The sequence below is a fragment of the Dermochelys coriacea genome, chromosome 10 (genome assembly GCF_009764565.3).
Source record: "Dermochelys coriacea isolate rDerCor1 chromosome 10, rDerCor1.pri.v4, whole genome shotgun sequence".
Lineage (NCBI taxonomy): Eukaryota > Metazoa > Chordata > Testudines > Dermochelyidae > Dermochelys > Dermochelys coriacea.
The window spans coordinates 2,382,429-2,454,517 of record NC_050077.1 but is presented as its reverse complement, the minus strand read 5'-3'; the positions used below and the strand labels follow the sequence as shown (position 1 = coordinate 2,454,517).

The 72,089-nt window shown below is 41.2% G+C and overlaps 1 protein-coding gene across 5 annotated transcripts; it reads left to right on the top strand.

Annotated features, from left to right (window-relative positions):
* The first annotated feature begins 24,755 nt into the window (after positions 1-24,755).
* Positions 24,756-68,128, top strand: RBBP6 (RB binding protein 6, ubiquitin ligase). 5 transcript variants are annotated; one of them, XM_038420867.2, is made up of 18 exons: positions 24,756-25,397; positions 36,242-36,341; positions 38,107-38,145; positions 40,003-40,039; positions 45,319-45,363; positions 47,880-47,968; positions 48,078-48,174; positions 49,405-49,544; positions 51,509-51,681; positions 53,103-53,206; positions 53,779-54,083; positions 56,113-56,212; positions 56,294-56,372; positions 56,457-56,514; positions 57,752-58,117; positions 58,467-58,568; positions 62,107-63,855; positions 65,639-68,128. In XM_038420867.2, the coding sequence occupies exons 1-18, from the start codon at positions 25,232-25,234 to the stop codon at positions 67,215-67,217; spliced, it is 5,328 nt and encodes a 1,775-aa protein (XP_038276795.1). In that variant the 5' UTR covers positions 24,756-25,231; the 3' UTR covers positions 67,218-68,128. The 5 variants fall into 5 exon arrangements, with proteins under 5 accessions (XP_038276795.1, XP_038276797.1, XP_043350440.1 ...); XM_038420869.2 differs by lacking the exon at positions 38,107-38,145; XM_043494506.1 differs by lacking the exon at positions 57,752-58,117 and having other exon boundaries at positions 24,757-25,397.
* Positions 68,129-72,089: the final 3,961 nt, after the last annotated feature.

Below are 72,089 nucleotides of genomic sequence, written 5' to 3'. Positions count from 1 at the left end.
CTTTTTGAGATGGGGTGACCAGAACTACATGCAGTATTCAAGGTGTGGGCATATCATGAATTTATATAGTGGCATTATGATATTTTCTGTTTGTTATATATCCCTTTTCTAATGGTTTTTTAACATTCTGTTAGCTCTTTTTTAATTTTATTTTATTTTTTTGAATGCTGCAGCGTTGAGTGGATGGTTTCAGAGAATTATCCATGATGACTCCAAGATCTCTTTCTTGTGTGGTAAAACAGCTAATTTAAACCCCATCATTTTATAGGTATAGCTGGGATTATTTTTTCCAATGTGCATTATTTCACACTTATCAACACTGAGTTTCATCTGCTATTTTGTTATCCAGTCATCCAGTTTAGTGAATTCTCTTTGTGACTCTTTATAGTCCGTTTTGGACTTAACTATCCTGAGTAATTTTGTTCTCCCTTCAAATTTTGCTACCTCACTGTTCACCCCCTTTTCCAGATCATTTAATATGTTGAACAGCACTTGTCCCAGTACAGATCCTTGTAGTTACCTCTCTCCATTGTGAAAACTGACCATTTATTCCTCCCCTTTGTTTCCTATCTTTTTACCAGTTACTGATCCGTGAGAGGACCTTCCCATGACTGCTTACTTTGCTTAAGAGCTTTTGGCAATGGACTTTTTTCATAGGCTTCCTGAAAGTCCAAGTACACTATATCCACTGGATCACCCTTGCCAACATGTGTGTTCACACCCTCAAAGAATTTGAATAGATTGGGGAGGCATGATTTCCCTTTACAAAAGCCTTTTTGACTCCTCCCCAACAAATCATGTTCATCTATGTGTTTGATAATTCTGTCCTTTGCTATAGTTTCAACCAATTTGCCTGGTACTCAGGTTAGGTTTCCCAGCCTATAACTGCCAGGATTGCCTCCGGAGCCTTTTTTAAAAATCAGCTTTACATTGGCTACCCTCCAGTTATATGGTACAGAGGCTGATTTAAGTGATACTAGTTCTGCAATTTCATGTTTGAGTTCCTACAGAACTCTTGGATGAATATCATCTGATCCTGTTGACTTATTATTGTTTAATTTATCATTTTGTTCCAAAACCTACTCTATAGTCACCTCAGTCTGGGACAATGCCTCAGATTATGTCACCTAAACGAATATATCGGGTGTGAGAATCTCCCTCACATCCTCTGCAGTGAAGGCCGATACAAAGAATTCATTTCGCTTCTCTCCGAGGGTCTTGTCTTCCTTGAGTGCTCTTTTAGCACCTCAATCATCCAGTTGCCCCACTAATTATTTGGCAGGCTTTCTGTTTCTGATGTATTTTTTAAAAAGTTGCTGTTAGTTTTTGTATCTTTAGCTAGTTGCTGTTCAAATTCTTTGTTGATCTGACATATTATACTTTTATACTTGACTTGGCAAAGTTTATGCTCCTTTCTATTTTCCTCACTAGAATTTGACTTCCAATTTTTAAAGGATCCTTTTTTGCCTCTGCCTCTTTTACTCTACTGTTTAGCTCTGGTGGGATTTTTTTGGTCCTTGTACTTTTTTTTTTTTTTTATTATTTGGGGTATACATTTAGTTTGAGCTTCTATTATGATGTTTTTAAATAATTTCCATACAGTTTATAGGCATTTTACCCTTCTGACTGTTCCTTTTAATTTCCATTTAACTAACTTCCTCATTTTTGTGTAGTTCGCTTTTTTGAAATTAAATGCTACTGTGGTAGTTGCCAGCTCTCTAATCGCAGAAAGCCGAACACCCTAGCCCTGCCCCTTCCCTGAGGCCCCACCCTCACTCACTACATTCCCTCTCCCTCGATGGCTCGCTCTCCACCACCCTCACTCACTTTCACTGGGCTGGGACAGGGGATTGGGGTGCAGGAGGGGGTGAGGGCTCTAACTGGGGGTCTGGGCTCCGGGATGGGGCCAGAAATGAGGGGTTCAGGGTGCGGGAGAGGGCTCCAGACTGGGGTGTGTGGCCAGAAATGAGGGGTTCAGGGTGCAGGAGGGGGCCCCCATGCTGGGGGGTGTGTCCAAGGGATTTGGAATGTGGGAGGGGGTTGGGGGTATGGGCTGGGCTGGGCATGTGGGCTCTGGTGGGGCCAGGGATGAAGGGTTCAGGGTGCAGGAGGAGGGCTCCCGGGTTGGGGGGGCTCAGTTCTGAGACAGGGGGTTGGGGCATGGGCTTACCTTGCGCAGCTCCAGTCAGCAGCACAGCGGGCCTAAGGCAGGCTCCCGACCGGACCTGCTGGCCGCTTCTGGAGCACAGCGCAGTACTAGGACAAGCAGGGACCAGCCTGCCTTAGACCCACGGCATCACCAACTGGACGTTTACCTGCCCAATGGGCTCTGATGACCAGAGCCCCCAGGGCCCCTTCTCGACCAGGCGTTCCGGGTGAAAACTGGACACCTGGCAACCCTATGCTGTGGTGGGTTTCTTTGGCATTTTTGCCCCTATAAAGATGTTAAATTTCATTACATTACGGTTTCTGTTATTGAGAGATTGATCCATAGTCACCTCTTGCACCAGATCTCGGGCTCCACTTAGGACTAAATCAAGAATTGCCTCTCTCTTTGTGGGTTCCAGGACTAGCTGCTTCAAGAAGCAGTCATTTATGGTGTCTAAATTTTATCTCTGCATCCCATCCTGAGGTGACATTTATCCAGTCAATATGAGGATAGTTGAAATTCTTCATTATTAGTGTGCTTCTGCCTTTGTAGCCTCTCTAATCTCCCAGAGTGTTTCACATTTCCTGAGACTTCTGACTGTGCTCTTTCATCTAGCCAACAAAGGCATGGCAAGATCCAAAGACTGGAAGGTTAAACGAGACAAATTCAAGCTGTAAATAAAGTTTTAAAAATTTACAAGGAGGGTAAGTAACCACTGGAACCATTTACCAAGAGATGTGGTAGATTCGCCATGATTGGAAGTTTCTAACCTGGGACCAGCTGTCTTTCTAAATGCTATGCTCTAGTTCAAGCAGAAGTTATTGAGTTTAATGCAAGAATCACTGGGTGAAATTCCCTGGTCCGTATTACATAGGAGGTCAGACTCAATGATTGGAATGGTCCCTAGTGGCCTTAAAATCTATTAATCTTGAAATGCTCCTGCCGATGCTGACTGGTCGTGTGGATAAAGAGAATAAGATTGGTCTCTTGAGATGTCAATCCAGCCCAGTCTTTTCCCAGGGCATTAGCCACATGGATCAAAGTAAAACTGCCTGGCTATAAACTCATGTACAAAAGTAAAGATTTGTAAAATTCTTAGTGGTGACTTTTATGATATTTTCTGTTATCTATCCCTTTTCTAATGTTTTTTTTAAACATTCTGATAGCTTTTGTTTGAATGCTGCAGCACTCATTGGATGGTTTCAGAGAATTATCCGTGATGACTCCAAGATCTCTTTTTTGAGATCTGCTATTTTCAAAATAAACAAGGGACAGACACGGTGATGTTGCTTCTGCCTAGTCAGCTGGATTTGTTAGTACAATGGGAACAGATAAGAGCCATTAAAGTGTTACTCCAGAGCACACTTTTTAAGATTGCCTTGTTTCAGAGGAGCAGCCGTGTTAGTCTGTATTCGCAAAAAGAAAAGGAGTACCCGTGGCACCTTAGAGACTAACAAATTTATTAGAGCATAAGCTTTCGTGAGCTACAGCTCACTTCATCGGATGCATTCCGATGTAGCTCACGAAAGCTTATGCTCTAATAAATTTGTTAGTCTCTAAGGTGCCACGGGTACTCCTTTTCTTTTTAAGATTGCCTTGAGATAGAGCTTGAGGCAAAGTCAAGCAAGGGGGGAGGGGAAGGGAAAGCAAAGGGGCTTGGTGGGGAAGGTATAAAACACCAAAAGACCAAAGAAATGCCTGTCCTTGACAGGAACACAACCTCACTCCTTAACCCTCCCATGGGGTACAAACAGGGTGGAATGAAGACCCCAGACCCAAAATGGAACATGACCCTAAGTTGTAAAGGGTGGGACTGTGGGCGTGCACTGCAGGTATGTTTGGGCCTGCTAAGAAGGAGGAGGTGGGAATAGAGGAAATGGGAAATGAGAATGGGGAAGAGGGAACAGGGGGACAGGCAAGGCTCTGCAGTGTCAGAGCTGGGAAGGGGGACGTGGGGTAAAGGCTCTGCGGCATCAGAGCTGGGAATGAAACACTGGGAAAGGGACTCTGCCAGCATGTAGAGATCTGGACATATTTGCTTGGAACTAACCCCAATAAACATCGCATTGCCTGCACTTCGGACTTCTGGTCTTCTGCTTTCGGTCTGCATGACAAGAACCAGTGGAGAGAGTGAAGGGAAAGCCCTCTAACATGCACCACTTTCAAAAATGGGGTGAATTTCACTGCAAGCTCATGGTGCTTAAGCGCATGCCTCACTTCAAGCACTTGAGCCGCCCTGTTGACATCAGTGGAACTACTCGTGCTCAGAGTTAGGTGCATGCTTCATTGACTCAGGGCCTAGCAGAGTAAATGGCTGATTAACTCTTTGGAGACTAAAGTTCGCCCTCCCAGTCAGCAACCTGGAAAACATTGGCATTTGAAGGGTTAACAACATGGGGCTTGGGGACTGAATTAAACCTTTCAACAGCGCCTCTGGCATGTGTTCTGAGGCACCCACTGATCTAAACTCCAGCTGGAGATCCCTGATTCAGGCCGAGGCCCTTCTGGAACGTGAAGGGGTAAATGTGAGTGTGGGAAGTGCCTGGAATGCTGCTGACAAAGTGCTGGTCTTGAAGAGTTATGTATTCCCTTTGGGAAAAGTAAGTAAAAAGGTAAAAATACCTGCACAAAGAGAGGAACTGAATGAGGATGTTATCTCCCAGGGATTAACCAACACCAGTGACTCAGAACTAAGATGACTCAAAGGAAGGCAGCAACCAAGAGATAAAGTCAACTAACCCATTCCCCCATCAACAGACGTATTTCACAAACTCAGCAGTGTCTGCTAAGTGATTAGTGCAATCGCACAGGGAGCTGGCAGTGCAGGAGAGGGATGATGCTGGAGCACAAGCTCCCATCGCTTGGCATCTGTCTCTTGTGATAGCCAGCCATGCATGGTCGGTGCTGGGAAAGGCAGACTCAAGAGGATATAAAGAAGGGGCCTTTGATCCCCTAATTAACTTTGATTTAAAATGTATTATGAAGCTGTAAATGGAGAGGAAAGCAGGAATTGCTTTGATGTGCGTGGGGAGATGTGCCTGGAATGATGAGCAAGATCCTCATAAGTCTTTAAGCAGGGAGTTAGCAGAGGCAGATCCAGGTGGGGATCTGAGAACAGGAAGGGGTCAGAGCAACCTGGGCTGGGGTCGCAGGCCTTCCCTTCAGAGAGTTCATGGTATTAATTCCCAAAAGGAGACTCTCCCTTGTGGAGTGTTGCCCACCCAGACTTCTTCCTTATGACAAAATGCTTGCAATGGCCTTTCCAATCCCAGCTCTCTGCCTCTGCCAGGTGCAGAATTGCCTGTGAGAAGGAGGGTAGAAGTGCAGTGCAGTCCATACACAAACTATGGCTCCTTGTTCATTTTGGAATTCTTTGTTTTTAAAACCCGCCATGAAACTTGCACCCAGCTGGCCTTGTCTCTCTCCATCCTTCTGCCCATTCCCCTGCTCATCCAGCAGCAGCCTCTTCTCCCTAGTCCCTTCACCTCTTCTCACCAGTGTCAGTGCGAGAGCCCTGTCCTCTACAGCTCCCTGCTCGGAAATAGCTTTCCTGAACGACTTCATCTCACCAGCTGTCCATCTCCACTCCAGTCACAGCTTAATGCATCTTGCCTCCTCAGGTCTGACTCAATCCTCTGCAGCACTTTAGGAAGTGGGGGCATCAACCCTGTCCAACAGAACTGCCCTGTCCTGTATTATTTCTGTACGTCCAAGGCAGAGCTGCAGGAAAATGGACTGGAATGGAGAATACAGAGCTAACCAATTTATTCGGATTCCAGAAGAGTCTTGGTCTGAGTTCGGGAGCCGGTTTGTTGCCCATCCCAGGTGCCATCTGCTCCCAACCATCCCCAGCCAATGTAATGCCGTGATTACTATTCACAGAGCACTAGTCGTGTACGCAGCGTTCACTGGGCCTTGCCCAAAGCGTTCCCAGCCGAAGTCGCACGCTCCCCAAACGCAGGACAAGCAGCGGTGGTGCACAGGCAGGGCCCTGGGGGCGTCACCCAGGAAGTTCCATGAAAGGCTATGCTCTAGAGGAGAGCAGAGACAGCTTCCAGGCACCTACGTGTGTGGCTATATGAGCCAGCTGGCTATCATCGGTCACAGCTCTGCCTGTCAGCAGCTTCACCCCACCCCTGGCGTGCATGACACACAGTAGGAGCCAGCAGGCAGGGACTCCATTCCTTTAGCACAGCCGCACTGAACCCTGTGGCCCGACCGCACCTGAGGAAAGGGACCCATCCTGCCTCAGAGGAAGAAGATGGGGCCCTTCGAGGCAGGCCATGTACATTCCCCTCCTGTTGTGCAGGCATATGCCCTTCATTAGCATTCCAGTGCGGTAGTCTCGGAGCCTTCACAGCTGGGCCTGAGGCATGGCAGGTCTGCTCCAGCAGCCCAGGGAGGGCAGGAATACATTGTATTAATCCCATTAGTGCAGAAGGGTGGGAAAGGCCTTTTTATTATAACGGCGAAGTGTGGTGATGATCATTCATGTGCACGGTTTAAAACTTCCTGTCAGCCCCTCTCTGGGGACCTTTAGTGTGATAATTGGGTTTAAGGTGCCAAGAGGTAAAGCTCTGAATTTCTCAGCAGCTTCCAGTCTTCGCGTTCACCCCATTCAGGAGTTTTGATGCAGAAGCCGGTAAACTCTAGGATTTCAGCCCAGGCACAACCTTCCACTGCAGTAGCTCTGTGATCCTGTAGCAGAGCAAACGGACTCCCCACATCAGCGCGACTGGAAAGGGTTCCGCTTGCATTCAGAGAGAATGAAAGGCCAAGAGCGGCTCCCTGTCTCGGTCAGAGCTGGACTCTAGATAAACTGTCACTGGTTCTGCTAATGAGCACAGCTTCCTGAGACAAATGTCACTACCACATTTCCTGCCGTTCCTAGTGTGAATCACTACACGGCAAGTACCTTGTCCCATAACTGGCACCAAATTCTTCCTGAGTTCATTTTTATAAGCAAGCAATAATGGCTATAGTAGCAATCATCCTAAATTCCAAGTGATTGGAGACAAAGTGGCCTCAGGCCCAGACTTCATGTGATCAAAACCATTTTGTTCGACAAAATAGGCCTCCCACAAAAAGAAGTTCTGTAAGTCATCTGCACTCAAAAGCAAGTTTTCCCTATTGATCCGTTGTCTCCGTAACAGAAGACACCTCCTTTGCTGAAGTTCAGACTCGAGCAAAAAGCAAATGTTGTGGGACTCAACTTAAAAAAAAAAATCTGCAAACTGAGAAATAATTTTAGGGTGAGGCCAAAAACTGAGGCCCTGCACGCTCTTGGTTATTGCAGATCCTGTGGCACATATTGCAAGAGTAGAAAAGCTACCCTAGATGTCCTGGGCAAAGTTCCACAAATTCAGCGTTGTGCAATTACATTCTTCCCACCTACATTCTCCCCAAGTCTCAGTTAGGTGCAGGGCTCATCTTCCCTTCCTGTCCTACCTGGGTGTGTAATGCTGCTGGCTGATGCTGAGCAACTGCTCTGCTGCCTCTTGGGAGTGGCTACACCTCAGAGGCAGTGGTCATCGGTGGGGGATGTTCTGAGGAGGCTTTGGGATCCTTCGATAACATTCACGACAAGAATTTAATTATTTATCATTATAAATAATGCGTTTTGCTCGATGTGATAGTAAAGTCAGAGTGGGGAAAGCAGGGTGGCTTAATGGACAGTGCTGCACGCTGCTCATCTAGCTACATACGTCTATTCCCCCCCACCCAGCCACTATCCGAGCACATCACAATTTTTAATGTCCTTATTCTCACAGCCCCCCTGTGAGGCAGGGAAGTGCTGTTAGCCCCTGCGTGCAGATGGGGAGACGAGGCACAGAGAAATTTGTCTAAGGTTGCGCAGAAAGCTTGCAGCAGAGTTGGGAACTGGATGCAGCTCTCCTAGGTCCAAGGCTGACACCTGAGCCACTGGGCCATCATTCCTCTCTAGGGAGGCTCAGGGCAGGACCAGCTGGGTGTCCGCTTTCCAGGTGGTTCTTGGGACTCAGAATGTTGCACTGCTAACATGCATAGGATCATATGGCTCTGGGGGTGGGAGGATGCAGCATGCATTGCACTCTGGCACCCTCCCGTGACCAGCTGTGGAAGAGCACTTCAGAGTCTCCACGCTGATCTGTGATCTGCCTTGCGAGTCACACCAATGAGGTTATTGTCCCTCAGCCAGGAAAGGAGTGAGGAGGAGAAGTGCGGGCATCAGCATGTGGATGCTCTTGGCTTAGGCCGTAGCCTTGCCTACACTAGGAAGAGTTTGCAGGTAGAGCCGTAAGGACAAACCCTCCAGCTTGTTTCCCAGAGAGTTCTTTCACTGGTGTAACTTAAACCAGCTCCCTGCGTGGAGTATGCAATACAGGCAAAAGGAGGTTTCTGCTGGTATAATGGGATCTATGCTAGGGCTTTGGCCAGCACAGCTGTGTCTGCTGGGGGTGATTTTTTTTCACACTCATGACTGACTGACTGTAATAGGGCCATCAGTGGCCAGGTAGCCTAGCGGCTAGATTGTTGGTTAGGGGCTGGAGGGGGGAACCTGCCCTTCTTTCCCTCAGGTCCTGGCTCAGAGTCCTGGGCCACTCACACCCTAGACAGAGGAGATGGATCTTGCTCCCAGCCGTGATGGGGAGCTCAGGACCTGTTGTCTGAGCTGCTCCTTATGTAAGTCCTTTAGTTTGGGGCATGGCCCTGCTAGTCCAGTTTCCCCACAGTTGGGGCTAGATTGCCTTTGGCAGGGGAAGACTTACTTGCTTCCAGTGGCTACATTGGCAGGCAGGTTGCGTCTGTGCCATCAAGCAGGCACACGGAGAGCTCCTGCCTCTTCACCAGTCAGCCCCTGGCTGAGCCAGGCTCTCTTCTTTTCTCCCCCCTCCGGACCTGGCACTGGCTGCACGTGTAACGGGGCAGGACTAGCTGAACCCACAGGTGCTGTGCCTGGCAGCCGTCTCTCTGCTCCTTCACACTGACATACTGTTATCCTGGTCAAACTTTTAAATGAATACTAGGCAGTTGCCTTGGAGAAGAGAGACACCCACACACACATTCTAGAGCACACACTATGTCCTGCATGGTGTACTCTGCGGCAAGACAGAATGCCAGAAGGTATCTGCCTATGGAGATAAAAGAAAAGGAGAATCTTGCAAAGATGCAAATCAAATCATGCCTTGGCCATCCACTAACCTGCTCCTTATTTTGGTGTTCAAATGACCTCTAGTGGCAAAACAGAAACTGATGAAACTCCCTTTCCTCCAAGGCAGGATTGTACACAGTGCAGATCAGACCGGCTGCAGCGAGATGCAGAGCCTGGCTTTGGAGAGCTCCTAACTGTCTGTGTCATCAGATCCCTTTCTCCCAAGGTGGAGTCAATTCCACATGAACTCCTAGTCTCCATCAGAAAGTTTTTTTCCCTGCATGAATCTCAAGCTGTTTTCAAAAACAGTCCAGCCATTCAATAGCACAGTGACTCCGAGAAACCTGGGGAGCAGTTCATCCTTCTGCACAATGTAAAGATAAAAATGCAAAATAATAAACCTTATAACCAGGACACACGCAGGTTAAAATGAAGCTTGCAAGAGTCTCTCTCTGTGCTAACATTGTCTGTGAGCCCCATTTCCCTGTGGCTGTGCCACTGCCCTAGTGGGGTGTCACAACACTATCAATCTACAAGGAGCTGCTCACAGATCATCAGTCAGGAGTTGGAATTGCCTGAAAGCCCCATTAGTTTCTGCAGAATTGAAGCTTTCATTTAAAAAAAATATTTTTTTAGCCTTCTGGTTGCAAAGGAAACTTCGCAACCATGACCTGATGGCTGCACCTCGAGACAATCCGAAACAATAGCTCTGGGAACTGTGCACCCTCCCTGTTTGTCTGAGTTGTGTGCTAGCTCTCTAACCTACTGCTGACAATGCGAATGGAAACATTGATAATTATTTTGTGGCCGATTACTTTAGCAGAGACATCCAGCAATACTACTTGTGAGCACAGCCCAAGTAGTATTGTACCATTTCCCTCCCTTCACCCCCCCCCCCACTTGACCCCTGAGAGCATCAGCGGGGAAAGAGGAGGAGAAGATGGGGAGGGGGATGCATGCAGTAGGTGGGGCAGGATGTGGCAGAATTCAGAATCTTATGGGAGATGGCTTTGGCACCATGTTGGGCCCCATCTACTCCTACTGTTTCTGTTCATTTTGAGGGCCTAGTAGCATAGACACCTCCCAGCATACAACAGGTACAATACTATTCCTGGGGGAATTATGCACCACTGCGCATGTCCAGATTTTATGTCTCCCGCAGATTTCTTTGCTTCCCTGCAGAAAAATGACTTTCTGACAGGGAAGCAAAAGGAAGATACAAGAGCAGTCACATGACCCTTCCCAGCAGTATGTTTCAGGGGCCTAGGGCAACCTGCAGAGAGGTAAATCACTGTGGGGCAGGAGGCAGGACTGGGGAAGACCTGGCTGGTGGCTCCTGCCCTGTGCCAGGCTCAGTTGCTAGTCCCAGCTGGGCTGAGGAGGACAGGACTTCCTCTTCCTCTGCACGGCATCCAGGGCTGGGTCAGACCCACCCCCAGATTTCTCCCCTAGCTGCAGGAAGCTCTACAAAGTCTGTCCCCTCATCCCTGCTCCTGCTTTATGCACCCATCGCTCCTCAGCTGCAGGGGGAGGGATCCCTGTACAGGGAGCTGCTCCCCCATCCACCCAACCCCCATTCATACAGACCCCCTTATACCCAGACCCTCCTGCCAAGCCTCACTCAGAACCCCCTGCCGAGCCCCACTCCCACTACACCTGGACCACCCCAACAAGCGCCAACTGGCTGTACCTGGATCCCCACTTCCCCAGTATCTGGACCTCTACTGAGCCCCCCCACACCAAGACCCCACACACACACTGAGATCCAACTACCTTTGCCTGGACACGCACCCCCTCCCACAAAGTCCCATTACCGTTGCACCCAGAACCCCAAACAAGGCCCTGTGCATCCAGATCCCTCCGCTGAGCTGCCCACACCCAATGGCCCCACACAAAACCCAACCCACACCTGGATCCCTCCACACTAAGCCCCTCCACACTTGGATCCTGCCTTGTTGAACCTGCCCACCCACAGCTGGTGCACCTGGCACAGATGGGCAAGTCCCTGGGGTCTTTCTGGGGCAGGCCCAGTCCTTGCGCTGTGTCAGGGGTGGGTGCAGCTTCACTGCTGAGTCTGTGTCCTGTGGGGGAGCTGCACAGTGATCTCCCATCTGTGTGTAGCCAGTGGCCTGTGCTCCCCAATGCCATGCTGGAGCCTCCGCATTTATTTGACAAATAAAATTTGCAGAATTTTGCAGAATTTTAAAATCTTGTGTGCAGAATTTTTATTTTTTCGGTGCAGAATTTGTAATTATTTGGTGCAGAATGCCCTCAGGAGTAAATGACGAGTTGATTCATCACAATGCTGGTTCTTGCCCTGAAGAGCTCATTTGATTTCAGAATGTGGTGGAGCAACGGGAACAACCAAAGAGCCGAGAGTGGGTGAGGGCATGTGGAAACCCCAGCCTGGACAAATCCATAAGGCCGCTATCCCCTGGGCCTTCAAATCTGTTCTTGAAATCCACCCTGCCACAATACCAATAGATAACCAGCCAGCATCTAAACAGCTGGGCTGAGAGGCGCATTGCTTCTTTATTGTTTTAATTATATCCTCTCTCTCTGTACAGTATATTATAAACGTGTACCTCTTCCCCCACCTATGCTGCTCATCCTCTTTGAGTGTGAGCTCTTCGGATTAGAGACCATATCTACCTCTGTGTTTTTGTAGTGCCCTGCACCCTAGGATCCTGATCTGGGTTGGGGCCTCTGGGTGTCATCGTGATATAAATAATTGTCAGTTAATGAGGGGTAAGGGCAGGGGTTGCAGCAATAAAATGATGCAGTTACTCAGGGAAGGCAGGTGAGCAGCATGGATGTTGCAGCAGACATGGATTTTCTGAAAGAGTCTTAGCTCTGAAATAGATTCTGCAACAAACTGTTATTGATATTGGGCGGTAGCTGCTGTCCTGCCAAGGCTGTGTATGGGTGTGATTTCGAGCATGCACCCAAATTCTGTATAGGACTCACCTGCACTCATTAGCTATGTGATGTAAGTATTGACCAGGGTGGTGGGATGTCACCGTGTGGGTAGAAGGAAGCCTGTGAATGTCAGCAGAAGTGGCCAGATGCCCTCTGCTGCCAAATGTGTATGTCTGCAGTAATCTCTGCAAAGGGAGGGTCTGGTATGCCATTTGCTCTGGCCTTGAGTAGCTTAACTAGGCCAGGTTAAAGAGAAACAAGGACCAGGAGCAACACATAGAGCAACTGGCCTGATCTTGTCAGCTAGCAGCACTGACAGGCTGTGTCCTTCTGGAGTTTCTAGCACATTTCATATTGGTATTAGGGCCTCTTGGTAGCGGTCTAGCAACACTCCGGTAGCTACACTGATACAAAGCTCCAGTGCCCTTGCACTGTACTGGGTAAATTGGGATCTGCACTGGTGTAGTTCACCCTTCACACACAAGAATGAATTTATCCTCCAAACCCTCAGCAGGGAAGGTTCTCCTGCAGGCCGCAAAGGCAGTCTGTTGCAGAGCTAGGAATTAAATGCAGGCCCCTGCCGTGTCCCAGACCAGTGTGTTAACCAGAAGACCCTCCTTCTTCACTGACTTCATCTGGAGCAGGCCCAAAGTGAAGGACAGCTCCCGGGGAGCAAGCCAGCTCAGCAAACCGCAAGCATGGAGCCTCCACCCCGTGCTGCTAATGTTACTGAGACTTTTCAGACTCTCCCGTGCATGGGAGGGGGAAGGATTGTTAATGTTGTCACTTTCTTTCCTTGAGCTGAATAATTAGTTATTAGGGATTCATTAAACTGCAAGGTCACTCCAGGCGTTCTCCAGCACAGGCTGTGAGCTGTGATTAGACTGAGAAGAGAAGCAGAACGCAGAAGCATGACGGCACTGGGTAACGTTCCAGCACCTTCTAGGAGCTAATACATGCTGCTGAGGAAGAGGAGCTGTTGTTAAGCTGAGCTCTGTACCTTGTCTTTATACACTGTGATTTAGGGGTTCGCCAGCCAGCCAGAAGGCAGAATTCCCCACCAGCTTTCTGGGGAGAGACAGCCACAATGCGAATCGCTGGAGCAAACGTGACTGTGTGTTTTCTACCAGGGCGATTCAAACAGGGCTCCATGCAATGCCCAGCAGGCGTTGGACAGGGCCCTGGTGAGCCATGCCCTGGGTGATGCAGGAGAGAAGGACACATGTTGGAGCCAAAAGGCAGCTATAAAGAGACACTTCCAGAAAGCTGCCAAGGCAGCTGGAGGGAGAGGGAGAGGTTCTGAAGATAAAGTAGGCACAGCAGCAAGGATGGAGGGGGGAGAGGCAGGGAGCCAGCAGGGAGGAGAGAGTCATGGGGGCTGAGTAGAGTGCATGAGGGGAGCAGCTGTGGTGGGAAAGGAAGGAGCAATGGGCACTAGCAAGAACGAGGGACGCTGAGAGCCGAGAAAGGAATGAGGTGGCAATTCCCCAGCTCTGGGGTGGTGTCTCTTCCTCTGCACGGGTGTGAATGCTGCCTTGCTCCTCCGCAGTGACTAGGTATAAGGCCGTACGTGCTAAGTTCTGGCTTGGGTCTGTGTGTAACACAGGGTAGAGATTCAGCCATGCTGCTGCCAGACTGGGGGTCTCCTGCCCACTCCCCGTTGTCAGCCGCTGGAGTTGAGAGGGGCCGGTGGGGATATTCGGTCCCGCCTTGAGAGCTGGGGCTGTTCAGACAGCCTGCTGACCATGGACACAGCCTGACAATAGAGCCTAAGCCTAGAGTCCATGTCCTATGTGGGAAAATCACAGGGTAAGTCTTGGTCCTATTTGTTTTCTTCCCCAAATTGTCTCATTAGAATAATGAGGACACTCATCGTTGTCTTCTGAAGATCAGCTAGGAAGTAGCCCTGTGCTTGGTGCCTTCCTGCTGTGCCCAGGTTTGATATAAAGAGCCATTACAATGCCATCACCCTGGGGCCTGATCAAAGAAACACCTGCCGAAGGGGACACCTGTTGCTAATGTGGAGTAGCTCCCAGCATGAAATGCTCCCTCAGTAGCCAGGCTGCACTTGTTGTATGTTTTTTAGAGATCAGCAGCAATACACTCAGGGCTTGTCTGCATAGGGAGAGATCAGTATAATTCTCCTACTATACTTATAGCAGTGTAGTTCCCCTTATGCAGACTCATGTTTGGGACTCAGAGTGCCTTTTTCTGCAATGTGTTGTTCCAGAGTAAGAGCTCATCAGGAACAGCTATGGTGGAATAGCTTCTGCTGTAATAGCTATTCCAGTTACTTTCCTTGCATGGACATCCCTGACGTGAAGTGAGAATTCCCTCCCTACCAGCTATTGTTTGTTTGGAGGCAGTTACCTGCAAGGCTGGATTCACAGGACATCTTCTTCTGGATGTCTGGAGCTGCCTCTGACTTCCATGGGATTTGTGGATGCTCTGAAAATAAGGCCAGGAACCTAGGCGGTCTTAAATGAAGGTTTAGGGTTTGTGGAACACTGCAGGGTGCAGCTGGGATTGTGAAGAGGCCCTCAGCTCACAGAATGTGCACTCACCTTGGTTGGTTGGGTATCTCATCTGCTCTTCTCCTCTCCTTGATGCTAAGATGCGTTTTGTTTTCTGGGAGAACTGTGCTGTATGTGTATTAATGAAACTTTTATAGTTGCCCTGAAAAGAGGAGTCCCTGGGCCTGCCAGGCGGGGTGAAGAAAATATGCAGCGATGTCCCAGATTGGGAGGGGTCTTCAGTAGACTGCATAAAAAACCACAAAATGTAGTACATGCCTACTGATCATGCCCGGAAGTGATTTTTCAATCCTCAGTGACATTTTAAAATTTCCTCTCCATACGTAAAAATTTGCTAATCTTCAGTAAAAAGAAAAGGAGTACTTGTGGCACCTTAGAGACTAACAAATTTATTAGAGCATAAGCTTTCGTGAGCTACAGCTTACTTCATCGGATGCATTTGGTGCAAATGCATCCGATGAAGTGAGCTGTAGCTCACGAAAGCTTATGCTCTAATAAATTTGTTAGTCTCTAAAGTGCCACAAGTACTCCTTTTCTTTTTTGCGAATACAGACTAACACGGCTGCAACTCTGAAACTAATCCTCAGTGTGAGCTCTGTTCAGGCCAAGTTTCAAACTTCCGGCGTTTTTGTTCTAGCTGTAGTGTGTGTGTGTGTGTGTGTGTGTGTGTGTGTGTGAGAGAGAGAGAGAGAGAGAGAGAGAGAGAGAGAGATTCGGAGGTTTGTTTATATAAGTATTTTGTCTTTCCCACTCTCCGTGGAAACGGAAGGGTAATATTCAATTTTTAGATGGCAAAAATAGACATTTTTTTTACTCAAAATCAAAGAAGATTATTGGCACTACTCCCTGAATTCTTGCCATTTGGGTTTTAAGCATCTGTTTGGTTGCTGGCAATACTGATGCGTAGAAAAGGCTTCTAAAATACATTTTTTTTAAAAAAAATTATAATTATGCCAAAGTCTCCTAGTTAACAAAATTAGACCAAAAGGAATCTCATCTAAATGAGGATTAAGATGATGATGGATGTTCAAATGAGGACGTTTAGTCTAATTCTTTGTTACGTGCCTATGGACACTGACATGTTTGATAGTGAATTGATTTCTTGTGAGTCTGTTACTGTCTGTGCCAAAATGCAGTATCCTTTGCTCTTGTGGTTGAATTGCTAAGTGGATTTTTGCCTCTTTGTTTTATTGCTCCTCTGGTATTTTAGTGGGTTTCTTGCAAAGCTTGCGGGGGGAAAGTTGGGATTTTTGCAATGAGGAGAGTTTTAACGCTGTGCTTTTTTCATTTGTGATTGTCATGACTGCAATTTTATCTAAAGATTAATAAAAATAGCCCCCAAGATGACATAATTTAAACCCTTCTTTCATTTAAAAATTATCCCATTTATGAAGAAATGTTCCACCAGACTCTTCCCCTGTCAACCCCCTCTGCCCCCCCCCAAGGGTGCTGGAGTGGGAGACTGTGGTACTTATATGTCACAGCCAGGTTAGTGTTGTTCAGAACAGTGGTCCAGGGTATCCCCTTTCAGGTAGATGCCCGTGAGAGATGAACACCGAGTGAGGATCAGCAGGTGAGTCCCCACCAAATCATCCTGTGCGGCAGTGCCAAAGTTTGCCAAAGCCAACCCATGTGGGGTGAGCTCTGGTTTCTTGCACAGCATCAGACCTGTGGATGTGCTGCCTTGTGGACACCCAGGGGCCCACCTGGCTGGCACCGTGACAGCATGCTCCAGTGAACCTGGATTATCTGTGATTAGTAAACTGTGTAGTGTGATGATGGGACAATGTGCCTGGGCTGGCCTGGCCCTGCCTGGTCTTCCCCCTCTCCCTGATCACATCCTAAGCCTGCAGAGAGCTTTCTGTATGGTCCCTGGAAGGGGGCAGTGCTGCTGAGAGAACTGAACATCTGCACCCAATGTCTTCCACACTGAGCAGAGAAGATCTGTGTTCATCCTCCATGTGGCGGGTCTCGGGGGCATGATGTGACCTAGCATGAAGGACATAACAAGGAGGGGGAAACACAATGAGGGGATCCAAGCAAATGCTCGTGTTCTCCAAACAATGCTCTCGCTTCAGTTGAGAATTTCCTCCTTAGCCCTCCTCAGATATTGTAAGCAATCTGCTCCAAGGGCCATGCCTTTTCCTGAGTCTTGCAGAGCACAGAGCCTGCCGCCAGCACTCAACAAACATCTCTGACACTTCCTGTTTCCTCCTTAGGCTGACACAGAATTGATTTTTCCCAGAACACGGGCTGGTGTAAACCCCTAGATGGCGATCTGTCTCCAGCTGGAGATAGACTCCACAGGCATCTCCTTCGCTGGAATGAAAACCTGGGCTACATTTCAGCCTAGTAACGCTGCATAACGCAGGAGGTGTGGCCACGTAATGGGCTCTTGGTCACCCTCCTTCCCTTCTGAGCAGGGTTGGGGGGGTGTCAGACTGCCACCCCAAGAGGGAAGATGTTGAAGGAGGGATGCAAAGCCTCTAACTGAATATGCGAACTGGGGCACATGGCTGGGGGGGATGGGAATGAGAGGATACCTGGAGTTGGCAGAGCAGAACTGGGAGTGAAACAGGGTCAGGTATAGGCCCATGTTACTGGGGAGACTGGGGCGTGTGTTGGGACTGCAGGTAATCTGGGAGATTTGAAGTTTGATGGTGCTCCTTTAACACACGCAGTAGTATGACCATGCCTAGAGCCACTTAAGGCACCATGCCCTGGACTCCAGTCCTGTCTAGAATGACCATACATCCCAATATTATCAGGACCCTCCCAATATTAGGGGCTTTGTCTTATATAGGCAACTCAACCTCCCCCCACACCCTGGAAAAAAAAGTGTCCCGATCCTTCACTCTTGCTATCTGGTCATTCCTCCTGCCTCACAAAGCACCCAGCAGTGGGGAGATTAGACACCCACACAATCAGGTAGGGGAGGCTGAACCCACAAAGATCAGACTGGGTGATGGAAAGCTAGAAGAGAGACCTACAGTAGAACTGAACTAGAAGGGCAGAGGCACCTTGTCACTGCAATAAACACTCCCCTTCTCTGAAGAGTTTTCTCCCTGTGGAAAATGTACCAGTACAATCCATGGGTGGTGGTTGGGGTTTTTAGCTTCATTCTGGATCAGAAGTACCCAACAGCATGAGTGAAGTGAAATATTCCTACAAGAAAGCTGGAGAACAAGGAGAGGGATTGGCTTGCTGTGATGGGTTTGTAAGGTCCCCTCCTCCTGAACCGGTAGGACATACTTGTACCTGTATGAAGAAGGAGTGCTGTGTAAGCCATTCCCAGCTACAGCAAGGAAAGGAGGTGAGACTAGGCAGTTGATAATGAAACTAAAGAAGAGAGGATAATAGGAGCTGGCTCCTGGTCAGAACTGACTTCTTCGATCCAGTTCCTGATTGGTTAGTGATTGTAGACACTATGAAGATGTAAAGAGCTACTATAATACCTGAAACCTCCTGGCCTCAGGTTATAGGCATGTGATAAAACTGGAATCCCATCACATGGGCGAGGGGAGAGGTGTAGTCAAGCTGAGTTCTACCACAGGCTCTGAAACAGACTGGCAGACCAACCTCAGACAATCAGTTCACCTCTGTGCCTCATTACCCTCCCCAGAATTGGAGGTGTAAGACGTGCCTGCCTTCCAGGGTGTTGTTTGCAGTGGTGTTGTAGTTATGTCCCAGCATATTACAGAGACTAGGCGAATGAGGTAACATCTGTATTAGACCAACTTCTGTTGGTGAGAGAGACCAGCTTTCGAGCTACACCATGCTTTTCTTCAAGCCGCCGTAAGGCTTAATGAATGATTGCAAAGCAATTTAAAGATGAAAAGCGCACGGCACAAACATTATGCATCAAAGTATTATGCGTACCAGCCCAATAACAATAGGGATAGGATAGGCCCCTGAAAAAAAGAACAAGGAGTGTGTGTGGCATGCATATTTGGACAGAAAGAAGATGCTGTCCTTTAAATAAAACCTTCAGCACATGTGATAGTGTGAAATCCATGCCAAATCTTTGTACCCACTGGCCATGCTGCCAGAATCCAGCAACGTCATTAGTACATTGTAATTTGGTTCATACACCACATGGTAAAGAGGCTCTAGGGAAGAGAGAGGCCCTAGAGGTTTTTCGCCTTCCTCTGTAGCATGGGGCATGGTTGACTTGAGGGAGGCTTCTCTGCTCCTTGAAGTCTTTAAACCATGATTTAAGGACTTCAATAGCTCAGACATAGGTGAGGTTTTTCATAGGAGTGGGTGGGTGAGATTCTGTGGCCTGCGCTGTGCAGGAGGTCGGACTAGATGATCAGAATGGTCCCTTCTGACCTTAGTATCTATGAATCTATGAATCTAAGAGTACCACAAGCCCTCCTGTGGGGTTTCGTTCTTTGCCTTTTGGACTAGGGGACAGTGCCAAATCTGTGTTGCTTTTTGAACATACATGGCACTGCCAAAAACAACACAGCTGGTCCCAGTGAAATCAAATTGCTATTCAGCATCATAGGGTTTCTGAGCCCCTCACCCTGTCTGTTAATTATTTCTTCTTCCTTGCACTTCATAAACTGTAGAGCAGTTCTTCAAAGACATTTATAATATCTATTAGTATTTAAAATAATAAATAACACCTTACTAGGGCCCCTGGGCCCATTCTTCCCAGTCGGTGCCATCCTAGAAGTAATATATCAACAGAGTAAAGGTAATACGATGATGTATTGTGCTGATATATCATCTGAGCACTGGCATCCTAACCCAGCACGCTATAAAGGGTTAGCCTGCTGATTATAAATGACTGACTGGCAGTACAGCCCTGGCTATTATGAACAAATCAGATGCATCCTAATCTTTAATGGATTATCCTGAAACTAGAATGGATTCTTTCATGAAAAAGTAACTAGAGAGTTTATGGGGTGGGTAGAAAGATATTAACAGGCTAGAAGTCTCCAATAGGCTTAAACAAAAATGGCTTTCACCTCTGGGTCATCAGTTTGGATTCAGAATAGGTAGGTACTGGCCAAAAACCATTAGCCAATGGAACAGCCACCAGATGTGTTTGTGGTCTCTGTCCAGTTTGCAGTGGACAAGCATACACAATAATTGGGCTCCCAGAGTGGCCAAATGATTGGGTGATGCACATTGGCAGGGCAGGATGTGAGAATCTGGCGCTTCTTCATCCCTTCCTGTATCTGCATTTATCTGGGGATAAACAGAGGACTCCAGTCTCCCCAGCTGGGCTGTCAATCAGCACCTTTCATAAGTACTTCCATACAACCCCCAAAATACCTCTGGAACTGAGACTTGAAAGCTTCATGGTTACCTCCTAGAAAATGCTAAAAACATTCTGGGTAGAAGAAGTTCTGCAGAGGAGTCCTGCCCTCCCCAAACATATAAGGACACATACCTGTATTCCGAATTTCATGAATGGGAACCCAGTTTCCTATAATGGGTGTGGTTGTTAGTGCTCTATGAAAGTATGATTAATATTTAATACACTTTCCTTTGGCTCCACTGGAGTCAAAGGGCCAGATTCCAAATGAACAACTTGGTCCAAGGCTAACAGCCTTCTTGGTTTTGGGGAGTTATTTATTAGACCAGAACCTCCCCACATCATATCTGGCTAGCGTATGCTGCATAGTAGAAAGCTGTTCACAGTGGGCAGCTGGAAGTTCCTTTTGCGTAGGTGGCTTAGCTTTGACGTCATCGCCATTTTGAGGTCTGAACCATCAAAGCTGTTTGCATTGAAGTGTCAAAATACTTCCTGAAATGTGTTGATGCTTTAACTCTTCACTTCTAATTAGTCTTGTAATTCCTGTCTCACCTTAGGGAGCTCAGATCCAAAAGTAAGACTTCAGTCAATGTGGTATCTTTAGAGAGAGAATGTGACAATCAATGAGAGTCTCAAGTATCATTTATAGGCATTCAAATGCCTGTCAGATCTTTCTCTGCCCTTGAAATCAGCTAACCAGGAGCTTACAGTGTAATTCTGTGGCTAAACGTGCTAATGTGATTCTCGGCTGTGTAAACAGGAGAGTAAACAGGAGTAGAAATAGGGAGGTTATATTATCTCTGCATTTGGCACTGGTTCAATTGCTACTGGAATACTGTGTCCAGTTCTGGTGTCCACACTTCCAGAAGGATGTTGAAAAATTAGAAAGGATTCAGAGAAGAGCCATGAAAATAATTAAACGATTGAAAACATGCCTTACAGTGATAAATAGATTGAGCTCTGGGTCTATCTTATCAAAAAGAAAGTTAAGGGGTGATTACAGTCTATAAGTAACTACATGGGGAACAGAAATTTGATGATAGAGGGCTTTTCAATCTCGTAGAGAAAGGTATAACAAGATCCAATGGCTGGAAGTCAAAGCTGGACGAATTCAGACTAGAAATAAGGGGCAAATCTTTATCAGTAAGGGTACTGAATCATTGGAACAAGCATTGTGGTGGATTCTCCATCCCTGGCAATTTTTAAATCAAAATTGGATTTTTCTTCTAAAAGATATGCTCTAAAAAAGATGGAGGTCTTGCTACTGTGAATGTGCCCGATTTTACAGTGTTATGGTACTAGATATTTTGATATTTTGGCTATAAATATCAAAGTAGTGATTGCATATATCTGACGTGCTGCCATTCATAACTCACTTAATCATCTTGAACAGATTTTGCATGTTAGCTCTAAATCCTGGTGTGCTCTCCCTATCTGCCCCACAAACAGAAGTGAAAACCTGCATAGGCATCTGTAGGGCTCCCCCTGCTTATGGTCTGAACATCCTTGTTTTGGTTACCTGCCTTCAGACTCTCAGTCTTGATCAAGATGCCAAAAATGTAATATGTTGCCAAAGGCAATAGGTATTGTGTAATGGGGATGAATCAAGTTCTTGTCTATTAATGCCAGTTTCCGCACAGGGTAATTATTAGGATGGGAGACACCAAATATTTACAATTAAAGCTTGACTTTATTGTGAGTATTGCTGTGCTCACAAGAGCTGTGTGACCTCAGTCAGGAGCCTCAAGGATGACAGAACGTGCTTTGGAAGTCTGTGATGTCACAGGTGGAGAGATCTGGACATTCCAGAACTAGCTCAACAGGTCTCTGGCTCTCAAACTGGTAATTTCCCCAGGTTCTCAAGGCAATGCAGAGTCCTTTTTGCCCTCCCCCTTTCCTCCTACCCAAAGTTCAAGAAATAGGGAATTAAAGATCCACCCAACAAAACAAACTCTGGACAGGGAGAAGCCAACGTACAGCAATGCACAGAACAGTCCTACTTATTCGCTGGTCTCTTGCCAACAGGCAGCTGCTGCTGCCATTCCAAAATGATGAAGATGATTTACTTAATTTTTCTGTAAAGTAGAGCCTATTATGTACTAACGAGGCATTTTCCAAACACTCACGGTCACTCCCCGCTCCAAGGACCTGAAAACCAAAAGCCCTGTCTACACACAGTTTGTGTTAGAGTTAAAGTTAGAGTTAAAGCAGTACAACCTCCAGGATGGAAGCAGTCATACAAAGAAAAAGATGACTCTATCGCTTATTCCTGTAAATTTACAGAAATTAGCCATTTCTAAAACAATATAGCTAAAATAGTAAATAGTTCCCTATGCGGCTCCTACTGATCTATAAACTAACTAGTAGAACAATAAAACATATCCTCCTCATCAACCTTTTCCTTTTTCCTCCTCTTTCCTCATTAATCTGCAAATACAATACAAAATAAAAAAAAACAGTAAGTTACGTTTCAGGTTGCTATGTGCAAATTAGAAGATTTACTACTGAACACATCATCAAACAAAAACATTAAAAGTTATGGAAGTCACAAATTAAAGTTACATTAACCATAAATTGGTGCACATGAAATAACACTAAGGAGAAAAAATCCCCAAAACCAGTAATCGAACAACCTTAACTCTGCCCCTGTATTTATATTGCTATTTTAGAGCACAATCCAATTTCTATTGAAAACAATGATAGTAACTGTAAGGTCTAATAAAGTCTAAGGAAAGACTGAGTTTTGTCACATGGACAGAATTAATATTATTTGTCGGCTGATCACAGAGTATTCTTTAAACGAAGAGTACTTGTGGCACCTTAGAGACTAACAAATTTATTTGGGCATAAGCTTTTGTGGGATAAAACCCACTTCATCAGATGCATGGAGTGGAAAATACAGTAGGAAGATATATATAACAGTACATGAAAAGATGGGAGTTTCTTGTTGTTTGCTGAATGGTGTGTATATTAAGGTTGGTGTCAAAATTGTTTAAGTAACCTTAGCTAATGATTTCAATTTTTTAAAATGTTTGAGCTTACTTAAAGTTGTGTTCAACAGTCCTTTAACTACACAGCGCAATCTTAACTGTAATTTAGCACAATTTTTCTTATTTAATGTTCTGTTTTTTAAAATTATTTTATAATATATGTTCAATGCAATTAAAAGTTGGATTAAAGTTACAATGGGAAGTGATTGACTCTATAATAAAAACACTTATTCTTATATAATGTTTTTCAGACATAGATCTCAAAGTGCTTTCTAAAGACCCAATGTACCTATATACTTGTTGGTCCTTATATACATTATAAATGCCCTGTTTGCTCTATAATCCAGAAAATCACTATAAATCATTTGACATTATAGACATCAATAGTTTTGTCATCTAAAATTGCATATGTCTCTGTGTAAGCTTGAAAGCTTGTCTCTTTCACTAACAGAGGCTGGAAAGAGATCACCTCACCTACCTTGTCTTTCGAAATTCATTAACTCAAGTTTTCATTGGACATTCTGAGACACAATTTTCTTTTATTTTAATTTAATTTTATTTTTTAGGCCAAGAAATAATACAATTAATTTCCTTTGGCAAGCCTGTCATGTGTCCATCCCACGACTGATATTGGCAGGCTCCCAAGAGCTAATCCATGTAACCTAGTTCTTCTCCAGTGTCAGTTATTTTATTACTACCTTAAGAAAATCACTTACATTATGTAACAGATTGCTTTTCAGATCTGGTTATTAGTGGTCTGTGTATAGTTTTTTTCACAGTATTTTTAACAACCTCTTGTGTATTTACCATTGCTTTGGTCTGCCCTTCTTCTGAGCTTCCTAAAAACCGAAACACTATCTTATATATTTATTTAACTAGGAAATAGCTGAAGTCCATAGTCAGTGGCAATAGAAAGCAGTAAGGATTTTTGATGAAATCTGAATAGTTTGCCTCCAAAATCTGTAAGATTTTCACAGGAATTTCAGCCAAAATCATCAGCATAAGGTTTTAGAGTTAACAGCCTACTGCATGAATACAAACTTGTCTACACTAGCCTTTTTTCTGAAATATTTCCTTGTCATCAATTGCAGACCCCTCCTGGAAATGCTAGTGCAGACAAGGTCATATATTTTAAGGCCAGAAGGGACCACCCTACCATCTAGATGGGGATGTTTATACCGCTACGGCCTGATGTTAGTAGTCCTTCATGGGTCAGGAGGCCCCAGGAGTCCTGTCTATCCTAAAGGTCCTTCCTTTATTACTAGCAATAAAGTCAAACTAGTGGTACCAACATTGGGTATTTTTGCATGGAACAGCCTGGCGTAGACTCAGGTTAGCATACTCAGGAAGGTAACATAGAATTGAGTCTCTTCGGGAGATTTTAGTTGCAAGCAGAAGGGCTAGAAACTGGGTTTTTTTAGATGAAATCTTTTTTGGGGTGGAATTTAAGGGGTGCTAAATCCGCCTGGGGGTGCAGTCCCAGACGGTACATGATCCGAGGCTCAGCCAGGTCCTAGGCTGGCTGGGACTTCAGGGACTTTGAGGAGCTCGCTCGCTCGCTCGCTCCCGCTCCCGCTCCCCCTCCCGCTCCCGCTCCTGCTGCTGCTGCCGCCTGACCCCCATCCCTCTCCTCCCGCCCCGTGTCACGTGACGCCGGAGCAGGCAGCTCCTTTGTCATAATGCGCCGGGTCACGTGAGGAAAAGAGGGCGTGGCGCACTGTGAGGCGCAAGCGCAGTGCGGCGCTTCTCTTCCCTCGCCCGTGCGGTTCTCGGCTAGGAAACCCCCTAGTCGAGCGCTGGGGCAGGGGCCGCCGGAGCCGCCATAGCGAGAAGCCGGGCCTCAGAGCGGCTGTGTGAGGAGCCCGAGCCGCAGCCGCAGCGCCCGCCCGGCCGGGGTGTGAGGAGGAGGGGGAACCGGAGGAGCAGCGCCCCCCGCCGCCGGGGCCCAGATCGATCGCTGCGGGGCCTAGGCCGGAGCCGCCGCCATGGAGTCCTGAGGCCTCCGGCAGCCCAGCCTGACAGCGCGGGGCCTGGCCATGGCGGAGCGCGGCGGCCTGTGAGCGCTAGCCGGGCCCCGAGCGAGCGCGCGCGCGCGCGCAGCCCCACCCGAGCAGGCGGCTCGTCGGCCGGGCCCGAGCGGGCCTCAGCTCCCCCCGCAGGCCCCGCCCCGTCCCCGGCGCGGGACCCGTCTCCCCCCTCAGACCCCGGCCCCCGCGCGGAGCAGGCCCCGCCCCGACCATGTCCTGCGTCCATTACAAGTTCTCCTCCAAGCTCAACTATGACACGGTCACCTTCGACGGGCTCCACATCTCCCTGTGCGACCTCAAGCGCCAGATCATGGGCCGCGAGAAGCTCAAGGCGGCCGACTGCGACCTGCAGATCACCAACGCGCAGACCAAAGAAGGTACGGGGCGGGGCGCGGCGCGGCGGGCACATGGCGCCCCGGGGGGACCACTGCCCCCCCCCCGCTGGCTCTAATCCGCGCTTGGCTAATAGACCGAGAGACCAGCCCTCGGCCTGCGGGGTGCTCGTCCCCGCGGAGTCCGGCCTGCCTTGGGAACTGGGCTGGGCTCTGTCTCGCTGGCGCATTGTCCCCAGTCACAGAAGCGGAACTGGCCGGTCGGCGCTGTTGGTGCGGGAGCCAGAGTTTAGACCCAGCTCCCTCTCCTGTGGCCGAGCAGGAGCACAAAGTGTTTAACAGACGTAGAAGCTATTAAAGGTGGATTTTGGTAACTGAAATCAGTAGATATGGCTTGGAATGTATGTTCAGGGAGTAAAAAATGCCACTTCTATCATCTTTTTTTTTCTCTCAATAATAACCATGGATGAATTACGTCCATTGTCCTAAGTAGAGTGCCAGGTTTAATTGACTGGGCTTTGATCTGCTATGGCAAATCCTGAATACCTTGACACCGAAGTCTTGATTTCCCAGAACTCTTCTGGGTTTAAAGGCTGGCAGGGAAACATGGGGCAAAGTTTTATAGTAACAAAGCACCGGCATTCGACTGGCATCAAGAGAGGAGGTTGAAAGATACAGAATTTTAATACAATTGGGGAGGATTACTTCCTGAACTACACAGTGTGACAATACAGAATCTTTCAGGTAGTTTTGTCTAAAGGTAGGTTAGTTTTGTCTCTGTGAGATTACAGAATTAGATAATGGTAGTTGGATGGCAGAGTTATAGAAACTGGGCTCATTGTTAGCTCCTTGGATAAAGAGAAGCTGTTTAGTTTCTTTCTGTAATGTATATTCGTGTTACAATGTTCATGAAATCCTTACAACATCCTTTCCAAAGAGATTCACACACACACATGTAGATATGTTTGGTTTTGCATTAACAGGGGTGACTCCCATTCTTTTCTTAATCAAACAGGACTTACAATCATTTGGAAGTTCTTTAAGTTCAAACTGTCAATCACTTTTTATTGTCTATCTACTTTGCTACAAACTAATTGCATCTGCTCACCTGGTTAAATCCCATTTGAGCATTTGAACCTTGATATATTTGGTACATGACCTGTCCTATTGTAAATGGCTTTGTGAATAACACACATACTTCCCAGAAGTCTTTAGAAATACCATTATTTGCATTAAATGAATAGGGCTGCTGGCTGTGGAGGGGATTCTCATTTCATATTTCTCCACAGGAGTCTTAAATTGGTGGATCAGCCATTGGTATAACTTTATCATCTGATTAAATTTAGAATTCAACTTGCAACAACTTTAAGAAGTGTCTGACTTCTAATATGCGGTATATTACCTTTAAAGGAATGCTACCAATTTAGTCAACTAAAATTGAAAAGTGAAACATTTGGATGCTATATCTGCCATTATCTGCCAACCGTTTTGTAGTTCCTCTCCCGGATGCTGTGCGAAAGACCCACAGACATCCGATGAAGTGAGCTGTAGCTCACGAAAGCTTATGCTCTAATAAATTTGTTAGTCTCTAAGGTGCCACAAGTACTCCTTTTCTTTTTGCTAATACAGACTAACACGGCTGCTACTCTGAAACCTGAAACAAAGGGCTATCAAATGCATGGGAAACTGAGGATAAATTTAAAAAAAAAATTTTTTTTGTTAGGCCCTGATCTTTATAGGATTGGACCCTAAAGTGTTTGTAGTAGAGGCAGGTAAACAGTTTTCAGAGAAAAGTGTAACTTTAAAGAGACTCTGACAACTTTGAGGTTAGGGTTTATGGCTCATTCATTTTGAATTTGTATTGATTTGATGAGTTCTTTGTAAAAGGTTAATGTTTTCTTTAGAGAATAAACACAGAATTCCATAATGTTTCACCAGACTATTAAGTTGAGTGCTTGCCTTCCTAAAAGGAAGTGTTGATTAAAATGGAATGAACATAACTAGCATTAGTCTGTTAGTTTTGGTTAGGACTGACAAGTTTCGGATAAGAGGAGGAAAGATAAGACACGGAAATAAATATTGTTAATGTGACTTTAAATCTCTGGAAATGGAATGCTGAAATAGATGAGAGAGTTTATTTTGTCTGCATGATTATTCGGGGAGGATTCATGTAGAACTTGGAGGGAAATGCAAAATGTTGCAAAAAAGTATTGGCTCTTGAAAGCAAAGCTGTATAATGGTAGATTTATAAATACATAAACTTTTCTATTTCTCTACCCCAAATCCCTCTGCCTGGTGGCCTTGAGTTTCAGATGCCTAGCCAACTTACTGGTCATAAATTGTAAACGTCTTCAGGATAACAAAAAAGATAAAGAAAAATTCTTACAATTCAGCTTCATGTTTTTCATTAAATTCCATTTGATTAGTACTTAAATACTACTTTGTGCTATACAAGACTTAATGAAGAGAGTTTTTGCCCCCAGAGACCTTGCAATTGAGAGGAAAACTCAGGAAAAATTTAGTTTCAAATTATTTTTCTTATTTACTTTTGAGCATTATGGAAGAAGTAAGTTTTTAGGAGTGATAGGAATCAAGTTATGGTGGTGGTTTAGTGAACTAGAATAGTGGTAAAAGATAGTGTGATAGGTCGGGGAGAGGTGGTATTACAGTTTTGCTTGGATAGGGCAGATGCAGTAGTAGACAGATTTAAGAAACAGTTTTGTTTTGTTCTCCCCCCCTCCCCCCTTCTTCCCCCTCTGGTCACAGATTGAGATTTTTGTGTTAACTAAAGTGGTCTGTTTTATAATTAGCTTTCTTTTCCAACCTGATTCAGTTAGGAATATTACAGTCCTTGAAAGCAAGTTGACGTCAAACATTGGGTTGTGATATCGTTGAATAAATATGGCAAGATACACAAGTGAATTAGATTCTATTTATACACACACACATGTACACACACACACTGGTAAAGCTGTAGGAAAATTTAGTGAGTCCTGTAGCTAAAATGTCCATCTTCATTGCTGCTGTGCAGTTGAGCAATTGTTCAGCTAAATGTTTTGTGGATAAGTTAGTGTAGTAAATAACTTGGATAGATAGAATTGTGTGGTACATCTGCTCATCATGAAGTCTATTACTGCTCAATCCAGGAACATGCATTAATTTTCAAAAGGATCCAAAACATTTGATCCTCTACCTCTGACTGTCCTACCATGCCAAAAATGTAGCTGCAGACACTAGGAAATGCAGCAGTATGGCTGAGAGCTTTTTTTGTAGTCCTTATTGTTGAATTTGTGATACTTTTTAAAATTACTTCTCAATCATTGGAAGTATCCATGTCAAATTTTCCTCTCTTCCACTACGGTGTCTAGTGACCTTATATATTTGAGTGAAGTCTTAGTTCAATGGCCCATATGTAGTCACATTTCATTGACGTATGTTTTAGTTGTGAAGGTGTTCTTTCTCCTTCTTATTACACGAGTTGTCAATAAACATTCAGTTGCAACTGTTGTACTAGCTGTCGTGTTCAGCAGGTGAATTATATGTAGGTGTACTATGAGTGTTAAATGGTATAGTTAACAGTAATAAATATGGAGGTTCCAACTTCAAATGCACAGAAGTTGAGCACTTTCTTGATCACTAACTGTCTGCTATCATGTGTATACTATGTGTAATATGGAAGTTGAGTACATAGCCAAAACAGTACTTGCATACTTTATTAATGCAAGTTTGAATTAATTAGACAACCCTTCTGTATTTCAATATTTATTGTTTTAATTGTTGACTTCCTTAGCAGTTTCTCTTTCAAAAATGAGACTACCCAATAGGATGATGGGATAAGCAACAGCCAAGGTTGTGCATTGTTTCACTGCAGACAGCTTTCTACAAGGCTGATTTAACAAGGCAGAAACACTTCAGTCTGTGGCATTGTATGCATATACTAGACAACTATTGACTGGTTCTGTAGCGCCAATTTAGGCACATGCTCTTTGGTGCTGAATCATGTTAAGAACACATGCTCAGCCTCAAACCACACTAGCGCTTTCTGAACCATTCTAATTACAGTGTCTTATGAATACTTTTCCCACAGTTCCTGACACAGCTCACAGAACCAGTGATTTTGGGATACTTGAAAAGGCAACTGATACAATGAGGAACAGTAATGGGAGGACTAGTTAAATTTTTTCAGCTAGTTTTCACATGGACTGGCACTAAAACAGTCAGGCTGAAACAACTGAGGATCAAATGGTAAAGTATTCAAGTAAGGTGTTCAAGCTCACAATAAACATTCTCTGAAACTGAAAAAGCAAAACCAGTAAAGTTCAGACTTTGGACATCCTTCGTATTTCTAAGGTGATAAATAAGCAGTATGGGGCACTTCCTTAAAAAGGGAAAAATACTTTTCATGCCCACTTTATATATTACAAAAAGAAAACAAAAATCTATTTCAGATCATACTTTTATAATAAGTGGAGATTTTCAGACAGTACAGAATTAATCAAAAATTGCAGGAGAACCTTAAGATCATGGAATTCATATCATGATTTTTCTCCATTAACCAGATGTTTGGCAGTTTTTCTTGTACATTTTTTTCAGGAGTTCAGTCTTCTTGGGCGGCAGTTGTTCCTGCCCTACTCCCTTGCCACACATGGCAAGGGGAATGAACAGTTCTTCATCCTCTCCTTTGGCCTTATGTGTACTGGAAAAAATGTGTCCATAACTCTACATTGGTTATAGTGGTGATGGATGGTTGTAGAATACATAGTGTTCTTGCAAGCTCTGATTTTTTTTTTTACCACAGTCCTCTAATTCTACTCTTTAAAGGAGTAAAAAGGCTTGAGCCCTGTCTAAATTGGTTTCTACCATGCAGCTTTAGTGATGCCACTTAAATGCTATCTACAATACAAAACTTGTTGTGCTAACCACCATTTGATTCCCCCAACACATCTTTAACACATTTTGCATGTATTAAAATGTTTCCAGTTGTACACAGGCATTACATCCACTGTATAGATGACCCTTTCTTGAAGAAAGGCTAACCACTGTGCTAATATCTATTGCAGTGCTCATGTGGATAGGGATTGCTGGGGTAACATCCCTCAATTGTACAATCCTCATGCTATGATCTCACAGTGCAGCATTCACTGCCTAGGTGACCTTCGTCAGTCTACTTTCTGAAGTTTCTTGTACAGGGTCAAGTTGTGCAAATAGTTTTACATACAGAATGGAACTCAAATGTATGTTGTTTCCATGGCTATCAGTTTCTTCTACAACTTTGCTGAAGTTTATTCTTGTTCTGTCAGTGGCATGTTTTGGAGGTGTCCATCATATGACCATAGAATCAGCTACCTGAGGTTGCTCTGCAAACACTAATGGCTAGATAAAGCCCAGATGATCTTGGTCATTCATAATATGTGAGACTGGGCGTCTGAGTGACTGGTGGAGATGGGCATCACTAGAGGGGCAGGCAATGCCAAGAAAAGGTAAAAGGATTGAACATCCTGTATAATGGGGCCTGAGCTAGTGGCAGTAGGCCTGGTTCAGGGCAAAAAGTGCTGCTTTTATAATGAGTTGGACAAATTATTTGAGACTCAACCTTCCAGAGCCACAGAAATACTTCTGCATAACACAAAGGTCCCATGCATTGCATTGATGGAAGAGGGCTCCATCAATAACTTGGACCACTGGAACATGGAGCTGGTTCTGAAGATGCCAACATGTTGCTGACCTCATAGGATCTGTTTTGTGTGCATGAAAGATCCAGAAATAGCAGCCAAAATAGATTGGCAGGACAAGGAATCTGAAAACACAGAGCTCTCAACACCAGGTATATGTCATTTTATTGTAAAATATACTGGTGGGGACTGGGTGTGGGAGGCTGACTTAATTATTGGAGAAGAGTTTTCTGGGTTCTTATGAATGTCATTTCTTGAAAGGGCAGATAATAGTCTTACGTGAGGATAGAAATGTCCTCTCCTCCTGCTCCACAAGTCCTTTCTCCACCACCTTGACGGTATAAGTTGTAGCTGATGCGCTTTTTCCATACCTAGTTGCTTTGGTTCTACCCATAATTCTACAATATTGGCATGCCCCTACATAACTCCCCCACCCTCTAGCTGTATGAGTCACTCTTCCTGTCAGGATGGAAGATTGCCTCAGCATGGTGGATTCAAAGAGCAAGAGACTAGTGCACCAGATTAGCTGCCATCATCCTAGCAGAAGTTTAAGAGCAGATTTTGACAAGATTCCTTAATAGGAGTAGTGTGTATATGTGAGGTGGCAAAATTGCAGATAACACGATTTACGTTAGTAAAGACTGAGGAAGACTAACATGAGTACTCTCATCAAGCTGTGATGGGCAGTGTGATGTCGGATGAAATTTAATGTTGACCAACACAAAGTAATGCAAATTGAAGATAATAGTTTGAACAGTTCATACTTTACTGCATTTTAAATTAATTATCCTCAGGAAAAGATCCGGGCGTTATTGTGGACAGCTCAATTAAGACTTCCGCTCAGTGTGTAGCAACAGTCAAAAAAAAAATCTATGCAGATAACTTCATTGCTAATTTATCAGCTTCTCCCTTCATTTCCTCAGGAACTCCCTTTTATGCCCAAATGCCAGTTAAATGGTTTCAAGTGTTGTGTTTTCCTGTAATAAGTAAACATTGGTAGACCAGCACCTATCCCTTCAATTCCATTCTTGGCCTTAATCTAGCACCCTAATGAACCCTCTTTCTTATAAATGTTTTGCATGCATTGAGGCTAATCCAGGAAGAAAATTACGTGCAAGAAGGTATTAAAATTTAAAACTGAATTTATTTCTGTTGCACGTCTTGGCATTCCTAGGATTAGGGATCGATGAGTATTGCTATGGTTAACTCATTACTTATTTTTCACTATAGTGGCCACACCAGTAGGATGGATGTCCCAGAAGAGGCATGTGTCATGTGGAACGGATTCACAGTGGTGAAATATCTGTCAGTGTACTGGTTCAAGGAACACAAAATGAGGGCCACTTTGCAATATAGGGCAAAGCACAATGAGGCAGGACTATTTCAGGAAGAGGAGAAATTAGAAAGGGAGACAAAGTTCTAAAGGTTTCAGAGTTCTAAAGGGAAACATTCAACAGATACAAAAGTGTTCAGGAAAATGACTCTGTTGATCTAACAACTGATCCCTGCATTGCCTGTAAAACACAACATTAAATCAGGATAATAGTTATGAGGCTGCCACCTACTCTTCAGCTCCCTTGCTTTCTGTTTCTCTGGCAGTTTGCACCTTTGGAAGCCAATGGAAAGGAAAATTGGAATCCCAATAAGATAATTATGAATGATTGAGTGTTGCCTTTCATGTTGTACAAATGTTACTTTGTTTTGTTGTTGCAGCTGATTTGCAAATGTTTTTGTATAATAAAACATTTTCTTAAAAATAAAGGCTCTGTGCATCAAGCATAATGTTCATTAATAGGAATACATGAATTCACTCCTCTATGAAACTTCCTCACCAGAACTAATGTAAATCACTAAATAAAGCATGAGAAAAACAAGTGCATTAAAATCACCAAGAGTATAAGCTCACCACTGCAAAGGCACTTCACAGAAGCAGCTGTCAGTTACTGTTCTCTGGTACATGAAATCACTCCTCCATAAATTCATCCACCATACAAATCAAGAAAACTGGATAATTAAATGCCAAACACAAGAAGCCCACAGCAAAGAAATATAAATAGCTAAAAATAAAACAATATTTACTTCGTTGAACCAACAGTTTAAAAGTGTGTGTATACAAAGCATTTCTGAAGAGGATCTCACAATGTTTGTATATAAGTAACAGTCTCAGATGCAACTGCTTGTGTGTCCAGCTGTGCATAGGTTGCCACATAGCTAGTTGCCTACTTCTTCAGTTCTCCATAGAAGACTACCTTTGTTTTAATATATATTTATAAATGCAGCAGGCAGATGGTACATTGGTCACTGAACTGCCTTTGGAGGTCCGTAAACATCTCCATTTTATTTTTAGTCTCACAAAACCTTATGCTGCTCCAGCCACCACCATGCACACCTGATTTGAATTGATATCTCTTCAGTCTGGTGTAATCTGGGAATAGATTCATTAGAAATAGAGAAAACGGGCATGTGGGATCACCAGAATCACAATGAGGACAAATGCCACTGTCAGCATTGTAGTCCTCCTCTGCCCATTTTTTAGAAGTCCGGCTATTTGAAAAATTGTGCATCTTGCACTTTGCCTGGCCACCCTATGTAAATAACCAGGAAACTGTCATAAGTCTCTCAAAGCCATGTCACAACTGAGCAGTCACTCTCTCTGTTAATCTACGTTTTGGACTTTGTATGGGAATATGAATTCACAGATTGGACACACGAGTTCCCTCAATAGTGCCTGCACGGTTCAGGAATTCCAGTTGTTTGAATTCCTCAGTGATCATTGGTACACTATACTGTCTGTCTTGATCCCACTATGTCTTCCCATATATGCCTCCATGACTAATAATTAGCCAAGTTTCCTGAACCCAAACTGATGTCCACTGTGTTGAAATCACCTGGGGTGGGATAGCCACTTGCCATAGAGAGTCAGACCTCTTTCATGGCAAAAAGTGTGCTCATCCTGGCAGGCTGCCACTACAGTACTGGAGCCAGTTAGCCACAGAGGCAGAGAAGTCTCCTTCCTCATTCTAAAGTTACACAGCTACTGGTGCTCATCCTTGATCTCAGAGAACTTGATCTTGCCAGTTTGTGGTCAAGGTCTGAACCAAGTAGTCTTCCAGATGAATATTCTTCTCAAGTGTCACTTAGAACTAGCTATTCTAAGCCTAGGGGCTGCATGACCGAGGAAAAGTTGTGTTAACTGCTTTTCTTGCTCTTTGCAGTGTTCTCTGCCACAATTGCTGTACAGAAGCTCTGTCAGAAACCTTACTTGCCAAACAAGAGTTGAACATTTGTCCTAGCCTACATTTTGAGAAAAGATATAGGAGGTGGCTCCAGCATTTAGGGGTTTGAGAATTCCCTTTCCAGGGAATTACAAAAGTTTTGGTTTTATCTCTCTCATTTCTGTTAGACTCCCTAAAGAAGCCCACAGGAAGCCTAAAGGAAGGCTTTTAGAAATCTCGTGAAAGTGATGGCCTCAGAGAGCTGTGCTGGGAACTGTGCAATTGTAATGGTATAGTAAAGTATAAGTGCGAACATGTGGCAAAAGTACAGATAAAAGCAGATGTCAGTGTGGATACATGGCACCTTTAGTTTTGAGACTAGTGCTGTCCTGCTGGTTCAGGTTTCTGGGTGTGTGTGTGTGTGTGTGTATGTATATGTATATGTATATGTGTATATATATACACACAGCCATAGTGAATGAAGTTTCATAGGCTTTGCTACACTTCAAGGAGAGGGCCAGTGACCATGCTTGGAAATTAATCTTTAGTCCCAGGTTTTTTTCCCCCCTCCAAACTTAGTGCAGAAACATTTCTTCATGGAGTACGGGTTCAACATTCTTTTTGTGGGTTCCAAACTTATTCAAAACTAGCTGAACAAAAAAATATCTCTTAAAGACGTGCTCTTTGTCACATAATTGAAATGACCAAAGGATTTTTTTCTCAGATTTCAAAAACGAATAAATCACCTGTGGTCTGAAACCTAGCATGGAAAGCTTCAGACCCAAAGGAGAACTCCAGAAAGTTATGAGAAAGTGAAAAAGTTATAGTGGAATTCTACAGAAGCTTAATCACAGTGTTTAGTACCATGAATGTTATAATCAAAATGTGACGCAGCTTCACGTATATCAAGATGTTCCTTTCGTCCTGAGCAAGCTAAATTAGTCTTGGAAACTCCGTTACCACTCACTGTTACGCTATTGCGGAGGTAGTCCCAAAACTCACATTTTGAATCTGAAAGTAACCTGATGTTGGGTATTTGTTTTTGTTTTGTTTTTTTAAAGACTTGCAGGTTTAAGTGAGCTTGAGGTTAGATCAGAATATAACAGTTTCATGAAGACAAATGCAGCACTACATAGAACTTATTTTAAATGTTTAGCTTTTTAAAGTGTTATGTTTTTTCTTTTTGCTAAACCTAGGATTTTGTCTTAAAGTGGTTTTACTTTGAAAAGTGAATCTATCTACAAGGGGCATTGTGGAGTTTTTCTTAATTACTTCTAAGACAGTTGCTTAGTTTAAGAAAGAATAGACACATTTCCACCAATTAAAAGAAATCCAATTTAAACAGTTAATACAGACTTTCTTCTACTTTATTTTTAATCCAAACATCAAGCACTGAAAGTGAAACTGATGGCATTGATTTTTATTGAGCTTGAAGAAATGCCAAAAATAAACATAATAGTGATAAATTGGCTTTTTTAAATTTTCACTTTTAACATCCAAACATATTTTTAGTAACATAAGTAAATAAACGCATTATAGCATATTTAAGTTGAAAGTTAAAAGATTGCTATTCCGAACTGCCTGCCGTGCAAACTCTACCTCAGATCTGTATTCACTGTAGCTTTTGCATCGTTACCAGTTCAGTTATGAAGATGTTATGGGCCAAGCTGTCCTCATTTTACAGTGAAATCCTACATTTGCCATGGGTTGGATCTCTTGAGTAAGAAAGTACCTATTTAGTCACCTTTCTGATTATAACAATGTAGAACTTGCCTGTGTGTGTGTTTTCAACAACCCTCTAGAATTGGTGGTCAATTAATAGAAATCTACTATTTATTTGTGTGGATTAATTTTAACCTTTCAGTATTTATTGTAAAATTCTGGGTTTGGTTTTTCTCAGTTAAATGAATTCTTCTAAGTACCTTACAAATTGCTTATAAAAAAGAGAAATGTGTTTTTTGGGAATGGAAATTGATCTTTATCGCATTTTTACTCTTTTCAGAATACACAGATGATAGTGCCCTGATTCCTAAGAACTCATCTGTAATTGTTAGAAGAATCCCTATTGGAGGAGTTAAATCTACAAGCAAAACGTATGTCATGTAGGTATTCATAAAATCAAATACTCTATCAGGTTTTGAGGCTGTTAGACTTGGGTAATGCATAGTTTGCTAGAAGCATTCAAATGTGTCTAGGTTTTCTTTTTTTCATAAGAGTTACTACTGGTTCATGTTGTAGCTGAAAGCACGAGACCTGTAACCTCTTGATCTTTGCCAGAGGGATGGCTTGAATATCTAGCCTTCTTGGGACTCCAGATTCTAATCCCACAGTTAAATTCTGAGGTAGATAGAGTTCTGTTCAGTTTACTCTGTGAGTTGGTCTTTTGGTTGTGCCCTTAAACTGAGGCCCTTTTTGCTCTATATTGACAGGAAATATTTCATAGCACTTTTTATAAGAAGAAAAACCTATAATCCTTGGCCAAAGTTTTCCCCTCTCTCATCGCTTATGCATGTTGTGTATATTTACTGACTCATTCCCATGTCAGAGATGACTACTCATCAGTAAGTGGATGGTTGTACTTCTGTCTTGGGACAGGGCAGGACAAAGTACTTTATCAACAAACAACTAATATTAGTATTGCCAACAATCATGGAGTCTTTTATAGAAACAATACTGGAAAGACCAAGGTCCACCATTCTGTATGTCTTGCAAACACAGGAGGTTTTATGTGGGATATGCCCGCCAGATTCCAAGAGACAATCACTGCTTCAGTGGAAGGCAAAAAGAACAAGGTTCTCAAATGTGTGTGGTGAGGGAGGCGATAATCCCTCCTCACCCTGAAATTCAGTAATCAGGTCAGCCATTTTGCATGTGAACAAGATTAAAAGATTCTTTCATTAATTCTGTTTTATACTATGTTGACCTTTGAGCACCAAATGTCTGTTTTCCCTATTAATCCCTGTGTGGAGTAACAGATGTAGTGTTGACTAAAATGTCAGAAATTGCGATGAATGAAGTCAGGTTGCTTGTTACCCTTCTTTCATCCTGTATTATCCCACTTCTACATTAGTTGCACTAGGTTTGTTTGAATGAGTCAGACAGCATCTTCCTGGTGCTTCAGTGCTATTCCAAAGTAAAGTGTTAGATAATAACAGATAAGTTATTGAATAGAATAAGTATCTGGATAGAAATCTGTAGGGGGTACAGAAAGAATGGTGCATCTTGCTCTCTCCATAAAGGCTGCCCATTGCTTCTGTGGTGCCCCTATCCTAACAAGTAGAAGGCAAAATGCAGAAGTGACTCCTGAGTAGTTGCATACTGTGTGCCAATTTAATTATTAAGCTGCTCATTAGTATAGTTAACTTAAAAATAAGCAGCTTTGAGATTTCAAGCCCAGAACTACAGTATTGTTGTATCCAATGCCTTTCAAAATTTACTGTTCATCTTATAGCATGTTCTTCAAGGTAAACACATTGATAAACAAATCTGTGGTGTATATCTTAAAGAACTGCCTCACCTATCCCCACCTTTGGGATGTACTTACTTCTGATTGTGAGCCTGGAACAGTTTTCCTAGTAGTGACTGTTGTAAGCACAAGTCCTACATGCATAAATAAATTCCATGAGAGGCTTTAAACTGCCTCAGATCATGGGAGACTTTTCACAACTTCATTAATTAAATATACAACTCTTGTTAACAATACCAACAATTGCATGCCTAGTTCTCTAAGTAGTTTGCAGATCCAGAATCAATATGTAGAACCTCAACACATTTTTCAAATGTCATAAAGGAATTCCTAAATACTGTAGAATATTCAGGATTTATTTTGAGCAAATTCTGGTAATTAAGACTTTTTTTTTGTCACAGGACTCCTAAACCGCACAAAATCCTAGAAACTTCTTTCAGGTGATGTTTCTACTACTACTTTTAGTCAATATAGCATATATAAAAGGTTTACTATCTGAGCACTTTCATGGCTAAAATCAGCAGATCCCTCACTAGGGTGTTTGGGCTTCCACAAAGAAATCCTGTATGAGGACCACATTGCTGAGGATTTATAGTATTATTCACTGTACCTCAAACATTCTACTTTTTAGCACAATTCTTAAAAGTTAAAATTCACATTTCAAACAATAGAATCCAATAATATTTCAATATCAGACACATTTCAAACAATAGAAATGTAGGGCTGAAGGGACCTTGAGGTAATCTAGCCCATCCCCCCATGCTGAGGCAGGACCAAGTATACCTCTACACCATCCCTGACTGGTGTTTGTCTAACCTGTTCTTAAAAACCTCCAATGATAGGGATTCCATGATGTTCTTTGGTAATCTATTCCGGTACTTTCCTAACCTTATAGTTAGAAAAATTTTCCTGGCATCTAACCTGAGTCTCCCTTGCTGCAGATTAAGCTTCTTGTTTTCCCTTCAGTGGACATTGTGAACAATTGATCACTGTCCTCTTTATAACATCCCTTAGCCTATTTGAAGACTATCCGGTCCCCCTCAGTCATCTTTTCTCAGACTAAACATGGCCAGTTTTTTTTCATCTTTCCTCATAGGTCAAGTTTTCTAAACCTTTTATCATTTTCGTTGCTCTCCTCTGGACTCTACAATTTGTCCACAACTTTCCTAAAGTGTGGCACCCAAAACTGGGCACAATATTCTAGCTAAGGCTTCACCATGCCAAATAGAGTGGGACAATTATCTCCTGCATTTTACATACATGCACCTATTAATACACCCCAGAATATTAGCCTTTTTTTTGCAACTGCATCACATATTGGTTCATGTTCATTTTGTGATGACTGTAATCCCTGGATCCTTTCTGCAGTACTATTGCCTGGCCAGCTATTCCCCAGTTTGTGCTTATGCATTTGATTTTTCTTTCCTAAGTGTAGCACTTTGCATTTTCTTTATTGAATTTCATCTTGTTGATTTCAGATTGATTCTCCAATTTGTGTAGGTCACTTTGAGTTTTAATCCTGTCCTCCAAAGTGCTTGCAATCACTTCCAGCTTGGTGTCATCCCCAAATTTTATAAGCATACTCTGCATTCTATTATCTAAGTCATTAATGAAAATGTTGAAAAATACCAGATGCAGAACAGACCCTTGCAGAACCCAGCTAGCTATATCCTCCCAGTTTTAACAGTGAACCATTGATAGCTACTCTGAGTACAGTTTTTTCAGCCATTTGTTCACCCCCTTATAATTTCATCTAGAGCACGTTTCCCTAGTTTGTTTGAGAATGTCATGCGAGACTGTGTCAAACGCCTTACTAAAATCACAATATATCAGTCTCCTACTTCCTCCCTTCCATTAGGCCGATAACTGTCTAGACTACCACTTTTCTTTTCCAGAAGCTAGAATAATAATCAAATTCAGTCAGTGAGTCTCAGAGCTAATCCTTAGTATAAATGCATTAGGAATGTCAGAGTTGTTTGGATACTGTAAGCCCCTGCTTAGATAGGTGATGGTCTGACTGAGAATACAGAATTGTAGCATGAAGCAGTTCATATTTAGGATCATTAATATATTGGCAATTGTCCAAAGGCAGACTTACTGAATTTTAAATTCAGTTTTTACTAAATAAATGCTGTGACATCCAAGGGAGAACAATTTCTGTAGTCACCTAAATTTCCATATTCACTAAATTATCAGAACATATAATATTGGTAATCACAGTATAGTATGTTTTCATTATTTGTCTGAAGGATGTAAACAGTGTTCTTATTCTGACAATTTTTTATTTCTTCTTCTAGAAGTCGAACTGAACCAGTGAGTGGAACTTCAAAAGCAGTATGTAAAAACACAATCTCACACTTTTTTCCTACACACTGCACTTTAATTATAAACAATAATGTAGCAAATTAATTTTCTAAACATTAATTTAAATTTTAACTTCCAACAAAGCACAGTATATATTGTAAATACAATGTATTTGATGCAAAATAGTAAAAATACTGAGTAATGCCATCATTTGCACACTTTTAATGTGAATACTAGTATTTGTGCCAAGTAATGCATTGTATTTCATATTGAATATGCTAGAATACTTCCTGTATGACTTGGTGTTGTACAGATAATGTATAATCAATTTCGGATCATGAAGGTTCAAGGTTTGCACAACTGAACATGGTGCCATGTTCTATATCTGTCTGTCTATAGTTAGTAATATGTATGTTTGTACAGGTTGTTGTGTGCTTTTTTGTTTCTTGCAATAAAAATGTTTGGAGTGTATTTTTTGCCATTTTCACATTGTATCACTTAACTTTTGTTTTCAATACTTTTTTTGCCTAATGGTTTTTGAAAATGTTATCAAAAACCACTGAGAAACCATTACTGTTAAACTTGGTATTGTTTCTTACTTTTTGACTTGGGGTTCAAACAAATGCTGAACCAAATATATCCCAGCGTTTCGGGAGGGGGCACATTTCTGTGCAGCTAAATGGCTCATTTTGCTGTCCTTAAATACTTGAGCATTTACCTTCCATAAACCTGTGAGATTAAAAAGGAGTGTTTTGGGCGCCTCTGAATACCTAAATGTCTTGAAACAGTTGCCATGAATTTGACTAACTTTTGGTACACAAAGTGGTATTCTAAAGTTCTGCATTTTATTCTTCCACTTTCTGTAATATACAATTTAGTATGTCTGCAGACTAAAGTATCTAAATCTTGGTATAGGAATTTCAGCTAATTAATCATCTTGTCTGCTAGACTCTTGTGCAATCCAGGTGAAACCCCCTACCAACCTCCTTAACTCTCATCTGGGTAAATTCTGAGTTGGATGCTCCTTAAGCTGTCAGTGACCAAGCCTTTCTTTAGTATACCACCACTTCTGCTTTTACAGTTGAAAAAGGGGCTGCATTTTTCTTTAGGTTTGACACACTGATTGTTAGTCTGTTGCAAAATACAGAATTATAGTTACACAAACAAATATTTAACTGGTTATCTTGTAGACTTTGAATTGCTGATTGGGTTGAATGTTGTGCGTAATTCAAACATTTCAAAATAGTCCTAATTAGTATTCAGAATTATTACTTGGTGTTTTTTCTTTTTCTTTTCTTTTTTTTTTCTTTCTTTTTTTTTTTTTTTTTAAGTACAACTGATTTTTTTATCTAGAATGGTATGAGGCATTACACTAACCCTGGATCATTGGCTCTGATTGCTTGATAAGCTTTTAGAAAAACAGAATCTAGAAATTCCTACCTTTGGGTCGGTGGTCTGTGAAGAATATAGCCTGTGGTTCTCAAGAAATGTAACATAATAAATATAAAATCCTAGTCTTTTGTACTTATGGTATTAACATCTTTAAAAACCTAATCTGCAATCCAAAATTCTGTTAGCAGTTGGTTCAAATTGGTTTAGACATACTTATGTCTCAGCGCTAACTCAAATTAGCTTGACTGGCCCAGTGACTCTAGAAGTTAATGTAATGCATTTATGTAAACCACATTTACAGTATTTGGTCTAATTCAGATGAGTTTTTATTTCTTGAAAACAGTTCTTTTCCTTTTTGTTTACTAGCATGTGTATGAACACAGATCACATGTTCATAAATAAAGTTAACATTCTTTTAGCCTTGTGTGTTCCCTGGCATCTCTGTATTACATTTCTAAGTAGCATCTTATTATGAGCTGATACAGATTTCTCATCAGTTTTAAAAAATACACTTTAAAGAATGGCTGTACTAATTCTAATAGAACTATTTAAATTAAAATGGAAGGAAAGGAAAAATATTCCCTCTTGTCTTGTTGGCATGATTGGACACTATTTAGGTTGTGGGCAGAAAAAAATCAATTTGGGCCTGATCTTGCCAGTCCTCTACATATGCAGTTTCTGTTAATGATAATACCTAACTCTTAATGCTTTTCATCTTTAAATCTCAAAGACAGTAGGGGTTCTGTCCTTGCAGTATACAGGATAAGTCACTTCCAGTGATGTGGGCACAGTTATTACCTGTAATTGCCCAGCACAAACTAAAATCAGGGACAAATTCTGTCCTTAGTTATATGTGCACAGCTCCCATTGCATATATCTAAAAGCAGAACTTGGCTCCAGTGTACTAGAATTAAGTTAATTGAAAGCTGACACACTAAAAACAAAACATAGGGCAGCAAGTTTAAAATGGGTTAGTATACCTGATATAAATTCAAGTAATTTGATAATTATCTTGACTGATTATTTCTGCATTGCCTTGCTCTTTGTGTTAATATCCTCCTACACTATGCCCATTCTGGCATTCTCACAATATGAATTAGGGTTCTGAACCTTGGTTTTAAAATTGGTGACTACCTTATTAGTATCAGTATGTCAGTAGTAAAAAGAAGCCTTAGTCAGAATCAATGCCCCCATTGTCTTAGGTGCTGTAGAAATACAGAAAACAGTCCTTTGCTCAGAGCACAAGTCACTAAAATTCAGCTGAAATCCTGGTTGATCAATTCTTCAGTTAACCTGAATCCTGAGTATTGTAGGCCTTATAATTGAAACAGAAATCCCTATAGTTCTCCAACAGTGGTCTATATGTAAAGTTTGGGATTGGAGGGTTTGTTTTCCTTCTGACCTCTTCTCTCTTCCCCCGCCTTTCCCCCCTACTCCAGTTTCTCTGAGCAGTTTTCTGTGTGACATGGGATCCAATCCAATCATTTGCCTTTTTGGTTGTTTAAGTTCTACTACAGTGTCAGGTCTGTTCTGTTGCACAGTCACCTGGAGTCACAAGAACCCTGGACATGTAGGTTCCATGTGTCTGAATCCAGTGGCTGGCAGGAAGCTTGACCAAATACTATAGTAGAAATTTTTAAAAAGTTGACAGCAAAAAGGAGAAGAATACAAAACAGGCCGGGAGGCCACCAGGAGATGCTCACTCAGACTTTAAATCAACTATTCACTCCCTCTGGTGGTAATTTAATGTTCAGGAATAACAACGTTACCCCCTTCCTTAAGAAATCAGGTCAGACCCGTGTCTAAAACCATTTAATGCTTTCGCATGATAAAATTTTATCTATTATGTTATCTCACTGTGCTCAAGGTAGAAAATATAACCGATTTAGAAAAGCTATCCATTGGACTGTTGCAGTTGTACTATTAAACACTGAGGAGTCCTAGCATTGGCAAAAAATTGATAAAACATTCATAACACTTAATAAATTGTTTAAACACAGAAGCTCAGAAAATAGCTTTATCAGCTGTAATTGTAAACCATAGCCCTCTTTATTTCCACATGTAAAAAGGAGGGACTTCTGGAACCTCCGCTTTCTGGTTATTTAACTACATTTCCTTTTTTAACCTAATTGAATGTAGAGCATCACAACATAGCATATCGATATTTTATAGCAGACTGAAATTTTCTTAAATTGAAATTTATAATAAAAAAAATTCGCAAAGCATTACCATTGAAAAGGGGCTTCCCCTCCTGAGTCTTCTAATTCTTCCCCTCCATGGAATATTTTCAGGAGTATCATTTCTTGAAGTCTTTGACAATTCAGTAAAAATCACTGTAAAAGTTGTGTTGCAAGTACTGCTCATGTGCAGAAGAGTCCCGTGTGGTGGAGGAATCATGAACTCTGGGACCTTTTTGATTGAACGAAGAATAGGTTCATTACAGAAACATTTCCCCAAAGTTGGAATAATACAATTATTCTGTGGCATATTTCTACTACATTAAGTAATGTAGAATTTCTATAAGATTCTTTAAAAACCTGTTCCATTACTTTTTTTTCTTTTTAATCTTTCTCCAGTTTATGCTAGTGATAGTATTGGCTTCACTTGAGATGTCTCTAACTTGTGAAATTTTATTCCATTTCTCCAGTCAACTTAATTTAAGACAAAATAACCACTGAGCCCAAAATTTCAAAATATTTTCTCTCTACAAATTTTATTTTGATAATTAAGTATCATTTTGATTATTTAATCATTTCATCCTTGTTGTTGTTGTTGTTGGCATGTTACAATTTGATACCTCTACAAAGAGCACAGGAATTTTCCTTTTCATGTGTGGAAAAATTACATATTGCCAATCATTTTGAATAGGTAATCTAATTTATGCTGCAGTCAATGATCCATTTGAAGACTTTTAAAATCAGCCACTTTCCTGCAAGGTACTTTATCTGGGCAAGCATATGGGGTTCTGCCTGCATGGATGAGCAGCTTGCAGGGTTGGGACTTGAGTCTACCTTCATCACTGAAAGTATGCTTTCTTGCTTTTGTCCATAATGGAGTCCATAACTGCTCCTCATGACTGCTATTAAAAACTGTCCTTTTTGGGGGCATGGGGTGTGAAGGATGTTAAATATTGAAATCTCTGTAAAGTCAATTGAACGTTTTCAGTTCAATTTTATAATGTGTCCTTCTGTTTTAATAAAATGGACTTGTTTCATTTCTTACCTGTTCTAGTAAACTCTTATGACATATAGAATTATACAGCTTTTTACTTGTCCTAATTTGATCCAGACAGTTTATTTTGCGACTTATAGATAAGTAGAAGGATTGCTTTTATGAAATGGAATTTTTTTTGACAAGATTTTATCTCTGGGCTGATATGCCTGTTCTTTCTTTTGGCAACAGGCGACTGTGTACTTCACAAAAGCATAACCACACTCATTCATGATTAAGTGTTAAATTACAAAATATAGTAAACAAATTTATATGTTAACACAATTCTTTCTCAAACTAACTTTAAAAAATTATTTTAAAAAATTTAACCCAGTTAGCTACAGAGTGAGAAGTATTTGTTCTGTCCGTAATATATTGAGTCCTATTGATTTAGGGCGCTATGGGGTCTCATCAAGGGGAGAAGAGGCTCTGAGTCAATACACTGATTTAAGCAAGTTGCTTCACTATTTTAGTGTCTTCCCCTTAGAAGCTGACCTCTCCTGATCTCTCTCACATTTTTAAAGCTGCCATGGTTTTGGGCCCCATTTCTTTTGTGCAAATAAAAATTGCACTACTTTGGAAAATGCCTCTGTCAATGACACACACAAAAAAAATACACAGAGTAGACGTTCAAACTACAATAGAGGCTAAATATCGCTATGTTTTGACTGTGGAACTTGAATGTGTGTTTAATTTTTTGTGAACAGATTGATGACTCTTCTGCATCTATTTCTCTGGCCCAGCTTACAAAGGTATATATACATATATATTCTTGTCAAATAAAACTGAATGAATTGTTTGCTTGATATTTAAATGTCTTATATTGTGATCTATATCTGGCTAATTTTGTAATATGAGCAAAATTTTATTTTAGTGAAAAGTGCTGACTTTAACTTGAAAATTTGTGTATATATTGATTGATACTATCCTGTAAAGAGTAGTTCCCAGTTTGGGAAGATAGAAGGGGAGTACCTTATCAGCCTCAGCATAATGTTGCAGTATTACTCATCTTCAAGACACAAGGAAGAAGCACTTCAGAAGCTGTTTACCGTTTCTTTCATACGTTCCGTTAATTTTCCATTGGAAACTAGCACAATTTTTAAAGAAGAATTTAATAATATTTTGGCTGTAAGTTATGGACTTGCCAGAGTATTTTGCAACAGCCAAAATAGAAGCTTTTCGTTAACATGGACAATTGCACGGTTATTTTTTGGATTTCTAGACTTTTCAGTGCTAGACCAATTCTTTGAGCGTTGCACATAATTTCATAAGTTGTAGACTTGTAGTATATATACAGTGGACAACATTTATACAATCTAATTTGTTTGAACACAGACTTGTAAATTGTGTAAATGTATCAATTGTTTATAGGAATATACCAATGTGTATTTGTGGCATATTGGCAAATGTGACCTTTTGAAACTGTTGTATATCCCATGTTTTGCTATGAAACTGCTTGCATTTTCTGCTCAATGATGTGTGACTTTGTTGGGAAAGCACTGGTGACTACACTTTTTAAAAAGATACTATAGTATCAGCCAAGTAAATTATTGCTCTTTTAAAATTTAAAAGATTAGAAAGGTTAGGACATTATACAGAGTAGTTAGACTTCCTTTCTTTTGAGGGTAAAGACTGGCATTTGTTTTCCAGGAAAAAATATAATTCTTTCCATCTACAGCTTCCCCTCCACTATAAACATGAAAATCTTGCATTCATTTGGCAACAAAGAAATTTAACTTGAAAAATAGCAATCTAAAGAGATTGGCTTCCATTAGTGCTGTCCCTAAATCTCTCCTCGGTTTTGTAAGCTCATGTCAACTTTCTTATTCTAAGATGTGAAAAGCTGTCCACGTGGTGTATTCCTTTAAGTTTTTTGATAGAACTTAAGTATTTCTGAAAAATGCAGAAACATAACATAAAGCAGCTCAAAACTGTTACTTACTTTTAACCTCTTCAGCGCAGATTGGCTTAGCATGGAGGCAATGTGTTTAACAGTTTTCTGTTTTATTCCTATTATGTATTAAATGCCATATTGGAATTTTGGTCTATTCCTACTAATGTTTTGTGCTTTTGGATGTGTTTGTAAACTGTTTGGGTTCAAACAAATTAGTTAAGTATCTGTAAATCACATTTTCTGTAAATGTTAATGGAAATGGTTTCATAGATGTCAATCTGGATGATGTTACTGTTAAGAAAAGCTATGTATATGAAACAACCATTTAATAAAATGTTGAAACTAGTTGGTTGCTTTTGTGAATGAATGTATAAAAAGATAAAATACTTTGAGTGGTTGATCTGAATGCTAGGTGCTTGAAGATCCAAGTAATTAGCAGTCACTCCCTTAGACCCTGCTTGTATCTGGACTAGTGTGTAATGAAATATTTTAACGAGTACTGGTAAATTTTAATTTTTTTTCTCAGTTGGCTTCAGTATTTTGAAAGGTTAGCTCCACATATGAAGATTACATTTACAGTTTTCATATTAAAGAGAGACAGTCAACTTGAAAGCTATTTATCTACAAATTTTATACCTGCTGTAAACACTTCATAGTGTAAAGTTAACAAATACATTTTTAGTCTATTTACACGTGACAGAACTCTGTGTATAGTCAGTTTCTGCTTTACTGAAAAGACCCTTCTAAAAACCTCAGGAGGGGAATACACATACCCTTATTTAAAAAACTAAAGGAAATTTAAAAGCACATTCTCTTCAAGGGTGCTATATCAGAGACCCAGACTTTATTTAAAACAAAACAAACAAACAAAAGAATAAGTTTCAAATAATTCAAGTTGAGTGTCCTTTTAACACTGAAATGTAAATACTGCTACTTGTATCCATATTTCTGAATAAATACAAATACACTAAGCGTACTTTTTCATCTAGTCTGGAGCTTAATATTCAGTTTCTTTAACTTAAAAGTACTGAATAAGATTTTTGTACACTTAGCTTAAGTCCAAGTCCACTTTTGTTTTAAAGAAAATTTGGAGCAGTTACACAAGTCTTTATGTAAGGTACAAACAGAGCCTAAGGTTTTGAGTGTCCAAGAAAGCTTTTCTCAAGTAGACTAACAGGCACACAAACATCATGTAACGGCTTAAGGACTCCCCAGAACATCTTCATGACAATATAAAATATAAGCAGCAATTTTGATGCAACTTCAGTTAGATTTGTGCTGCTCTTTACAGGATTGGATGAGTGGTGTTGTCTTTGGCTGTGTGGACTTAATTGTGTTTCTAATGTGTGTGTCAAATAATTACCTATTAAACAGACTGCCAATCTGGCTGAAGCCAATGCTTCCGAAGAAGATAAAATAAAAGCTATGATGTCACAGTCTGGCCATGAATATGATCCAATCAAGTAAGTGTTTATAATGTCAAATCTGTTCCTTGAAGATTATGGACAAATTGTACAGATATGCTTATCATCTTTTTAAAACTGTAGACACACCTTTTTTAAACCTTTTTAGTTACATGAAGAAACCTTTGGGTCCACCTCCACCATCCTATACGTGCTTTCGTTGTGGAAAACCTGGTCATTACATAAAGAATTGTCCAACAAATGGGGTAAGAGTCTATGGTGGGATATGCACTGTTATGTTTTTAGTAGTATGAGTTTATTGAATTTTATGATCTAATTTAAACACATAGGCAAGATAATTCATAGCAAACGCTGAAATTCTGCTCTGAATTTCTCCTTTTGTGCCTATGCATAGTAGCTGATACTTTTTAACTGTATACTATTTGTTGACAAGACATCCACTCTGATAGAGTGGAGAGCTTTGTTTAGTAATTCAGATTTCTGGCTGGATTTAGTTTATGTATTTAAAAAAATTCATTTTCAGAGTTGGTATCTTTTTCCAGAGTAGGAATGTACTGTAGAGATAAACATTCCATTCTGAGAGGTTTTTTTGCCTTGTGTTCCTCTGAATTGCAAGAAATTAAGGAAGGGGGGGGACCTTTACAATATGTTTATCTATCTGATCTATTTTTAAAAGTAGTAATTGCACATTTGAAGTAAGGAGCAAAGGTTTAGTTATTCATGATAGTTAGCCTCATTTCAGTGTGTGGAGTAATATGAGTTTATAGAATGGATTCTAAAAACTGTGTGTGGAGGTGTCAAAAATCAAGGAAAATTTAGAAGAATTTTCTTCTAAAATATTTTAAGATCATCAGTAAAGAAAAGGAGAGAAATTGTGGTAAAGGGGATATGTCCTGTACTTTCCAGTATGTTGGCATTGCAAGTCATCTCTTTAACTCATCCCAGTGCACCTTGTACTTCCATATTGCAAGTTGTGGAATGCTTCATGCTTACCTGAGACTTGTCACATCCTTCATAATTTCAGTATCGATTTTTGTATGAATAAACCAATTCACATTTGAATGCTTTATCATTTTAATTGTACACGAATGTAAAGAGGATGCATCTTTCAACCATTCTCCTCCTGTAGATTCAAATGTATGTGACATCAACTCTGTAGCATAAATATTTTACAGCCACTATTACATGAATGGAGAGATTATCACTTTAGGCCCTAGTACTGCAAAGACCCTGTGCCTTGTGTTTGACTTCAAGCACAGGAGTTGTCCCATTTTGTTCAAAACACCTGCCTGATCCTTTGCAGTGTCTTAATCAGTTAAGGAATTATATGTATTTATCATGCAGTACTCATATTTGCAACGAAAAAAAAATTAAATAATTTTTTTCTATCACTCTCACACACTTAAGCATTCAGATGCCCTTTTAAATGGGTTCCATTTAAAGCTGAAATATATCTGGATTCTTTTTCTTAACAGGACAAAAATTTTGAGTCTGTTCCCAGGATTAAAAAGAGCACAGGAATTCCCAGGAGTTTCATGATGGAAGTGAAAGATCCCAATACAAAGGGTGCTATGCTTACAAACACAGGAAAATATGCAATACCAACTATTGATGCGTAAGTATTTAGTACTTCAGAGGTGGCCAAAGTATAACCAACAGAGACTGCATGTGCAAGTACTTGCATCAAAATGGAGCAACGTAGGTTGGCATCTGTAGTCTCCAGGGGCTCTGGCACAGTATCCGAGTGGCTGCGGTCTGCTCTGTGTAATGCTAATGGGATGCAACCTTGGCAAACTTGTCATTGTGGCTCTAACTGGGAAAATATTGGTACCCCTGAAGCTGATCTAAATGTATTTTTAAACTTTTTTCTTGTTCCAGTTGTACATATGCTTGTAACTTGCTATGCAGATATATGTACACAATACATAGGTGTGTATGGCACCGTGTCTAGGCACCCTCTCTGCCCCTCTGACTGTTTGTTTGTTTTCAGTTTGCTGTTGCAAATAATTCACTTTGGCAGTAAAATGATTTGAAAACCTTGACTGAAAATGCTGGGCTAATATTTTAATATGTCATAAAGCATGCATATTAGTTCATAGAAATTAGCACTGAGACAGTGAATATTGGGCTATGTAAACGTAGCAAAAGCCTGAAATATTTTGGGGTATGCACAGCAACGGCATCTGATCTTGTCCATTTCCATTGCTGGCTAGAAAGCTTTGGCTTACAAATAAATACTTCATTTAAGTATAATAGTAGCAAGGTATTGAAAATGAATAGTTGGTCTTTGAATGAAAAGCTTCATAAAAGTGAACACTTTATAAAAATGGCCAACACTGAGATGGCAGTCTTCTCTACTGGCTAGCTCAGGGAGTTGGGATTCTGAGATTCTGTGCTTTTGTCTTGGTGTGAATTGCACTAGTCACCTAAACTCTCTACCTCAGTTTCTCTGCTATAGGAGTGCTGATGATGTAGTTTTAAATAATATTTGCAGCTATAGTTAAGCACTTTTTTAAAAAAGCTGATTTTCAGCTTATGCTACATCTACTTCATAGGTTTTTTGCAAAACACTGAGCAGCTCTAGATGAAACTGCCAGTTTCAGCCAAGACAACAGAGGTCTTAATATCAGATGGTCTTCAGTGTTTTTATGTAAACTGATTAAGATGTACCAAAAAAATAGTAATAGCAAGAATTAATAAATACCTGTGTGCTTGTGGAAAACCTTGCTGATGCTGAAGCTCTTCATATGTTGAATTCCAAAACTCCTTCGTGCAAAACACACTGCAAACTCAGGTCTAGTGGAAATGCTGCTCTCACTCAGTAAAGGCACTGGAAGTTCAGGAAATCTGAGTTCATCTTACTTGTTTTAACTCAATAGAAAATAGTTATCCTCTGTAAGGTCCTACCTAATCCAACAAACACACATGCTGATGACTTAATCCAACACACACACTTTTTTAAATAGTGCAGAATCCTCAATAAGGAGGAGGGAAGGATAAGGATTACAAAAGTACATCAATGCAAATACTTGGGTTTATATGGATGTTTTGGTGGTGATGGCAGATGGTATGAATGTGGTTGCATTGTATGTGGTTTACATCAAAATTTGTCCAAAAATAGAAATAACTACTTGAAATAACTGACCTGATAAAATCCCATTAAATACCAATATATATCAAATGTTTTTATGTAATATTTTATGGTTGTTAGAAACCAAGAAAATATTGGTGTGGTGGGTTGAGGGAGAGGGATCTACATAACCTTTATATCTAGTTCACACTGTAATTTTAAAAAGGTACCTGTTATACAGCTAAAACTCATATCTTTTTTCTAAATTTCAGTTCATTTTTCCATTGTGTACCTTCTTATGTAGAAACAGTATCATGTTTGATCTGTACTAATTATGCAATAATCACCTGTTTAGAGATTAAATCTCTCTTGCGTAATATATAATTCTAAGTATATGGTTGAATTCTATTTAGCAAGTGTTTTCTTGATTTATTAATTCTGTTATAAAATCTGAAATTTTTATGCCCCTTTTTTAAACAGATAGTCTTAAATTAAATTATTTCTTTCAGGGAGGCTTATGCTATAGGGAAGAAGGAAAAGCCCCCTTTCCTCCCGGAGGAACCATCCTCCTCCTCAGAAGAGGACGATCCTATTCCAGATGAATTGTTATGTCTAATCTGCAAAGATATAATGAATGATGCAGTTGTCATTCCCTGCTGTGGAAACAGTTATTGTGATGAATGTAAGTGCCATAGTCTGACATTATAGTTAACTCATGCCAAATGATCGTGTAAAATGAACAGGAATCTGAATTAACAAAAAATACTATACTCCTCTTCATTCTGAAACATGGGTATCTATTAACCAGAACATTCTTGCATTTTATCTTGGGGTAAAGGAAGAATGCTGGAGATGATTTTAGCTGGAACTCAGATTAGAGGAATTTTTTACATAGAGATGGAAAAACATAAGAAGTGAACGCTTGTATAATTATTTTTTATAGTCACTGATGTTGAAGACCTCTAGTTTGAATAAGTGCTTTCTCAAACTCTTCTTCTCCTTTGCATAATGACAAGTTTCAGAGTAGCAGCCGTGTTAGTCTGTATTCACAAAAAGAAAAGGAGTACTTGTCACCTCAGAGACTTACAAATTTATTTGAGTATAAGCTTTCGTGAGCTACAGCTCACTTCATCGGATGCATTTGTTTGTTAGTCTCTAAGGTGCCACAAGTACTCCTTTTCTTTTCTTCTCCTTTGTTTCTGTTTGATTTGGTAATAGTTGTCCTCACTTTGCCATATAAATTGTTAGTATCTCAAATTCAACACTGGCAATTAACTGAAGGCTCAAACAAGAGGAAAGATAGACTGTTGTTCAAACTCCTCTTTTAAAAGGACAGTTAAAAATATAATCTTAACCTAATTTACTAATGCTTTCTTAGAAATAAAATTTACCCGTTAATCTAGAGATTGATTACTTATTGTATCCCACTCCACTAGACTATATGAAAATAAATTAGTTAAATCAGTTTTACTGACTGTCATGCACTAACTTTATCTTGTACTTTGTGAATTGCAAACACTAAACAATGTTTAAGTACAAACAAGGAGGTGCTTATTTTTTTTGCGGTGGAATTTTCAGAAAGCCATGGAAATGGTTCCTTTTCTTTTTATACTCTGTAAATCCTTATTTTTAAAAAAAAAATATTTTTTGTAATCAACCTGTCATTTCTTTATCTGTTAGTAAAAGTAACTGTTAATTATGAGCATGTGGTCACAGAATTTGTTTTAAAGTATAATAGTACATACTAGAACTTCTCAATAAGTCCCTGTTTAAATGTTTTCCACCCAGTCCATGTTTCCCCTGGACCCCAATGTTCGTTGTGTACAGGGATATGAGAGGTTTCAGAGTAGCAACCGTGTTAGTCTGTATTCACAAAAAGAAAAGGAGTACTTGTGGCACCTTAGAGACTAACAAATTTATTTGAGCATAACTGTGAGCTACAGCTCACTGCATCCGATGAAGTGAGCTGTAACTCATGAAAGCTTATGCTCAAATAAATTTGTTAGTCTCTAAGGTGCCACAAGTACTCCTTTTCTTTAAGGGATATGAGAGTAAAGTATGACCCAAATATTGGTTAGCTCAGGTACTTCTGTTTGTTCACAGGTATCAGAACATCACTTTTGGAATCAGAGGAACATACCTGCCCAACTTGTCATCAAACAGATGTTTCCCCTGATGCTTTAATTGCCAACAAATTCTTACGCCAGGTAACTTCGCTTTACATATAATGTATGTACGAAAAGCTCATCTTATTTGTAAGTAGCTAAGAGGCAGGAAAATTCTACTTCATGGAGTCATTACTATAATTAAGACTGGTTGAGATTTGCATTTTCAGATCTGTTAATTGCTTATTTTGAAATGATCACTTTAAAAATACAGAGCAATTTCCTGATTTATGATATTACAAAACTGGCTCGCTTCTAGATTTCAGCAAAAAACATTGACATATTTTCATTGTTGTGTATATATATGTTGTCAAAAGGATGCTCTAATGTTGGTTTACACAAAAAGAAATCATGCTTCCAGTTTTCACTGTTGCAAAGAGAAGCTTGAAAATATGAAGAAAGTGCAAACGGACGCAGTGCTATTCCCATCTGAGGACAGCCTCGTACAATAACTCTGCAGAGAGTGAACTTCCTTTTTTTACCTCAGTGCAGTTGTTAGCTCTGAAAACTAGAGAGAATAGTTCAACCGTAGCACTTAGTGAAGGAAGTCTTTTATAGGGATCGTAATATACATACTAGTAACTTTTATGTAACAATGATTTCTCTATCTCTAGGCGGTAAACAACTTCAAAAATGAAACTGGCTACACAAAAAGGCTCCGTAAGCAGATACAACCACCAAGACAGACAGTTCAGCGGAACCTGCAACCTGCAGTAAGGCCTCCAGTTTCCAGACAACAGGATCCTCTAATGATTCCAGTCACTTCTGCGCCTTGTCTAACATCGTCATTGACTCCTAGTCAATCATCTGTGACAACTACTTTGCCAGTAAATCAGTCTTCTGCTACCGCACCTGCTGCTGATATCTCTGCAACAATGTCCATATCTCTTCACTCTGAAAAACCAGAAGGACCTTTTCAGTGAGTAAACTTGTAGTTTAACACAACTGAAAAAGAAATAAAAATGTCAGTGCTGGTTTTCCACTTTCATTTACTTCTAATGCTTTATTTTGTCTGGTAGCTGTTTATGTGCTTTAGTGATGGTTGACAGACAGACCTCCCCTTTTCAGCTCCAAGTACAGCCTTGGAGGATCTCATTTATCATATTGTCTTTCACTTTCCCTGCTGTAACTTAACAGGTCTTGAGAGTAAACCAGATGCCAAGTTTCATTTACCTTGTATTCTGATAGGGGAAAACTAAGTTAGTGAATTCCACCTGCCACTCCTCCTTGAAATCAATGATGTGTTGTTCTTTGACGCACTATATATATCCAACATATGAACACTTCATGACCTTGTGAGACCTTATGCTTTTAGTAGGGACTCCATGAGGTACTGAGAGAGAGGTACTCAAGCATTTGTTTCCGTAGACTTTTCTTATGTATTTGATGTACGGCACATCAAGTCTTATTTCACTCGTGTATCTGCTTCTTTGTAAAAGAATTAGTGACGTTAGTCTGCTCCTATGGAGATGCTCACCATTCTTTTAAATAAAGACGCAGTTTTGTGATATGTTGGTGACATGCATCACTCAAGAGCAGCCAATTCCCCAGAAGCACTTGTCTTGGTGACTGTTTGTTCACTACTAAATCTCTCCCAGTGTAGGATTACTTTCTTATAAGAATTCTTCTCCCAGTGTCTTTTCTGGGGGAAGACTCTCTTTAAATTTAGCAGAGAACAGCAGCAGCTAAAGTTACCATTTTGTTACTTGATACATCAGTCTCTTCCAATTGGAAAGCATTCTTGATTCCTGTTAGGGTATGTCTACACTGATATTTTATAGCGCTCTAACTTGCTGGCTCATGGGGTGGAAAAAAACACCCCCCCGAGCGAAGCAAGTCTGAGCGCTTTAAAGCGCTAGTGTAGACAGGCTCCGAGTGCTGGGAGCTAATCCCCTCATAGAGGTGGATTACCAGGAGTGCTGGGAGAGCTCTCTCCCAGCGCTCGTGCGCAACCACACTCGCACTTCAAAGCACTGCCGTGGGAGCTCTTTGAAGTTTCCAGTGTAGACATACCCTTAGATTTGCTTCTCTTACTATTGAGGAGACATGGTGCATTTTCTTAAACTACAAAAATGCATCTACAGGATCATCACTTATCATTTACATTCATATCGCTCCTTCTGTTCAAGTTCTGTCATCTACATCATACAGGGTCTGACCTAGCTGCAATGAAATACATAAATCAAAGCAACAGTAACATATGTGGGTTTGAGGCATAGTGAGTCAGAGAGCATTACTTAGCAGCTATGTAAATGTAACTCTTCACAATGTAAATTTAAGGTCCAGAACAATTTCCTATTAAATTATATTAAAGTCTGCTTTAAAAAAATAAACTGTAGTTGAAGGCTTACGTCTCCAGCTCTGTGGTTTGAACCTACAAGACAGTACCTCTGTCAAACAAAGTGTCAGCCTACCTATTAGAGAGAGAAGGTGGGTGAAGTAATAACTTTTACTTGGCCATCTTCTATTGATATGAGAGAAGAGCTTTTGATCTTACACACAGCTGCTTTTCATAGCAAAATACAAGGATACAATACAAAACAAATACAGTATAGCATACCTATATCATTAAACGCCTGAGGGACATATTTCAAAATCATCTCACTCCAGCCACTAAATTTCTATTTGAAAGTATGTATGTACTAAATTTTACATACCCTGGAACCGAGTTCTGTATGTAAAAGTCTAAATGTACACATTCTAAAACTTGCATGTGAAAATATAGAGGCTACTCTGGAAACCTGTATTCCCTTCTGACTCTCTCCTCCAGACAACTTGTACCTTATCTTTTTTACAGTCCTAAATCTGTTTTTATGCAACTTTTTCTTATTTGCAATAATTAAAAATTGTGCAGCTTTTTCTTATATACCTCAGTCCTTTTCCTTTCAATAACTTAAAACACCATATTTGAATGTCACAAATCTTACATCCTTTGGTTTTTTTCCCAGCGATGCTGATAGTGTTATACCTCCTGCTGCTATTGTGCCGGCCTCCGAACATTCTAAAACTTCTTCCTCTCTATCGATTAGCACTGTGATGGAAGAGAAGGTAAATTTTACTTGAGCATATGTAATGAGTTGTATGTTTTGAGAAAGTTGCTCTTCTGATTTTTCCCTCTTGATCCCTAAGGGCTACCAGGTTCCTGTACTAAGACAGCCAGCATTACAAGGCCAGCTGCCTTCACAAGGACAGTCAATACCCACTACTGGTGAGTAACCACAACTTTAGCCCTGTTCTTATAGAAATATTTCTTCAGATAAACTGAATGGAATTTTTTTTCCCCTCCAAATAGGTCAGCCAATAAGAACCAATACGGTTCGCTCTGCAGGCAATAGGCCAGGCTGGGAACCGTAAGTATATTTGCAAAAAGTATTTCACTTTGTAGTGCTTTTAATCAGTTTGCTAATTTGTTAAATTTAACTGTGACTTGGTTATTGAACATATTTCATTGTAAACCACCTGTTATCTAAATAAATGTAGACAGGTGTGGTGAATCTAAGCCAAATGGTAATCACCATTTTAATATGCTTTAATCTGAATTTGTTTTAACAAATTGGAACACTAGATTCCCTTAGGATTACCTAAAGAAAAATTTCAGCGTAATCTACAAAATATTGCAAAAAATAAATCCACTTTCAAAGAATAAATTGTTAAAAAGATTTTAAAATCTCAAATATAATTTTAAAAAATCAGGCAGAAAACTTCCCTCTTGATAGTTTGCAGAATAGGGTTGAAGGAATTGGCTTTGTCATTTGAAGCCATTGGAAATGAGTTTCAAAGTTATAAGTTTTATTTATTAAAGAATTTGGTTGATATTGTTTAAGATGAGTAAATTATGCAAATAAAAAAACCCCGTAACATTTACCTTACAGCAGTTTTGGGTTCTCTGACTTAGTGCTTTCAAATGGTGAAGCTGATTCCTTTCAATCCTATATATCATCATCCAGCTGATCCTTCTTTCTGGGATGTATAATCATTTATTTGATTACTGTTGTGCTGTAAGCATACATAGCACTTTACAAAACACTTCAAAAAAAGAAAAGAAAAAAAGTCCATACCACAAATATATTTTAAACTCTCAAAATCAATAAATAGGACAGCAGTTCAGGCACAAGAAAGTGCAGGTGCATCATCATGAGATCAAGAACATAGGAAGACACTAAGAAAGAAGTTCAAAGAAGTTCGAGAAGATTAGTTAACATTTGTACAGTGCGTTGAAGATGAGAAGTGCTCAAAGTGCAAAGTATTAAATGTGTCAAAGATTGGCAGAGGAGCGGTGGGCATTTGGTACACGCAAAGTGGGAGACTGTTGTAAGTGTAGGGAGCATCTGTCCAAAATTGCAAAACAGAGTGAGGAAAGAAGATTGAGGGGGCAGTTGGGGGTGAGGATATGGAGGGGGAGAGTCAGGAACAAGAGGAGTATAGGATGAAATGAGCAGACATATAAGCAGGGTGGGATTTAAGAGACTTAAATTGAGGACAAGGACAAGAAATGCCCTCAGATGGACACCAGCTTCCTTCACTTTCCTCTTTTAAAATAAGGGCAGAGTGTAACAAACAGTGACACGTGTTTTTGGGTTTCTTTAGAAGTTCAAATCGAGGACGCCCGCATAGTGAACGTACACAAAGGACTCAGGCCCCAACATTACCAGCATCAACACCTGTCTTTGTGACTGTGCCTCCTCCTCCCCTGTTTCCTCCACCTCCCCATGCACTTCCTCTTCCACCGGGGGTACCGCCACCACAGTTTCCTCCTCAGTTTCCACCTGGTCAGCCTCCACCTGCTGGGTACAATGTCCCCCCACCGGGATACCCCCCAGCTCCTGCAAACATATCAACACCTTGGGTACCAACAGCAGTACCAACGGCTCATTCAAATACCATCCCAACGACACAAGCACCTCCTTTATCTAGGGAGGAATTTTACAGAGAGCAGCGGAGACTTAAAGAGGAGTAAGTATTTGGCTCTGAATGAAGTTGCATTATTTTTCATTATTCTATTTCAGTAGCATATTGGACAGCAATTACACTAAAGTGCATCTGCCATAAGCAAAAGTGACATATAAAGCAAATTTTCCAATGTGCTTTGCATTACAAGGTGGTAAACCTACAAAACTAAAACAAGACAACTGTAATTCTAAAGTTTGCCATGAAATTCATATAGGAAATATTAGTGTTTTTTCATAAAAATAGGATGTTCATTTTTTATTTGCATGCAATGTAAATATTTTAATATTAATGGTTTTTTTGATGTCTTTTTTTTGTGTGTGTTCAAACTATCATTATAATTTTATTTTAACAGAGAAAAGAAAAAGTCCAAACTTGATGAGTTTACAAATGATTTTGCTAAGGAATTGATGGAATACAAGAAGATTCAAAAGGAACGTAGACGCTCATTTTCCAGGTAATTGTTTAACATGTCTTGTGACAAAGTTCTTCCTCTACCTTGGTGGGTCTTGCGCTTAGTGGCGGATTTGCTCACCTTGGAACTTCACAGCAGCCCTCAGCTTGGCCGTTTTTCTGAACCCACAGTCCAGGTCGACGACTCCTGTGTCTGACCAGGAGTTGAGAGGATTTGGGGGGAACCCAGACCTGCCCTCTACTCCAGGTTCCAGCCCAGGGCCCTGTGGAATACAGCTGTCTAGAGTGCCTCCTAGAGCGACAGCTACAACTCCCTGGGCTACTTCCCCAAGGCCTCCTCCCAACATAGTCTTTATCCTCACTATAGGACCTTCCTCCTGGTGTCTGATAATGCTTGTACATCTCAGTCCTCCAACAGTCGGCGTTCTCTCTCCGCTCCTAGTGCCTCTTGCTCCCAGCTCTCTCTCTCTCTCTCTCTCTCTCTCTCTCTGAAGTGAGCTCCTTTTTAAAACCCAGGTGCCCTTATTAGCCTGCCTTAATTGATTCTAGCAGCTTCTTGATTGGCTGCAGGTGTTCTAATCAGCCTGTCTGTCTTAATTGTCTCCAGAAAGTTCCTGATTGTTCTGGAATCCCTGTTACCTAACGCAGGGAAAAGGGACCTACTTAGCGTGGGGCTAATATATCTGCCATCTGTTACTCTCCTGTAGCCATCTGGCCCGACCCTGTCACAGTCTGTAATGCAGAGCCAACTAATCTAGCAGAATTAAAAAGAGTTCTACTCCATCCCTCTTTCTTCAGAGGGATTAGCAATATGATACAAGTTTAATGGTTAGATCATTGGCAAAATTTGGTCCTGATTGTAATTGACTGGAAATTGTTATAATCTTTCAGCAGTTTGACCCATCTGGAATTATGACTTAGTCTGGTTTAGGTGAGGGAGATCCCTATGCCTACGGTGACACCCTTGTAGACCATCTCATCACAGGCCTAAAACTGAGTAGATGTGCTTACTGAATTCTCTACGTGACTCTGTAGGTGTTTCTAAGCAATGTGTGAAAAGACTCCACTACTTCTGCCTGTGTGTCATCTAATCCTATGGATATTTCAGAAGCATTTATCTTCCAGAACTGTGTATCTGGTGTCTTTCACTAGCATTAAGTTCACTTTACTTCATTCAGCTTTTTTCAGAAATGAGAAAAGGTTAATTTGCTGTTGAATTTAATTTTTTGAAAACATTTTTGCTAAATTATTGTTGAAGGGCTACTTCACAGGGAACTGGGATTTGTTCAATATCTTCATAAATGATCTGGAGGATGGTGTGGATTGCACCCTCAGCAAGTTTGCAGATGACACTAAACTTGGAGGAGAGGTAGATACGCTGGAGGGTAGGGATAGGATACAGAGGGACCTAGACAAATTAGAGGACTGGGCCAAAAGAAATCTGATGAGGTTCAACAAGGACAAGTGCAGAGAGTCCTGCACTTAGAATGGAAGAATCCCATGCACCGCTACAGACTAGTGACCGAATGGCTCGGCAGCAGTTCTGCAGAAAAGGACCTTGGGGTTGCAATGGATGAGAAGCTGGATGAGAGTCAGTGTGCTCTTGTTGCCAAGAAGGCCAATGGCATTTTGGGCTGTATAAGTAGGGGCATTGCCAGCAGATGGAGGGACGTGATCGTTCCCCTCTGTTTGACATTGGTGAGGCCTCATCTGGAATACTGTGTCTAGTTTTGGGCCCCACACTACAAGAAGGATGTGGAAAAATTGGAAAACATCCAGCGGAGGGCGACAAAAATGATTAGCAAAAAGAAAAGGAGTACTTGTGGCACCTTAGAGACTAACAAATTTATTAGAGCATAAGCTTTCGTGACCTACAGCTCACTTCATCGGATGCATCCAATGAAGTGAGCTGTAGCTCACGAAAGCTTATGCTCTAATAAATTTTAGTCTCTAAGGTGCCACAAGTACTCCTTTTCTTTTTGCGAATACAGACTAACACGGCTGCTACTCTGAAACCTGTCAAAAATGATTAGGGGACTGGAACACATGACTTATGAGGAGAGGCTGAGGGAACTGGGATTGTTTAGTCTGCAGAAGAGAAGAATGAGGGGGGATTTGATAGCTGCTTTCAACTACCTGAAAGGGGGTTCCAAAGAGGATGGATCTAGACTGTTCTCAGTGGTGGCAGATGACAGAACGAGGAGTAATGGTCTCAAGTTGCAGTGGGGGAGGTTTAGGTTGGATATTAGGAAAAACTTTTTCACTAGGAGGGTGGTGAAGCACTGGAATGGGTTACCTAGGGAAGTGGTGGAATCTCCTTCCTTTGAAGTTTTTAAGGTCAGGCTTGACAAAGCCCTGGCTGGGATGATTTAGTTGGGGATTGGTCCTGCTCTGAGCAGGGGGTTGGACTAGATGACCTCCTGAGGTCCCTTCCAACCCTGATATTCTGTGATGAAAATATAGTGGCATGTTAAATTAGGCATCTTTTTTAAAAGTTTCTACCAGGAAAATATCTTCAGGGTCCTGAAAGTCCACAAAAGCTTCTCACCCTAATAGTACAGATTTATTTGGCAATGTTGGTCTGAATAATTCTTCAGTAATAACACTATACAAATCACAGTATTGATAGTAAGAAAAGGAGGACTTGTGGCACCTTAGAGACTAAAAATTTATTTGAGCATAAGCTTTCGTGAGCTACAGCTCACTTCATCGGAGTAATTTGTTAGTCTCTAAGGTGCCACAAGTCCTCCTTTTCTTTTTGCGGATACAGACTAACATGGCTGCTACTCTGAAACCTGTCTGTATTGGTAGTAATACTGAATCATTTATAGTAGTACCGAAAGTTACAAGTTGAAAGCTAAAAGCTTTTAAATGTGATTTTACTTGAAACAAGGTCACTGTTCTTAGGCTTTATCAGTGTATTGCACTTATCTCCAGTGAGGAGTCCTAACTGAAAGCATTAGTTAAATAATATCGTATGTCATGTTGCAGTACAGAATATTATGCACACTGTGCAAATTACCACATAAGCAGTAAAGTTAAATTGTGACTGAGCTGGCATTTCGTTAAGATTTAGCGTTGCCTTCAAGTAATTCATGGTCTTCTAATGCTTGGTTCTGCACTTTAGCCATTAAGACTTGTCCTTTCAGCATCCTGTTGCAACATAAATGATCTGTACAGACTGATTTGCCGAGTAGCAAAATATTTGTCTGTGCTTACACATACCAGTAGAGGCCACTATACACCAGCTTAAATCAATTAACAAACGTGGTAGTTAATATGGTGGAAATGAGCGATGGGGCTAGACGCTGGGCTTGTAATCTTCCTGCACCAATTGTTATGCTAGCCGAAACATAAGAGCAACTTTTGCATGTCATGCAGAGACACTCTTACACAACAGATTACTCGTAAGAAGTGTGCAGTGTCATTATGACTGTGTTAACTTGCCTACTGTGGTTTTGGTAACAAAATATGGAAAAACATTTTTTTGGGAGGATGGGTTTGTTTGTTTTTTTTTTAAAGCAGAGTGAAGGGATTATTTTTACATTAAAAGTGTTTTGTTTTGGTTTTTTGTTTTTAAGGTCCAAGTCACCATATAGTGCTTCATCTTACTCTAGAAGTTCATATACCTACTCCAAGTCAAGATCAGGTTCATCCCGCTCCCGTTCCTACTCTCGATCCTTTAGTCGCTCACACTCTCGTTCATACTCACGATCACCTCCATACCCAAGAAGAGGCAGGGGGAAGAGTCGTAACTATCGTTCTAGGTCAAGGTCCCATGGATATCATCGTTCAAGATCAAGGTCACCTCCATATAGAAGATACCATTCAAGATCAAGATCTCCAGTTTTTAGAGGCCAGTCCCCCACTAAGCGGACTATACCTCAAGGAGAGGGGGAGAGAGAATATTTTAACCGGTATAGAGAAATTCCACCATATGATATGAAAGCGTACTATGGCAGATCTGTTGATTTTAGGGATCCATTTGAAAAGGAAAGATACAGAGAATGGGAAAGGAACTATCGAGAGTGGTATGAAAAGCTTTACAAGGGCTATGCTGCTGGAGCTCAGCCTAGACCTCCAGTGAATAGAGAGAACTTTTCTCCAGACCGATTTGGTCCACCAGGATCCAGGCGAGAGAATTCCCCATATGCTCGGGGTCGTAGAGAGGATTTTGCTAGTGGACAAAGCCATAGAAGTCGCAATATAGGTAGCAATTATCCAGAAAAGACTTCAGGTCGAGAAGGCCACAACATTAAAGAGCCTACAAAATCAAAGGAAAAGGAAGCTGAAAATCCATCAGGAGATGGCAAAGGAAATAAACATAAAAAGCATAGAAAGAGAAGGAAAGGGGAAGAGAGTGAAGGCTTTCCCAATGCTGAGTTGTTGGAAGGCTCACGAAAGCCCAGAGAGCCTGGTGGGGGGGAAGAAATTAAAACGGACTCACTGTTCATGCTCCCAAGTAGGGATGATGCTACACCTGTCAGAGATGAGCCTATGGAAGCAGATTCTATTGCTTTTAAACCAGTATCTGAAAAGGAGAAAAAAGAGAAAGATAAACCTAAAGTAAAAGTTGACAAGACAAAACGGAAAACAGAAGGAACTGCCACTACCAAGAAAGACAGTTTAGTAAAACCATCTAAAGCACCCCAAGAAAAAGCAGAGGCTGATCGTGAAAAGTCTCCTCGAACTGAGCCTCCTGTGAAAAAAGCAAAGGAGGAGTTGCCAAAGACAGACAGTACTAAATTGACTTCATCTCAAAAGGATGAGAAGGCGCTAGGCACACCACGAAAAGTTAACCCAAAAGTGACAAAAGAGCATCCAGAAACCAGACCAGCCAAGGACGAAAAAGCAAAGAGAGAGCATCCAAAAGAATCCAAGCCAGAAAAGCCATCAAGCAAGGAAGAGAAGTCAAAAAAACCAATGGAAAAAAGCAAACCTACTGATACAAAACCTGAAAAAAGAAAAAGAAAGGCAGAGGAAAAGGTAGAAAAGGAACATGAAACCACTTCATTAAAAACCTCTAAAGCAGAAGTTGCTGAAGTGAAACCATCACCAAAGGGAAAAACTGAGCCTGATGATGAAAAAGCAGAGAGATCCCCTGAAAAGGACAAAGGTGCTTCTCTGATTGCCCCAGCAAAAAAGATTAAACTAAACCGAGAAACGGGCAAAAAGATTGTAAGTGGGGAAAATGTACCTCCTACAAAAGAACCTGCTGAGAAACCTGAGCCACCTAGCAGCAAAGTTAAACAAGAAAAAGTGAAAGGAAAAATGAGAAGAAAAGTAACAGCAGCTGATGGATCCAGTTCAACTCTTGTAGATTACACCAGGTACCTTCTGATTTCCTCTGCATTCGTTTTGTCTCTTCTGCTCTCCATAAAATAAAATCTTTGAGTTGTCTAATGACAGGAACATTTAAATTGATAGTAAAATGAGCATATGAACCACAATCAAGCAATGGTAGTGTTATAGTACAAGTTGAACTTCTCTAATCCGGCACTCCCTGATCTGGCAACATCTGTGGTCTGGCATAGGCTGGAGCACCCACAGGGAAAAATTAGTGGGTGCGGAGCATCCACTGTTGCCAAGCTCCCCCCTCCACCAGCGCCTCTTGCGCGCTGGCAGCCCAGTGCTTATCTCCTCCTCCTCCTTCCTAGTGCTTCTGGAGTGCCACGAACAGCTGATTTGCAGCATTCAAGCTCCGGGAAGGGGGGACCTGGGGCCAGTAGCTGGGACCTGGGGCTGTCATCAGAGCCTCCGGGTGGGGGGCCGGTGGCAGGGACCCTGGGTGGCAGTAGGGACCTCGGGTGGGGGGCCACACTCAGCACAAAGCCTGGGGGTGCTGCAGCACCCCCTGTACCCCTACTTCCCAGGCCTGTGGAGACCCGCTGGCGCTCTGCATTGACTTCCCGTGGTTCGGCAAATTACCTGGTTTGACCCCGGTCAAGTCCCGAGGGTACCGGATGGATTAGAGAGGTTCAACCTATACAAACAATTGTAGTGTCGGGGCTTGTCTACCAGAACATTTAGTTCACATTTAGTATCACCTTTGTGATAAATGCTCTGCCTCCCCAAGAGGCGGTGGCTAGGTTGCCGGGAGAATTCTCCCATTCACTCACACTGTTCTACACCTGGGATTAGGTAGTTTAATTACATTGCTATGGGGTGTGGATTTTCACACTCCTGAGCAATGTAGTTATGCCGACCTGATTTCCTCGTGTAGACCAGGCCTTAGTCTGCAGCAGGCTAGTGTGGGGTAGATTCATACCCCAATTTGCTGTGAATGAATTGTTCCTGTAGACAAGCCCTTAAACTACAATCTAATCTATTAAAAATCAAACTTGTGTAAAACAAGCAGATGCTTTTAGCTAAATCCTCGAATTCAGACAAGTTCCACTCCATGCAGGACCCAGGTTGGGGGTGCACAGGTACGCCACCTGATGCTGCAGCTGTTTCCCATCTATCACCTACTCATGTATAGTATTGCCCAACTGGCGGTGTGTACTATGCCTCATTTATTGTGGGGGCTGGGAAGAATATGTTGCTGTCCTTCGTTCCATCAGGTGTGGCTATTGCTAAAAGCAAGATAATACTCCTCCAGGATGGGAGTTTTTGGATTACTGTAACATGCATTTTAAAAATAAATGTGATATCAAGAAAAAAAACTAACACAAAGGTGGCATGGGTCAGCTGGACAGATGAAAATTAGTCATTGGTTGTTGAACTGCTAGTTGAAGAGGTGAAGGAACTATCTTATTTGTCTAGTACTGGTGGAACTAGGGGACACAGGCATTAGACAAGAGATTCCCCAATCTGATGATCTAGTGCATAAACTAATTAAATGCATAGTAGGGAGATGCTATATTAATTTATTGCTCATAATTCTTACCCTGTGGGATCATCCTCTCTTGCCCACTTTTTATAATATGAATTTGTTTGGAAGGAATATTGAAGATTTAGAGTTTTAAATTGTGAAATTAAACAAAAAAAACAATATAGAGAGTACATCACTTTGATTAACAAAAATAATCTGTAACTGGATTTTAGGTCTTTATTAATGTGTATATATTTTACTTTCTCCTTCTCCCCCCCCCCCCCGCCCCCCCACCTTAGCACTAGCTCTACTGGAGGCAGCCCTGTTAGAAAGTCTGAAGAAAAGCCAGACGCAAAACGAACGGTCATTAAGACCATGGAAGAGTATAATAATGATATAACAGCCCCTGCTGAAGATGTCATTATTATGATTCAGGTTCCTCAGTCAAAGTGGGATAAAGATGACTTTGAGTCTGAAGAGGAAGACGTTAAATCTACACAAACACCTTCAAATGTAGGAAAACCTGCTAGTGTTGTAAAAAATGTCAGTGCTAAGCCCACAAACTCTGTGAAACACAATGAAAAAGAAAATGAGCCTTTGGAAAAAACACAGAAAACTGCAAAAGAATCAAATTATGAAAGCTCCCAGCATGAAGCAAAAAGTTCAAAAAATTCTGTGTCAAATGAAAAAGGGAAAACCAAAGACCGGGATCATTCTGTGTCAGACAAGGACACTTCTGAGAGAAGGAAGAGCAGTGTTCAACCAGAAAAAGGCCACTCAGAACGTGGGACTGAACAAGGAAACCTAAAAAACCTTTCTCAATCTTCCAAAGACAGCAGATCTTCAGATAAACATGATATTGGGCGTGGCTCTTCCACTAGAGATTTTACTCCTAACAGGGACAAAAAATCTGACTATGATAGCAGCAGGGATCATTCTAGTTTCAAGCGTAGAGATGAAAAGAATGAGTTAACAAGGAGAAAAGACTCCCCTTCTCGAAATAGAGAGTCTGCATCAAGCCAGAAGAGTAAACCAAGAGAAGAACGTACAGAATTGTCCAAAAAGGGCACTGTAGAGTCCAAAAGGAGCAGCTATAGTCCTCAGAGGGACAGAAGACAGTATGATCACAAAACGGCTTATGAGTCCAAACGTTCATCTGACGAACACAAATCTCTAGATAGAAGTTCAGGTAAAGAGAGAGAGAAACACATATCAGAAACAAAGAGCAATAAAGACAGAGACACAAGTGGCAATAAATCATCTTACAAACATGGATCACCGGATGCAAAAAATGAGAGAGAACATGCTACTGGGCAGAGTGACAAGAGCACCATCAAACCTAAGCCTCCATTAAGCCACTCCTCTCGACTCTCTTCTGACTTAACTAGAGAAACTGATGAGGCTGCATTTGTACCAGACTACAATGAAAGCGACAGCGAGAGTAATGTGTCGACAAAAGATGAAGACTCTATAGGAAGAAATACTAGAGAACTGAAAGAAAAAGCAGTGGATAAATCTAAAGAGACTGCAGTTAAAGCAACGCTTGGCCAACCTGGCATAAGTAGAAATCAGAGTCAAAGTAGTCCCAGTGTTAGCCGCAGTCGTAGTCAGAGCCCTTCTGAAAGTCAGACTCGGAGCCACAGCAGCAGTGCAAGCTCAGCAGAGAGTCAGGACAGCAAGAAAAAGAAAAAGAAAAAAGACAAAAAGAAACATAAGAAGCATAAAAAACACAAGAAACATAAGAAACACACTGGAAATGAATCTGAATTGGAGAAAAGCCAAAAACACAAACACAAGAAGAAAAAATCCAAGAAGAGCAAAGATAAAGAAAAGGAGAAAGAGAAAGATGACCAAAAAGTGAAATCTGTCGCTGTATAAAATGACAGATATGAAAAATTGACTTAATTATTAAGTCATCTGTATTAAATTTTGTTATAATGTAAACAAATTCAAGCTTTGTAAATAATGACATGAAAGACCCTGTGCTGCACTTAAAATATTGCTGCTTGATTATTTGATTTTTACATCAGAGCTTTATAAAGTGAACATTTTGTACAGAATTGTGAGTTGTGACCATGTAACATGAAAGGTTTTGCTAAGGCATCTTATTTTTAACCACCGTTAATTAGTTTGGGTGGAGTTTACTGTACTGTGAAAATTTTCACATTTGAATTTTTTTTAATTGCCTGGCAGAAAAAGCTGATATCCGTTCTGAAATATCAGCAGAATGATTTGCAGAATACATTACAGCCCTGTTATGTCACTTTTTGATTACAATAAAAAGTTTTCAGTAAACTTTATTCAATGTGCTGGAATTTGCAATAGTAGCTGAACATAAACAGGGTATGGATAAGAACAGCAGCAGACAAAAATGACAAATAAGCTTTTAGGCAGCCGAAATGTACCAAACATAACGGTTCTAACCTTTTTTTAAAAAAAAAGTAGAATTTGAGAAAAGTTTTGAGCTGAGCTAATAAGGGTGGTGTTGCAAAAAAGAGCTTTTTTTATGTGCCAGGTTATGCCAACTAGATGTTTTTATATTTAAAAAGGTATATTACCTGAATAAATAGCCACTATATGTAGCTGGTACTGACTTTTTAAAATGTCATATATATATGAAGCTGTCACATGTCAACGTTGTTCCAATTTATGTTAAAGAGCCATTGCCACACTCTGGCAGATGTTTACAAATGTATTTTAGGAAACGTCCTATATTCTGTATTTCCTTTTGTATTGTTGCTGATCACCAAGATATTTGCGTCTTCGGAATAGAAGCTTTTGCTTTATAATGGGCTGTTTTTTACTGTGATGACACAGTTCCTTGTATATCATTATGGAAGTGACTTATCACTGCCATTGAATTTTGGGGTTCATGAATAAGTTTGTCAAGAGGAAAAAGCCAATTAGAAAGGCAAGCTTTTTATATAAACATTTCTGAATGGTGAGAGGAAATACAGAAAAGGTGTAAAAGTAATGATTTTGATGATGTAAAGAAGACCTATAGCGTCACTTTTTTTATTAAAGTGACAGCAGTGTTGTTCAACAGTTGGAAAGTTAACATGGTGAGAAGTATTTTTCACTGTGAATTAAGAGCCAAATCCTGATAAACAGTTGAAGCTGGTGGCAAAACTCCTTGACTTCAGTGGCTCTGAGATTTGATCTAAACTGAGTTTTGTTTGAAACTATTTAAATTAAAAGTGGCATTTCAGGGCTTCCTGCTTGTGGAGACTATTTTCTTCAAAAGTGGCGTTGTTTGTGGTGGCAGCAGTTTGACCAGTCAATCAGGAGAGAAAGTAAACTCATTCCAGCCTGTTTACAGGGGGGCCTTCATGCAGTAAGCATTGGGTTAAAGATGAGCATTCAGGTGCTTGTGCTAGCTAAAACAATAGTAAATTAGGATGAATTTTGGACTACATTTTCTAGCAGCAAATTTCCCATTTTTATGGTAAGGCATTTTTCTTACGGTGGACTTAAGGAATCTTCTGCTGAACAAAGGAGTAGCGGATTTTAGGGATAAGGCAGTCAAATTTTTGCTTTGAAGAACCAAAACAATTACGCAAATGTATAAGGAAATAGAATTGTTGCATGCACCTCTTTCTAAATGTTTCTACATTCCAATTCAGTGCAGCAATTTCATAGCTAAGTAAGCAGCAAATGTGCTGGTATTCAAATGCATCTGTAAAAGTGACCCTTTCTATTCTCTGTATTCCTATATCTCTTACTCACTAGAGTGATGCCACTGAAAATGGAAAAGGGTTCACCACTATGGCCCTGTTTGGACCTGATGAGTACAGCAGCCTCCTTCAGGCTTCAGTTAAATTCTTAAAACTCCAGTTAGAAGAAAATGTTAACATGATCTTTATTGTCTAGGCTCAAAATAAGACATCTGTTTAGCAATCAGGTTTTGGAATTTGATTACCACCATGTGCCTTCACAAAAAAGACAAGATGCTGTAGTTCTTCATAACCCAATGCTAAAAAACCTCTCAATGCTGCTGTTTTTAGAACTTCAGTTTATATATGTTTTGCTGTCAGAGCTGTAAAACCTACGTTAGGGGTTTTTAGGAGATTTTTTCACACTTGTCTCCAGTGAATTTTGAGGTAATAGGTGATCAGAGATTCTGCACATATCTTCCTTTCCAAATTTCTTGAGATAGAAAAGACTAAAATACAGCTGTTGTGTTCAACCCTGAATGTAAGAGGATTCGGTACCACTGTCACTTTTGAACAACCTTTTATATCCAAAAAATTTCTGAAGGAAATGTGCTTTGGTATTAATGTATTCTGTTTTCATGCAGTCCATAGTGTGCTATGAAGGGAGTAACTCCATCATGTTTTCTAGACTTGTGGGGTCAAATTAATCTCTAGATGCAACTCCAGTGACTTCAATGTAGTGAAACTGAGATGTCCTTAACCAAGAATGTCAAGAGAACTGGATGCACACAGAAAAAGATGCTTGTTTCTAACATCTAAACCAGCTTTTCAAATTTTGTCAAAATGGCCAAGTCCATTTGATATAAATCGCTTCCACAGAATGACCTATGAGAGTTTCTGGCTTCCAACCTTGGGAAAATCCACTAGTGTTCCATCTGGTCTAGGGTTTTGTTTATTAATGAAGGGTCTCTCTCCTTGATCCAGTCTTTAATCAGCCATCAGAATGCATTTGCAATACAGAAGGAATTAGATATTTGATGCTGTGATTTGAGCTGAACATGGAATGGCCTGTCAGAATGAAATATGGTACTTTAAGGTAAAGTGCAGGAATTGGAGATGTGGAGATGGCTCTCAAGATCCTCTGCAGTTCATATTGTCTTTGCGATCTATTCAGCACAGTTAAATATTGAAAGTGGCCTTGCAATCAGTGATCACTTCAGTTTTACAGGCTGATAAATGCTTGTCAACTAAGGCTCCCTCCACCCACCCACACCTGTTTTTACTGGTGTTCCAGAGATTGTAAGTGCTCAGCCATTACCTGAAGGCATGGAGGTGAGGCTTGTCTCTTTACTGAACATCTCTCTCCCAAAAGCATGTTAGATTTTAACAAAAACGAACTGAAGTAAGAGCTTTGAACAGTATGATTAAAACTAATTCTAAAATCAGACTTCACTATTTCTGCCATAAACTTACTAGTCTTGTATTAGCCATCAGTTCTTCCATTCTGAATGTTTAACATAAAAACAACCCCCACACACACACCTATGGGGGGAGGGGCAACAAAAAAAAACAATCTGAATACACCTGTCAGCCCCACTAGGCTTGCTTTGTACACAGTGTATGTTGTCACTGCGCTCGCCAAGGCCAGCCGGGTGATCACATTTCATGCAACTGCTGGAAGAACTGGCATTGGGCTGGTGACAACAATTGGCTCTAGAAACTTCAGTCACATTAGTTGAAATACAATGATGCAACAGAAAGAGACCACAAAACATTGTCATCTGCCCAGTGAGATATTGATCCTGAAACTGGGAATTTATAAGCTTGAAGACCACTACCCTGCCTCCGCAGCAAAAATAAATATTCATTGCAAAATGTACTGCCTATTATGCCTCTGGATAAAGGTTTTGAAAAACTTTTTGGAGATCTAGAGAAACATGCCCTGGCCTTTAACTACATTGGTTTCCTAAGTCCCAATTGTCAGTGAAATGTGTACCTGTTTTAGTTCCTCTTCTGAGAACATGGTACCACTGATCAGTGCAGAAGGTTGAGGGCTGCTTCTCACACCTGCCACACACACACTTCCTCCACACCCTCCCTCCAAATACTCATGCACAGGTGTTTTAAAAATAACCCATTAAAATGTATGTTGTGGCATTACCCAGAGACTCCAATCAAGGCTGGGGCCCTGGAAGGGTTGGGAACTGCAAGAATGGCCAATCCAGTAAGAACATGCGTTGTTAGAGCGGAGCTCCCAAAGAAGTCTGTTGTGCACTGGCTGGCTTATTGTGTTGACTCATCTTGGCACTAAATTGTGCTAGAAGAAGTTAAATATACCTGGATTGCTAGTTTTAGTTGATTGCTTCTGTGACTTCTGACAAAGGTGCCTCCACTCTAAAGGTATCTTTCTACATTTTTATAAATGTAAATAAATTTAAATACTTTCCTACTACTGGTTTCCATGTAAACACTACTTGTAGTTGGCACAAGGATGTTTAATTGCCAATAACAGATGGCCCTTAAGGCAATCTCTATTTTCAGATCTAGTCTATGCTATGAAAAGAAAATTAAAGCCCTTGTATTAGATAATGCCTCCATGTAGTGTCTCTGCTCCCCATCTCTAGTGTTCGGTAAGCTCTGGCCAGGAACGTCTGTGTCTTGTTTTGTACCGTGCTTAAGAAACGAAATAGTTGAGAGATGTAAAGATGGTATAAGTGCAAGATCCTGCCAGTTGTTATAAAGCACTGGAATATTCTGAATTGAGTATATGAAACTCGGACATGGGAAAGCATTTAAACCCCTCATTCCCCATTAATGGCTGCTTGGTCCTAGATACGTACCTTAATGTGCTGGGGCAAGATCAAAAACTCCAGAACTGCTTGCGTCTCCTCTCAGACCCTGAGCTCCGTCCTAGGCTTAAAGGAGAATGGAGACTGGTATCAGGAGGAGGGGAATTTCAAGCAAAGGTTTGAGTCCCACGATATAAAGCCTGAAATTTACACTGGAAGTCATCTGGCTAAATAGGAATTTGATGTACTACGTGGTCTTTCCTTATGTTGCCTCAATGGCCTTCTTATAATTACAGGCATTGTGCTAT

Bases quoted from the DNA above. Each gene is read 5' to 3' on its own strand.
- RBBP6 (XM_038420867.2), top strand. From the start codon at position 25,232: ATGTCCTGCGTCCATTACAAGTTCTCCTCCAAGCTCAACTATGACACG. The intron at 47,969-48,077 runs GTAAGTGTTTAT...AAACCTTTTTAG, and splicing joins CATGAATATGATCCAATCAA to TTACATGAAGAAACCTTTGG. The intron at 53,207-53,778 runs GTAACTTCGCTT...CTCTATCTCTAG, and splicing joins CCAACAAATTCTTACGCCAG to GCGGTAAACAACTTCAAAAA.